The sequence below is a fragment of the Ruditapes philippinarum genome, unplaced genomic scaffold (assembly GCF_026571515.1).
Source record: "Ruditapes philippinarum isolate M1 unplaced genomic scaffold, ASM2657151v2 ctg374_1_1_1_1, whole genome shotgun sequence".
NCBI lineage: Eukaryota > Metazoa > Mollusca > Bivalvia > Venerida > Veneridae > Ruditapes > Ruditapes philippinarum.
In genome coordinates this window covers 367,143-439,231 of record NW_026860247.1, presented here as the reverse complement: position 1 = coordinate 439,231, position 72,089 = coordinate 367,143, and the positions used below count along the sequence as shown (strand labels likewise).

General features: G+C 31.1%; 1 protein-coding gene across 1 annotated transcript; it reads left to right on the top strand.

Moving 5' to 3' along the window:
* The first annotated feature begins 44,804 nt into the window (after nucleotides 1-44,804).
* Nucleotides 44,805-70,761, top strand: LOC132759362 (CD109 antigen-like). The gene is made up of 35 exons (XM_060751126.1): nucleotides 44,805-44,986; nucleotides 46,458-46,542; nucleotides 47,300-47,603; nucleotides 48,408-48,561; nucleotides 50,074-50,144; nucleotides 51,831-51,968; nucleotides 52,527-52,566; nucleotides 53,301-53,385; nucleotides 53,881-54,004; nucleotides 54,272-54,499; nucleotides 54,905-55,061; nucleotides 55,917-56,092; nucleotides 56,925-57,023; nucleotides 57,508-57,573; nucleotides 57,943-58,125; nucleotides 58,341-58,607; nucleotides 59,181-59,232; nucleotides 59,865-60,078; nucleotides 61,103-61,109; nucleotides 61,282-61,395; nucleotides 62,620-62,748; nucleotides 63,415-63,553; nucleotides 64,064-64,240; nucleotides 64,581-64,662; nucleotides 65,011-65,167; nucleotides 65,788-65,865; nucleotides 66,201-66,375; nucleotides 66,751-66,959; nucleotides 67,482-67,640; nucleotides 68,171-68,233; nucleotides 68,614-68,723; nucleotides 69,172-69,319; nucleotides 69,693-69,795; nucleotides 70,118-70,224; nucleotides 70,516-70,761. The coding sequence occupies exons 2-35, from the start codon at nucleotides 46,463-46,465 to the stop codon at nucleotides 70,525-70,527; spliced, it is 4,407 nt and encodes a 1,468-aa protein (XP_060607109.1). The 5' UTR covers nucleotides 44,805-44,986; nucleotides 46,458-46,462; the 3' UTR covers nucleotides 70,528-70,761.
* Nucleotides 70,762-72,089: the final 1,328 nt, after the last annotated feature.

Genomic DNA, 72,089 nt, shown 5'->3' with positions numbered 1-72,089 from the left:
TGGAGTTATCATGGTTGGGTAAAAGGTGTTTTGATAAACTTGGGAACGCTTATGAGAAGGAAGGGTTAAAATGGTCAATGAAAGTCCCAATTTTATTCAGCTTTAATGAGACAGACTTAGGATGAAAAAAGGTTACACGATGCTTCTATGTTTCTATCATTCATTTTAGATAAAATCTTGTTCGAATAAGCTTTTCTATTTAACAAATATGATGTAAGGCAGTGAAGGATAATAATTATATCTTGCACCCTCCAAAACTCTTATCATCTGAATATCCATAATCTGAAAGTATGCATCCCTGATATTTATATCAACATGAGAATGATATGTGTTTGATAATTTATCTTGTTAGTCTATAGCTGACGTGGAAGACGTCACTGAATTATTAAGTCATGAATTATTTAAAGCTGTAGAATGTCAAACACATTTGTCTAACTAATAGGAACACTGTCAGATGTTCTGTCGCATTATAGGCTATATAAATCCAAAAACGGTACATAGAAAATTTAAGCCTCTTTCATTACTATTGATTTAAAGTTGAGTAACTATTAAATCAGCGAATCTTAGCTTCTTCAGGAAAAAAAGACAAAAAGGGAAAATGAAATTTGTGTAACAACATGTGCGATAATAGTAATGAATTTGCAAACACAAAACTTGCTTTTGGTCAGGGAATACAAGTACTAATTTGTCTGCTTTAACTGATAGTTTATGCACAAATTCATTCAAGAGTGGCTAATGATTTTTTGTTTGTTTTTGTTTTGCGTGTGTTTGTTTTTATATCAGTCAATCGCTGTTTGATAAGTTCCCTGCACCAATTTCACTACAATGACAATAATATTATTTTTCTGTAAATTTTGTTTTGTATATGTATATGAATCTGAAATAATAAAAATTAAATGCCACTGAGTATGTTCATTTGCCGGAATAAAAACGTTCTATTTTTTTCAACACTGGCTGAAACAGCAGCCTAAAATGACAGGCCTCAGCGGTCCAGAAGAACGAAAAATACATCACAACTCTTAGATGTAGGACCTGTTTACTTTTTACAGCTGTCACACGGCATTTGACACCTGCTGGACTTGAAAATATCAACATTCTATTAAAGTACAATGATGACAGAGCTTCGCTTCTTACTACATTCAGTTGCACTTTGTTCATTATCTTTCATGTACAGACTCGAACGAACCGAGTCTGCAATTTACATGTTAATTTGCTGATTTTGATCCTTCCTCGGGATGACCTCCATAAGTATAATAACAATGAACAAATTGTCATTGTCATAATATGTTTATCTAAAAGGATTGCATAAAGATTTATCAAAGGGTATAAGCCTTGATTAAGACTTAATGCAAATCATTACATTATTGGACATAGAGATTTAATTGTAATTGGGACAGAAATGTAACTTAGTTTCATAACTATCAAGAACATGCAAAGCAAATTACCCGTCGAGTTAAAACAAGTCAACAATATCCCGCATTGCAATTCTGTTATTCAACACATGTTACTTTATTGGTACATCTGGAAATCAACATGTATTAAGATCAAAGAACATAAAATGGACGAATGCAAGTCAAACATGTATCATTAATGTAATCAGTGTTAGCAATGAATCATTAAAATGCCAATTTTTATTGTAATCATTGTTTTTAAGCGAACATTAAAAACAGTAATTTTGCTAAAAGATAATTAATAAATTTATTAACTAAAGTTTTTTTCAATAAATGTTTGTGTTTTAATATGACTTAGTTGTTAAGTCATTTTAAATATTACTTAACCATTGCTCATTCATTAATTCAATTCATGTGTTAGTTTATGATCTCTCCACAGTACGGAAAAACAAGAACGACCAGCAGTTGAATGCATTGTTAAAAGTAAATAACGTCACATCTGGTCTACAATGGCTAAAAATGTCTCTTTAAGAAGTGAACATTTCAATCAAATTTGCCCATAGAAACATAAGTGTCAACAACAATATTATTAAATCTTAGAATGTTGAAAGATATTTCAATTGTCTATATTAGGACACAAATTCAAATGTATACAGTTTGAATGTTTGTTTATCCCGTCTATATTCACACTTTGTTAAAGTTCATGAAAGCTTCAGAATGGATCCAATGACTACCACTTGAAATAAATTGAGATCATAGGAACATATGGTTTACCAACAAAGTAGTTATGTTATAACACTTTTAAAGGAGTATAAGCATTTTGTCTCTTACGAAATTATTCGAATGCATGCAGTATCGCCTGTTAACGCTATTTATTAGGCCACTTAAATTTCAATTACCCTTTTTTATTTGAAAAAAAAAACTCATCTTTTTTTGGCTGTTTGTATTTTTAGACGACATTGCTCCTTTATCCGATATTTATGAAGACATATTAATAATATGCAGTTGATAAGATAAAAATTAAGTTAAATTTATGTTTATTTTTAAACGCGATGTTAACTTTACATTGACTGATTAACTGATTTGAAATCTTATTTGAAGAAACACTCTTCGATTATCTCTACTATGGTTTGTGCTCTCTTTTGTCTAATTTAAAAATAATTTTATTCTTTATTGCTATAAGACTTATACATGCATGTCTTATTATATAAAACATTTAAAATATGATTCCAATTTTTCGTTCCCTCGCATTCATATATTTCATTTCATGCAGTATTAATTGTGTACATATATTTTACACACAATACAAGAAAAGTTGTGGCATCTTGATAACTGAAAATGATACAGTGACACAGTGTTTACTTTTAAATTGATGAATAAATCGCAATGCATAATCATAACACATCTTTTTACCTTATAATTTATTTTCAATAAAATCACTCAGACGAGTTATGAACATGTCATTATGTTTTTGTTTTCAATGAACGTCATGAATAAGTTTGGTATTCCAAATATTAATTTGATTTTAAGCAAACAACAGGTTAAACAGCAACAGGAAAGTGTGTGGCTTTCTTTAATTATTCAGGTTTTTTGTGTATTAAAGTAATAGTTATCATTTGGTGTATTTTTGAATTATTTTTAATGAGGACCAAAGACTTTTGCCTATGCATAAGTATATGACGAATACAATAATTGACCGACATAGCTTCCTAGGTTGCCTCAATATAATATAATTAATAGTTCTATCTAATCTTCATATTTTTCCAATAAACGAGTCCCAACAAGCATTCCTATATAGATTACATTTTTCTTGCTGTTTTTTCTGTCATTATCTCGTACCATTCCTTGTAGCAATCTGTTTGAGAACAGTTATACAGGTTGCCTGGTTTATTGACATGGAAAATATAGAGCGCAGAGAATGGAGGCTATGTATTTCCCCAATGATTTGTCTTGTCTAGTTTCATAGTTCATATTCATCATTTTTGTACTTTAATCCTAACTGATGCGCAGTGTTAGTTGTAAACAAGGACGCAATGAGGGTTATTTTCATGTCTGTTCTGGGAGACTGCCACTACTTTCATATATAATTCAATATGCATTTTAGGGATTGATAACTACTAGTAAATAAAGTAACCAAACTAAAAATCAAACGCTTACACTTCATTTCCTATCGAAGACGAAAACAGAACACAAATTACACAAGATAATCTGAAAATACAATTATATTACTAAATTCAAGTTTGATGAATTAATAATGGTTTTACGTATTGTAAACCTCTTGTGTGACGATGAAAACTTCCGTTCACAAAATCTTGCAGAAACATTTGTTAACTTATAAATAACTAACAAATTTCTGTAAATATGCACATAGACTGTAAATATAACAGTAACATTCAGTTTATAAAAAAGAGTAGGGCAGCTTTTTTCACATTTAAGCCAGATTTATATTTCATAAACATTTTGCAATATCAACTGTTGGTCAATCACCATTTTAACATCCAATTTTTGAAATATAAGTATAAGGTATTGCAGCTAGAGAAACAATTCATTTATACACAGGATGTAAATCAACTTTATCCAAATCAGTTATTGAATATTAATAAATCATTTAGAAATAGGTTATTTAAACAGTAAATAACAGCATTCAAAGATTATTTTAACAGATAGTATTTGTAAATACATTTTACTGTCAACAACATCAAAATACGCCCGCTCTTAGTGGAAAAATGTCCATGTTTTACTTTTTGTCTGTATGTATTATATAAATATCTAACCCACTGGGGTAACAGAAGGAAATGTTAACCTGAGACAAGAGATGTAAACGAGGCGCTAGCCGAATTTGACATTATCTTGTTGAGGGTGAACGTTTGTTCTATCACTCGTTTTGGGTTGTGGAATTTATTTTATTTTGCCGAACAAATGAATATTTACGTTTGGGACGTTTGGCAATGTCAGCTGACTGAAAAGTGATGGTGTCATGTGACATTACGGATTGGCAGCTTTTGGCATCACATAAGGCGTTATAATAAATAAATCAAGTGCGTTTCTATGCTGCAATTGTGCATTCTTGCTTAACATAATTTTTTCATGATATTGAGATAATTTACAACCCATTTATTCACGTAGCATTGATTGATGTGGTTGTTTATGAGTTTTGTATCACTTAATTGCATGTGTTGTCCTTCAATTGCACTCACAATATTCTGACTGGAAGCTCATGCTCATCCAATTGCTACAGAAATCGATGCATTTTATTTTTTTAAATATCAGTGTTGATTTCTCTAACAACACTTGTAGTTGTGTTCAGTTGCCTGTTTAGCGCTTTTATATAAAACTGTAAACAATAGTTTAATATTTTAGATAGGTGTAATATTAAGTTGTCTTTTTATAGCTATCAGATGAAACATTTGTAGTCACGATATTTTATTTTTAGACATGGATTTGGATAAGGTGAATATAGCGCTATGATATACAATAGCAAAACAATTTGAACAATATACATTTACTTTACTCAGTTGAATGGTATTACAGCTTGACAAGGCAGGTGTGTATTTATGACACATAAATGACATACCATCAGGGCTTTTTACGAAAAAAGGTGTATTTCAACCTGATTCACCATATTCTGTTCTCTGTTATGGCTATCAAGCATTAAGAATATCATTTATGTCTTTTTTAAAAAATATTAATAATCACAGTTACGTTGAAATATCTAGAGAAAACATTGCAAGTCTATTTAAATGACTTTGGCTTTGCAGTTTCTTTAAATGTAAATTTTATAAATTATTATATCCAGTTATAAAGTTATCATTCAACTTCCATTAAAATCAAACAGTACTGTTCATATGCTCATTCTGTTTGCTTAAAAATTTATTTATCATAATTGAACTTACCACATTGGTTAAAATTAGCAGCAGATCAATAATGTAGTCTTAGTGAGTTCAAGCGTCAATCATTTTGACAATATAAAATATTCATCTCATTCAGCTTAAAATAATTTTGTAAAATGAAACATGTTTCTCATCAGCTACTTACAGGAGACATAATTTCTACCACATCAATCTCCAGCAGAATATCCAGAGTTTTTCGGTAGCATATACACCAGACCGTAGAAATAGCACACAGTGGCCAGTCTTTTCGATACAGTGAAATGAATATAATTCTAAAATATAAATTTTTAATACAATTCTAATAACATAAACTCTTAAGATCTATGGAATACAGTTACGTTTCTTGAATACAAACTATGTTATATTTGCTTAAAAAAAATAAAATCTGCAACAATTTGTTATAGGCCAAATGAAAATAATTATTTTTCTTTTACTTATTTCGCTTTGTTCATGGCGGTTGTCTTAAGTATAGACATAGTTATCTTTTAACGGGGACACTCCCTGTCTGACCTAATGATCAGCAGTATTTGTAATCGAACTGTTTGTTGAGTTAAAGTAAAGGAAGGGGCGATCCCCCAGAGGGAAATTGAGGAGTGTTAACGAAGTCATCATATAAAAATCTAAGACCGTGTCTCATATTGGCGTTTGTAATTTGTCATATCATCAGCTATTTTATTCATAGTTATTCAGTTTTATTTTGTTTCATACCTCATACAAATCATTGCCAGACCCGGTGTTAATCTAATTTTACTCCCTAACATTGGTATCTGATCATAGCAAATATATAAAGATGCAAATTGTTAAGTGCTACATTCAATATAAGTACTAAAACACAGTAAATATGGCATAACAGAAACAACCGTTAGCAGCAATGTTGACACAGTCTGTTGACTTTACTTTAAGAACACCAAGCCCCAATCTTCAACAAGTATCACAAGTTGCTTTATTATGATCAATAAGCCAACACTTGTATAATTAGACAATGAAATTGAAGATATACTAACAAACTTTGATAATGTTGACATCTATACGAAATGAGAACATTTCAGAAAAGGGGAGTTTTACTTTTAGAATATATATTTGTTGAATAATCAATACAAATGTAATAATAATAATTTGGGACATAAATAAGCATTTTCTTGTTTTTATAAGATTCTTACTTCAGTTAACGTATAATCTCAGTATGAATAAAGTCCGTGGTGTAATATATACTGTACTTCTTGCATGTCACACTGGCCTTACACACAAAAACTCATCAGTTTCCTCTCAAACAAGTACTAATTAGACTTCTGACAACTTGTTTAGGTTTTCAAATGACTATTTCTATTTTTAAGCGGGAAATATACGTCATTGGTTACCAGACGACTTCTTAGACATATTCCACTGGTTGAAAGGTCAGGTAATAATTAAAATAAGTCTAATATAAGATATATCAACGAGCTGACAATGTATATGTAAATCACCATGCCATGCTATTTATCATTCCATCATTTTTATGGTCATTTGTTTTCTCGAAACACTCCTATAACTGACATCTTTATATTAGGTTCTAGCACATTTATTGTTGTGGTTATTGACTGAGTGTACTTAAATTAGATTAAAACAACTCATATGTCCAATTTAAGATCTGGCCTGAGATTTATATGCTGGTTCTATTACTAACAATAGTAATAAAATAGATGATCTAAACCAACAAGTATTTTATTTCTCTATTAACGCAATGTTTGTGCATTATAATGATTTCATGGAATATGTCTTCTTTTTCGGCTAGACTGTCTGAACATTTGTAACCAATATAGTAATTTGATAAACCTTCAGCTTAAAAATAATTTTAATCATCGGTTAAAAAGCAGCAGCTATGGAATTTAAGGAGACTACTTGTTAGCTTTAGTTTAAACGTTTAAGAAAAAAACAGTTGTCAAAATATTTACATCACTTTAAATACGAAATGTCAAAACAGGACCTGCTTCAAAGGCATTTAAAATACGTATATTTATGAGAAATACAATTTGTTTCTAAATTGCCATCCCAACCTGTAAATACTTTGCATACGTATTCCACGTATATAAAATACGTTCAGTTTGGAAATCCTAAATATTTCACCCAAAAAGTCTTTGATATCAAATATCTTGTATATGTAATAGGTTTCAAAATTCTATGTAGTATGTTTACTTGCTTTATTGGATCACTAAACGAAATTACTTTCTATGGAAAATTTACAAATCTATTATATACATGTAGTCATTTTTATGCTAACGGCAAGCAAATCAAAGATAATTAACAATTACCATCTTTGAAGTAACTTATACATCGTGCGCTATTTATTGTGATGATAACTAGAAACAAATGACAAACGAGGAACCAAATACCATGTTTGTTTTTCAATTTCAAAGATCAATTATATTAAAGACAATGACACGGAAACCTCCTCTTGCTGCGACTAATGAAAAAAATAACAAACAAGAAGAGAAATGCCATTTTTGTTTTTCAATTTCAAAACTTTAAAAGACAGTAATACGACAACCTCCCCTTCATGCGGCTTGTACACTTTTTAATCAAAGGTCTTCATCAAATACTGGTCCTATATGACCGCTTCCAAAGGTCTATTTATATACCTTCTGACGTATAAATGGACAAGGAAATTAGAAATCTCACTTGTCTATAAAAATATGTTTAAATTGGTAAAACTAACATGGTAGTAAAGAGACGATGCTTTCTCTATTTTACATTATGATTATCAAGAAAACTATTGATAAAAATTCATTATGCTTTCCTTAAGAAATTATCAACTCGGCTTTTTAATATTCGAGTTGATAGATTTTTTGAATTATGTTATTGATTAATTAATTTTATAATATCTAAGATTTATTCGTCTTAATTTTCACATTTAATTTAATGGTTCGATTTTAACGTAAATAAATTTAATTTTTATTTTTTAACAATCTACTTTAAAGTGAAGAATATATCCCCAAAAATAGCCTGAAATAAGATAAGAAAGTTAACAAGAGAAATAACAATTTACAGATCCCATAAAAACACATTGTTCTTATTTTTATCATTTAAATATAATTTGTTTGACCCTTACCTCGCTTAATATCCCATCTTTTAGTCTAGACGAGATCCCATAAAAACACATTGTTCTTATTTTTGTCATTTAAATATAATTTGTTTGACCCTTACCTCGCTTAATATCCCATCTTTTAGTCTAGACAAAAACATTAATTATTTTAAGAAAAAATTGTGTACTGACTGAATGGAAAACAGTGCAGACCGTTATCAGAAAGCATGCGTGTGCCGGTTAATCTTAGTCTGAGCGCATAGGTGGATTATGTTGCCAGTTAGGGGTTAAACAATGACAAAAATCCTTAAAATATTCAAAATGTTTTATCATAAAATCATACAAAAATAACAAGGGATATATTGGGGACAAAAAAAGTTATATTAAAGTAACCACACAAAACTTTTCTTTGTATAATAATGAAAACGTGTGTTTTTTTGTGTTGTTTTTTTTGTGTTTTTTTCAAACAAAATCAGTTTTTAGCTATTATATATAATCAACCTTAATACGAGTAATTTAATAATTTAAAAGTGAGTTTCCATTGAACTTTAGCAGGATGGGAATGACGCGGCCCAGAATAATTATCTGATTTTATATCAATCAACAGACACTCACATTGCAATCTCTGTAATTTAACACAACATGTTATTTTTGGTACATCTGGAATTCATCATGGAGTAAGATCAAAGAACGGTAAAAACGGCAATATTCCCATTCACAAGTTTTTAAAACATTAATGAATGAAAGCCAGTCGAACATTAACCTTGATAGTTATCAGGTTTAGAAATGAACCATCCGTATGCAAACATATACACTTATGCATACTTATTGCGTACAACCGCTTAATGAATTATATGCAATGCCATATAATATTCATACAAAAATCTAAATTTGAAAGTAATCAAAACAACTTATTCATCAGTAACTACATTATTAACAGATAATTCACATATGTATGTATAAATTGCATGTTTCGTTCCTTTCAGAACCATTTCAAACTATTTATCGGAAACTCCTTCTTGCCATTGTAATTGATGAATTGTGGGATGTGAATTTTGTATTAAAGATAGCTACAATTTTACAGATATGTGCATACTCAAACTGCTTTTATAGCTATATTAGATAACATAAATGTCATGAACTAAATGATAAGTTTTTCTTACATTAGAAAATAAACTTATACACTTAAAATGGTCAGAATAATAACCTTTTATAAAAAATATAATATGTCGAACAAATATCGCCCATGAATTTCATGAAGATTTATGATGGTTGTTGGAACTCATTGGAATAGAATTGTTCCGGTTAACAATTTTGTCATTCAGGAATTGATTTTAAAACAATTATGGCATAAACGTGTGCAACGTTCAGGGATCGTTTTTAATGCGCAAGTGCCAAGTAAGCACCTAAAAGGTCTACGCCATACTTTGATTTTGAAAGTCATGATATAATTGTGAAATGTTGGTTGTCTCCTTGCAATAACTTTTTTATGATTTTGAAACAAGTTTTCATAAATGTGTGGTTTATTGAAAAGAATTGTTACGAGTAACATACAAGACCAAGGTTTGTTGCTAAAGGGTAATTGTGACATTATTCATTGTAGAAAATTTGAAGTTCACTCAAATTATTCACTGTAAAGTGTCACATAAAAGCACCAAACGTATAGGAGATTGTCATTATCTTCCTTAGTATGATAAATCTTAGTTAATTTTCCCAGTTCGCAATAAATATGTAAACAAGCATCGATTATGGATGAACAATAGAATAAATGTCATGGCTAAGTTGTTGTTGGAATGAACAACTTTAAGTGTTTGGAGAATAACATAAACATTTTTACATAAAGCATCGTTTGTTATATGTTTGAATAAATATCATAGAAATAAAATGATCACGTATCTAATATTTTAATACATTACACATACGAGAATAAAGTGCTCGTGAAGTTTCATGACAACCCTCTTTATTTTCTTATGTAATAATCATCGTAAAATAAGACCATTCTTGAAAGGTTGGACATAAATAACATTACAAGGAATGAGTAAATACCTTTAGATAGTTACTGTTTTATTTTGTCGAGTCTCCTGTAATTAAATACAAATATTTGAAACACTAAAGAAGTTATATAATGTACATAGGGTCAGTTTTTTCACATACATGAAACGCTGTATCTTGATACCTGTGACAAAAAAAATATGTAATACTGGATAGCGCCGATAACTTGATATATGGAATCGAGTCGTATTGCTAGAATAATACCTGATATTTCATTTCGTTTCGTAACAGACTTTCCAGAAAAAAAATATATCACCAGGTGTTGCACGGCGTGAATAGCAGACACAACTTCAAATTGTGATAAAATGTATGAAGAATTATCCTTTACACTGTCAAGTAAATACTACACAATGCTCACGTAATTAGTCTCAAGTATTAAATATAAAGATTTATATGAAACATAGAAAAATAAGAAAAATAGGCTTTTGGCTTTTTGACGATTTGTAACACGCAGAGTGTTAGTTTGAATGCAATGCATCCTGGAAAATTCGCATTTAAAGAATGTTTCTAAATTCAAAATTTTTCCATTTCATGTTACATGTTGATTCTGCTTAAGCCGGTAGATCTACTAGTACTTACCAGCACTGTCCGTGAACAGGGTCTATCAAATTGAGACTTAAATAAATTTTAGTTTGACGTTTCTGTGTTTTTTGGGGATTCCTATTATTATTTTATTGATATGAATTTCAATAAAAGGCCTTCCTCATTTATACTGTACTATTTATTATTTATTGGCTTCTTATTACTTATAAATATGATAAAGAGCTTAGTTCACATCGAAATTAAATGCTGCAACTGTCCTTTAGGACTAATAAACTACTTGAATAAACATTAAACATCCTGGATATTTTCCAAAGGAAATAAGTATGACGGTTTTAAAATTTATAAGAACCGGTATACTAAAATATCTCAATAATCTTAACGTCGTAGGTCGCTAGACTTACAACGTTTGCGTATATTTTCTTTAACACTGGTAAAGCTGCCATCACATATAGACATAGAGAACATTTCGTAAAAACTTGTGTTTTGTTTTACAACTGGCATCAACACATTTCAGGTTACATGGCGCCGAAACAGGACAGGTGATTGTGGCTGACCACGTTGTTGCAAACTTAAAGCAACACATCACCAGGGATCAAAATCATCTCCTCTACTGGAGCTAAGAGATGTTTAGACTCCAGTAATTTGAACCCATATAGTCATATTCTTACGATCACATATCTTACGATCACGCAGCCACAATCCGTTAAAGCAACTCACCAGCAAAATGTTTATTTGCCAAATGCCACTCTAAATGTGAAATGGTCAGAGAACATATTGCTGTCGTTATTGATAGTTTTATTAACAACACATTATACAAATATGTCACGTTTACAGATAAATCTATATTAATGCTTATTTGAATAAGGCAGCTATTGACATAGTCTTCAACTTAATCTCATGTCCCATGTCAGTACAATTTATTTCTTAACCTTTAGTACAAGTTTCAATTAACACGGAAGTGATAATTAGGCGAAGCATAAATTGTTCAAGGGGCGTCCCATGCCGATTGGTTAAAGGTCGTTGACTTCAACCACTTGCCTTCTCACCGCTGTAGGTTTGGTATAAAGCCAGACCAGAGACTTTGGATTCTTTCATGTGGGAACCTATCCAGCTACCTGACGGAAAGTCGGTGGTTCTTATCTGGTGTCCGTTCGTGCCTGAAATAATGCACTGATGGACACCTGAAGTCTTCTTCCAGCAATATAGCTGGAAAAATGTGTTAGGGCGATGTAAAACCTGAATGAAAAGAAGGGAAAAATGATAATTTATTAAAAGACTTATTATTATCGTTTATGTCAATTTAAATATCATTTGTAAATTTATCTATTTTGACTAATAATTGGATATTAACATATAGATTACTTTAACTACTTATCTAAATTGAGATTTTAAGGTCCTTTCTATGCCGTAAAGTTTTGTTTGCGGAAAATAACCGTTTTCAGTCTGAGAAACATTTTAGATGAACTTAGAATAAGGAACGACTATATAAAATATTCCAATCATTTCACAGATTGTTATGGAAAGTTAACTGGTATTTATAAATACAATGTTAACTTGAATAAGTCTATGTTCTCTTTGCCTTAAATACTTATTTTCAATGTCAAGTTAACATTAATTTTTTGTTACCCTTTGTGACCGTTTGTATGTGATATACAGGCTTCATAACCTTTGGCGCCCTTTCCAAATTCCGTTTTATATAGTTCCTCCCATTGTTTTCTCTTTTAGGACAAACGTATTATTTTATTTCGGGACCATTCGCATCATTTTCTTTATGAAACCTTAAATGCGACATATCCATGAACAGACTCAATCAGACCGTACATTTTGCCGTTTTGGGTTTTTTAAAATATCTTTCACGGATAGTGAGGCGGTAATATTCCTTGAACGTTTTCTTCCTGATTTGATCTTAACCTTAACTTGCATATTAATTGTCATTTATTCTCGGAACAGAAATTACGAAAACTGATATTTTCATTACGCACTGTTTTCTTGTAGTAGCGTTTAAACTTACAAACTTCATTCATAACGGTATAATGACGTCATCCTAAAAACGCAATTCATTCAGAAAAGGCGCGCGGCAAATACCTTATTTAAAGCACGCGACTTGTCTTACATGGGGGTGTAAGTCGGGGTTTTCTAGCACCGCCGAAACGGTAGATAATCTTGTCTGATATGCAATAATTAAAGTTTTAAAACATGTAAAAATGTAATTTCCAAGAAAGTTTTGGAGATAAAAATGATACAAAATGACATAAAATTTCTGTTAAGTTTCTGGCTCTGCATTGAGTATAAGCAACATAGTTGTACATACTTAATGTCAACGATGTAATGCATTGTAATAATCGTCACCAGGTTAGCCTCCATCTAAATTATATAAAAATGCAAATGTTGTAATATATTCATAATTCTATAAACTATTCTACATAATTGACATGAAAAATATTAAAATATTCACGTGTAATTACGCCCCGAAGTATACAAATATGTTCATGAATTTATGCCCTGTGGAATAAAATTTGCATACAGTTTCCTATCTTTATTATTACAATATGATATGCAAATGAGCTGTTCGTTTAATATTTAAAATGAACTCGTATCATTAACATTGATATCTAACAATTTATTTTGATGGAGTGCATTCGTTTGTGTGTATGTGTTGTTGTTTTGTATGTGTGTTTCCTAAATATCTGGAAAAAGTGATCCCTCCTCGGACACAATAAAATCATTAAAATTACATGGAGATTGCAGTCACACTTGCGTGTCCGGTCCATAACTTTGTCATTTATCAAAGGAATCTGAAATAACTTGGCACAAATGTTTGTTATAATAAGAAGATGTGTCATGCGCAAAAACCAGACCCCTACCCCCAAGGTCAAGGTCGCACTTGCTCATTCAAGGTCAACATTGTCTATTTGAGGGTATCTGTCGTGTCCGGTCAATAACTTTCTTATCTTTGAAGGGATTTTGTAAATACTTGCCACAATTGTTCACAATAATGAGACGATGTGTCATGCGCAACAATCGGTCACCTACCTCCAAGTTCACACTTGGAGGTCAAAGTTTAACATAGTCTGTTATAGGGTATATTTTGTGTCCGGTCCATACCTTTTTCATAGATCGAAAGATTTTGTCAATATAATAAGCCAATATGTTATGCACAACACCTGCATCCCTACTTCCAAGTTCAAGGTCACACTTAGAGGTCAAAAATTAACATGTTCTTTTTTAGGGTATATTTTGTGTCCGATCAAGATCTTTTTCGGGATTTTAAAATAACTAGACACAAATAGTCATTATAAGAAGACAATATGTCAAGTACAACACCTGCACCCCTACCTCCAAGGTCAAGGTCACACTAAGAGGTCAAAGGTTAACAGTCTGTTATATGGTATATTTTGTGTCCTGTCCATAACTTCATAGATCAAGGGATTTTGAAAATACTTGGCACAAATAGTCACGATGATAAGATGATAAGTCGTGCGTAACACCTGTGTCCCTACCTCCAAGGTCAAGGTCACACTTACAGGTCAAAGATTTACAAAGTATGTTATAGGGTATATTTTGTGTCTGATCTATAACTTCTTCATAGTTCAAGGGATTTTGAAAATACTTGGCACAAATAGTTTCAATAATAAGACGATATGTCATGCATAACAACTGCACCCTTACCTCCAAGTTCAAGGTCACACTTAGAGGTCAAAGCTTTACATGATAATTTTTTTATGTTCCGTGTTTCATTTTATTTCTTTTATAAATTTATTGTTGCATTTGCAGATCTAGCATTGATTAAAAGTTTGGACTGAAAGTCCTGAGATCCATACCTCAATCTTTTGAAATAGAACAATACTATGCTTCATATAAAAATTCCCCGAGGCGGGGGACGTTGGTAATTCTGTTACAAATTCTTGTTCTCTATTTGTTAGGATGATTTAGTATTTCAACTACCGTGTTGTAGTATTAAAATCAGCTTTCTTGTAAGATCTTTTGAGAAAGCTTAGAAAGTCGCATAACTTCAAGAACAAAGCAACCAAAATATTGTCCTTTGTCATAATATGCAAATAGTTTAATTTTAATGTGGATACTATTGTTAGTTTTTAAGTCATTAAAACAGTCATGCCAATATTTAAAAAGGGGTATAATAATCAAAGTATCACATTCGCGTGCTCCTTTTGCAAATCCCTAAAAGCGGTATTACACGACCGTGCATATATTTTGACGTAATGTCATTTGCATCATACAAACAGTGCAAGCCGCGCTAAATGTAAGCGTTATACTATAGGCACGTCAATGAAAAAAGGTTCCTTTTTACAGTAAATTGTTCGTATTTTAAATATGTGATAAATAGAATATTATATCATATTTGTGTAGCTTAACTTTATTGAACTCGCTGAACAAAGTAATATTATACCCGCCAAAGGCTCGCAAAATATAATTTCATTGAACTCGTTCAATATATTAAGTCATTCAAATTCCTCTTTAAAGCTTTCAGAATCTTAAAATTGCGACATTGAGTAATAAGCAAAAAATCCAGATTCCATATTGAATTCATTGATCAAGAATTAAAGCGTAAATTAAATATATTGCTTTTTGTATAGTTACCGAACATATCAAAACTAGTTGACTGGCATTTCTTTTCGAAACACAAAAAAGTATGATTTAAACAAAGACATCGTCATACCGATATTTTTGTACAAATATTTGAAATAATATTGTTATTCTTTAAACTACACTTTACTTTTCTAATAGCATACTAACTGTCGCAGTCACGCTGCATTTATTTAAGGAATATGGTTATTTTAGTTCCTTTTTGTTGAAATAACTTAATTTAGTATACCGGTTTACTCTTATTTTGTTACCATCAATTTATAAAACGTATAAAGGTATCTCTAAAGGAAGCTTTGGAGTGAATAAAGTATCTTTGTATGTTGATAAAAAATTATTAAAATGTACGGTATTGTCATTGACCTAGAATGTGCCAAATGGCACACGTCCAGGATATCTTCTTAATCAATGAATGATTTCCTGCTAGCAATTACAAGACTTGCTATTTCTTTCGTGTCATTTGTCTTTGTAACATATTGAACCATGGAAATGATTAATCATTGCCAGCAAATCGAGACGAACAATTTGGCACAGTTAACAGTTACATTCATAAAGATTATGCTATGCTCATCAATGGGTAAAATACTTTAGGTGCAGGTATTTATTAAAATCTATAAATCCTCACTGGATGACTATATTAAAATAGTAATAAGAGACCTCAAAAATTGAATTTGCATCAGGAAAATAACTATCTATCCTACTTAATAATATGGAGTACTTGTCCTACTTATTGATATAAAGTGCTGAGCACATAGAATAAAGCATTTGCATTAGAAATGTCCCAAAAGAAATAATTAAAGAGAGCAGAGAAATATCCATCAAATTTTCAACCCATATATGGATAATATCTACAAAGTACGTTCCCTTAGCAACTTAATGAATATACTACCGTTACTGACGTCTGTAAAATATCCAGAAGAATATCTTATAAAAAAAGTCCTCTAGTTTCTATAGTATAAAAGCCAGGTCGTTTTGAAGAAATGGCATAATGTGAAATCGGAAGTCTGTTTCTGTAGAAATTAATCAAGACCGTGAGGTAGAGAACGTTTCTTGTATGAAAAACTAAAGATGATGCCCTAGGTCATAATATTTCTAAAAAAAGTAAACAAATATTTTAAGATTTTACTAACTCGCTAGTACAAACTCATTCTAGGCCTACTTCTAACAGTGTTTGGCACGGTATCACCAGATAGTTATGTATCAGTGTCACCGTTAAACTCAAACAAACATGCAAACAAACAACAAACACACAAAAAGAAGTATCTTAGTACTACTGTAATGAATACTACGTCACAGGCACATTGTCACACATGATGACACGGCAGATCATTTTAATCTGGCATCCTGTTAATTTGTCGTAGAACAAGTCGAATTAATCACATTGTTTACCATAACTTAAGCCTTATTACATTAATCAATATGTAGTCTTGTGGTTTAATTTTAATGCCTGGTCCTGCTTTAAGTTGGTAACACCCGAGGTTGGCCAATATAATTTTTTCTGTTTCGGCGCCATATGACCTTATAATTTTGTTGATTGAATGTTATTTGTATTCCAAGTTAATAAAATCAATCTGAAAACAATTATTATTTTGTAAAAAACTTGGGCTATCTAATATAAGTTTATCTTGAACCTTAACATTTTTTACTGAGAGTAGCAAATAGAAATTTTGATTTCAACATCGAATCCGGACTTGACAAAATAACTACTCTTCTCTTCTTCCCAAGGGAGTCATTTACTGAAACGTTATAAGAAAATTTATCACCAATACGCATTATTGTAATTGTTAAATCGTAGGTAAAGATAACGGTAAATGATAATTTGTTTACAATTTGGTCCAGAAATTATAAATCAAGTCGGCTATTTATGGTGTTTTGTACTGCATAATTGCGTACGCCGTAACCTTTTACTCGTTTAACGATTTGCTGCAAATTCGCTGGAGCATTTTTGATTGACAGTTTTATATTATTATCACAATGTTAGCTTCAATTATATCGATTAGTGAAGCAATTTTTCATTTCACAATCACAGTGATATACAAATTCAGGAGAATTTTGTTAAAGATGTTTGATATGGTCGGTTTATCTATAAATTCAGGAGGAAAGACATTTTTGTTCTGATTTAAAACATGAGAATAAAGATCAACAAAGCAAGGCTACATTCAGAGAACACGACACAATTCAAAGTCCAGCATATACCAGCAGGGCACCCAGAAGGCACATTTAAAACATTCTACAACCACTGTAATGAATTATAACCAATAATTTCCTAATTAGAAAGAAACATTTGAAAACATCATATATAGAGATGAAAGTTTGTAGGAAGTTAAATAATTGTATAGAGGTTTCCTGAAGAGGAACAGAGTTTCCAACAAAAAAAATGCATTTATAATATGGTTTTAAAAACAAGGCCTCCGCTGTCCGCTTCTGTCCCAAACTCATAGGAAAGATAACGTCCACAGACATTACATAAAGGGACATTATATTTTTAGCATACACTTATGATAATTTTTAATTTAAGTACTGCTATATACGTATATTGCGTTTACAATACCAGACATTCAATAATGCATTTGTTGAAAAAGATGCTGAAAAATAACGTTTATTTGCGAGGATGTTGCAGACATATCTACAAATCTTGTATAACAGAGTTATGTTAAACTATTTCCATATAAGTATCTGGCATCATAATTGGCAGACGTTTGATCATATCAAGACAATGTATTGCAGATATTATCCAAAAATGCCAGAATCTTCTACTAGATGTCTAGCGATGTAATATGTTATTATTTGATGTGATTACAGATATTTTTTTCTGCTTTTGGAGAGGACAGGTTCACATATGTATTTGAAGACAAAATAGAACATTACATTAATCGTTTCAAGATACACGACAATTACTTTAGACACATTATACTTTCTAACCTATTCTTTTCCATTTTTGTTCTTAAAAGCCGAATTGAATAGGGCGGTGTAGTTTTTCGCATTTTATAGTCACATTAAACAAAAAGTTTCATAAAAACTAATACAACGATTTGTGAACATGTGTTAAAATTGAATAAAAGAATAAAATACATCTAAAGTAATTTAAGTATATTATTGTTAATATAGAGCGAGAAAAATATTTAAAATATACAAATATTACTATTAAAAAAAGAAAAAAATTTGCAACTTTTTTTTTTTAAAAAAGCATAGTGAATATAAGTATGAATATAGATATGATATTTCTACCATATAGTCATAGAATATTATTTCTGAAATAAAGCACATTAAGACGCTAAACGATTTTCTAAATTCGTGTTTCAGTAACTAAAGGCAAATTTTCTCTGACTGTAAAGCAACATGATATGTCAACGTTGGCAAAGTTTAAACGACAGATAATAATTTTAATAAAAATAATTTTCTGATAGATACGATACAAATGTAATATTTTGATATGGGAAATGTTCAAGAATCAATCATTTAAGAATATATTCTAGTAGAAATGTGTGTCGTTTTGGGCAAGTATATTTCTAGAATTAGTTTTTGATTGATGATGTGCTTATTCATTTGTCAAATTTTGTCTGCAATAGATGACAAAATGATGACCGAAAACATAATAAGAACAATGTTAATCCTTTCTAATTTGTTTCTGCATAAAGAAAACATAAAATTATTACACCATTTCCGCAATAATACTATAATACATAAATAACCTATACTCAAGTGACAGACAAATATCAGACATGAAGTGATGTTACCGCCTAATATAGATGAAATAGAGAGAAATTGAATCACTAGAGAACGTCCAAAATGTCTTAATTTAAAATGGTGCAGACTCAGTTTAATCTAGTCTGTTTATGGACAGTGCTATAAGATGGGCATTACATTGTAACCTTAAAACAAGTAAACAGTGTTTAGCTAAAAGATTCTTCATTCATATTACAATCCTTCTTATTTGAAAATTTTATTTTTGAAATGTTTCGGTATATTTCCTGAAATTTCATAAAAAATACAGGTGGTTTTGGTAGTCTTTCGTTGAACAAGAAACTTTACACGCATTGCTTAGAACTGTTTGGTTCCAGGAACAGATTTGAGGGTGTTTCAATAAGCTTAGAACTTCCAATACAATCGAACTACAATAAATCTGTATAAACTAAATATCTCATAATTTTTTATCGTTTAAATCTTTATCTGTTTTCGAAATCCGAATATAAACATAAAACACATAAATATAATACAAATCGAATAATATATTCAAAGAAAATGATGAAGAATAGAAGATAAAGTCTCATTATAAGCATCACCCTAAATTATAAAAAAAATCTGCATGTGGTTTTGTTTACTTTAGCATTGTTTGCCGAGGTAAGCAAAATTATGAAAGATGAAATGACGTCTCTGAAGACGATTTTGTGATAATAAAATGTAAATGTCAAGTTTAGTATCTCTTTTCTAGAAACAATACAATCGTTTTCTTATAATAGCTTTATTGATAAAAAAATGGTTTCCGAAGCCGTTTTAGAATATTTATGGTTATTCAATCACTTAATGCAAGGCATTCTGCATTACAAATATTTCATAATATTTATATACAAGTGAACCTTTTTCCGGTAATCAAAATTACAATGATCTATTTTTCTCTTATTTGACCATCTTTTGTTTGCAACAACTGCTATAACATTAATGTCGAAACATAAATTTAGGCTAATGGAGAAAGATTCTCATTTGTTTTTGGCACATGCAGAAAATTGCTGCACCATGTCCGATATAATAGCATAATACATAGATAACTCATACTCAATTTGCAAATGAATATGACAAGCATGTTTAAATGTTTATTATCGATTTAGCCGGTGCTAAGAGGCATAGCGGGTAACTTGCACCTTTCAGTACCGACCCTGAACAGGCTCAATCAAACCGAGTCTGCAATATTTTTTTCGCGTTTTAGGTGTTCTTTAAAGATTTTGGTTTTTCTGTGATTTTGTTTGAATAAACGTAGAGATAGAGTATTTGTTCAATAGTATACTTATCAAAAAAAATTTTATTTTTTATCTAAAACTATCTTCATACTCACTGTCATAAGCCAGGAAGAAGGTGAAGACTGAGCGTTTGCTACTATAACTAATTATCAAAGTTTGTCGAAGATGTTTATTTCTGCTTACAATAGTTCAACGAGATTCTATTGAAAAATGTTTCAATTATAACTAACTTTTTATGTTCAAATCACAGATAACTTAATGCTAGAAGGATTATGTATTAGTACTTAAAACACAATCGATTACCAAAGCGGGAATCATCCAGTATGTAGTAGAATATCAGTGTGAATCAAAAATCAGAATCTGACTGAGTCAACAATGCACTTTTTTCAAGATTTTATGTAAAACAATGCTCATAATAGAAGTTATAAGTATCGCTTTCAATTGTTTATTAAAGACCAACATTGAACATTACAATATTTTCAGTTGCATTACAATTCATCATTCGGTGCAAACGATATTTATAGATCAAGACGAATATTGTGACAATGTTCAACATTTTGAGTGTATTTAAGTTTATCATATGCATACCACTTCCGATATTCACTGAAGAATTCTTGAAGAATCTCTAAATGGGCAGAGGGTATTGCAATATTTTCTTTTAACAGCATATGCAGAAGTTATTTTCAAATTAATTTTCTTTTAAGCGATTATTTATCTGCTTCAGTTTGAATCTTGCTGATGGAAGTTCGTCAAATATTACGCCAATGTATTTCAATTTAACGAGGAAACATGTGGATGTAACGCGCAGCGACGTACTAAATAAGCTAAAAAAAACTATTTTAAAAGATGTCTCGTGAAATTAAGAACATACATCATAGATTTAATCTCGTTGAAAACCCACTAAAAAGAGACATTATCTAATGCGTTATACATACATTGAAGGGTTTAAATTGAAAAAATGGCTAAAAGTAGATGTCACGATTAATGATACATTATGTTATTATCAATGACAATGTATCTATCTTTAAATCAATTTTGTTCTAGTTTTGGCTCAGCTGGAGCAAAAGTTAGTAAAGGTATAAGACTTTCACAGAGGAACTACTTCTTGCATCTAGAGTGAATGCTTGAGATTATCATGAGCACCGCAAGTGCACTTAACCTTTTGTGATTAGAAGCAACAATTGCAGAGAAAATCATAGAATTGGAGCGTGGTGTGAGACAGAGTTAACAATGAAACCAAGTCCATTGCAAGGTTGCAGCATAAGGCAATTCAGTTACATGACGACTCGCATGTCATTGTTATATATCATCTGCTTTAGCTATCATATATTTATAGACCGGTAAGATTTTTAAGATTTTGTAAAATTGCATTTTTACCTGTGATAGGTATTGGTACTCGCGAATCTCTTGTATATTATTATAAGAATACATACATACAGAGCGAATAAGATAATTTAGTAAAAACTGGTGCTTATCGGAATTATATGAAGATTGTTATAGTAATGCTGTCCTGCTCATTGTCCCAAATTCTCTTCCACGATAATAGTGATCAGATGTTGAAAAACGCTTAAGTGTGTAAACAAGCTAGGATATGGTTCTGTGCAAAAGTGCAATTTGTAGTCACGTCTGTACAAGTGTATATATGTATAAGCATAGTGATTGTAGAAAAAAACGGTTTTGTGTCTGACCAATGGTTGTTTCAATGTCTGTTAAAAAGTAGGCTTTTTTGACAAAGATTCGTTATTTGGGTGGAATTATCGAAGCGGGAGTAAAGGTGAAGAAGAAACTTATTTTCCATTAGAACCCATTTATGTTTTCTAAGTAAGCATAGTGATATCGTTTTTTTCTGATTATATTTTAAAAAAGGACAATTAACTACATTATCTCAGCATTTGTGTCTCGTTGATTGACAAAGATAATAGTATCAAAAATAGTGTTTTTATTCGTAAATTTCGTACTTTACTAATCATAGCAACGTTGATCTTTTTAGAAACTTTTGAGTTAATAAACATTTTCAACTTTCAATTTTCGTATTGATATTTGTAAATGTGTATGATAATGGTGGTTAGAACTATAAAGTTGACGTGGAAGCGCTTGTATGTTTCAGAAGATTTAGTTTTTTCGCATTATGGAAAAAAGTATGGCTTGAAGCAAGAATCATTCGGTTTTATAGAACCACTGACGTTGGTCTGTAATTATGTTTCTATATTATGATATTGTTGCTTTGTCGTTAATAGTTTATTGCAATTAAGATGACGATTATGAAAGATAATAGGAAGGTCTGTTACATATCAAGTTTGCTGCTTCTATCAAAGCAACAGTTCCATTATTCAGCGATTAAAATGGGAACGAATTTTGTATGAGAAGTAATTTATTCCTCGTGGTAGGCGTGGGTTGAATTAACATTATTTGACCAATGAAGTTAGGGCCTTTAAAAAACTCGAACAACTGTAAAAGTCTACACTCTAGAGGATTGATTGGAACCAACAAGGGGTTTAGAACGACAATATGAATAAGGAATTGAGCCTTTATTGCGGTGGGTGTGCCTTAGGATGTGAGTGAAAGTGCAAGCGCAGGGAGAATATACTGAGGTAAAGTTATTTGATTCGGATAGAGGCCACCTCAAAGGTGAATTACAGGAGAAGACAAATTATACGTTAAGGAGGTAATGATGGACTACATTTTTATTGTAGGGTGTGTAATTTGATTTTATGTATGACAGAGATCCAAATAACGTACGCTAAAAAACGAGACCGAGGAAGCGTTTTTACTAATTTCAAAGTGTTTATAAAAAGCAAATGGTTTTGTGAGACGTGTGCTAATCATTTCATGCTGCGAGATGGTTTATTCGCCATATAAAGTATCGCTAATTCTTTTACTACCAAGATATTGGCTAAGCGATTTGTGTCAATGGTTATAAATTTTCTCATAGTATGATGTAGAGATTATTCAGTCGAAGGAGACATAGGCACAAAAGTTGAAAGCCATATATGAAATGGTATTTTGGAACTGAAGGACATTTCAAGAATTGATCTTCCCCCTAGTTAAGGATTAATTACATCGACAAGAACTGAAATTGTGATGAGATGGAATACTGTATATAGGCATAGGTTATGTCATCACAGAGGTTCTTACGAACTTGAGGTATTATAATTGTTTGGATCCGATGACTAAAAGTCGATAGGAATTAGGTATTCGATAGTCAACAGAGGGACGAAAAATCGATGTTTGAGTAATCTATTCTCTTTTTATTTCATTGTTTAGGTTGTAGTTTCTGAATGCACTTCCGTTGTCTGCGAGATTTCTTGACAAAAATATTGTTTAGGATGTGATCTTGTTAACCATATTTAAAGATATCATCTTCGAAGAAAAATAATTCTGGTCTAATAGCATTAGTAATAGGTGTAATTGATGAAGCTTGAAAGTTATAGTTGATTCCAAGAATGACATATATAGTGGAATATAGGTATTATGAATAATCATTATATAACTAAACTTAAGCAATATTTCCTCTACTAAAATTCTTTTAGCTTGAAGGCTTCTTGAAAAGACGAACATGTTCTTATACAATATGGAATCTACACTCCTGAGAGCGACATGTATTAAAGTAAAGTACTGAAAATGGATTTTTATAACTCGGTATAGTAACATTGGACTGACCATTTTGTCATCCATACTCTAGTACCAAAATTGATTTAAAGCAATAAACCCATAATTTAGCCTGACAAGCTTGCAAGAAACAAGATCGCACCACGCGGCCGTATGATAGAGTCGATTACTAAGTGTGTTGCAAGGGAGGACCGTCGGATGGACGTGACCTACCGCGAGACCAGCCATCAGGACTAGCGAAATTATGAAGCTGTTATTTTGAAGCAGTGTCAACTACGACACTGATACTCAGCCTTCTGCTCCGACCATCTACTAAGATTTTAGCAATAGATATTACATGGACACAAATGAGATCGCGAAGGTTTCAGATATGATATCGTTATCGATGCAAGCCAACTCGCGTATGTTCGTCTGTTTAATAGATGAGTAGTATCATAAGAGGTTCTACAGATCATGGCAAGGTATGTTTAGAGCGCATCAATATAGATGAAACAATTTTGTCATAAACGATTGAGACATTGATAGAGTCGAATTGTACTGTCGCTATAAGGCTACTATAATAAACCTTAGAGTCGAGAAAACTGTGTGCAGAATTCTGATTGCGTTACTATCAATAGCCGCCAATATACAAGATACGATTTCTATGGTATCAGGAATCATCTTTATATTCAAAGAGGAGATACTTGGCTTATTTGAACAGAGATAAAGATTTGTAACGAAACACATGCAACAATATATTGTAGATTTGTTGTGATATACACTTATAAATCATATTTTAAAATAATGGATATTAACAATATCGTGGAAATATGTACCTGGTCAGAGTAATGTTGATATTCAATAACCAAAACAATTATAGATCACCCTTGCCTGTCTACGATTTACTGTAGTAAACGATTTTTCTTTTAACTCGCACTCATTATCGAAGTCTTATATGTAAGTCAAGTTCTTTAAATCAATAAGGGTGAGTATTGTACTGTTTTGTTCTTTTCGTGATAAGAAAGATTGTTCATCATCATCAATCGTTGAAGGTCAAGAGTTTGAGGTCGAGTTACAGTACTGTTAAGATCGTAGTTTGCGATTCGTTGCTGTTCGTCGTGACTTATTATTGTTGTTGGGACAAGTAAAGAACAGATATGACATAGCTCGCTGTGAGCTGAATTGGTATGACGTGATTACGATTCTGCGTGTTAGATTGTTAACTTAAATGAGAGCGGTTCGTTTCGAGTATTCTAATGCGTCAGTCGGCTCCATCTGTCATGGTCTATTTATTATTGTTATAAATGTTAAGTCTTATAGATCATACGGATGTGTTGCTTTAAAATGAAAATGTAAAAGTCTTCGAATCTCTATGACAGTTTGGTGTCTCAGGTGCGTTGATAATGAAATGAGTTCTTAAGGTTTTAGGCACACTTAATGTCGTAAGATTACTGTAAGTAGTACTCAACTTACGTCCTCACGAGATAAGCCAAATACGGAAAAATATATACAGAGTATTGTTAGGATTAAATCAGGGTACCAGAAATTGGTGCATCGGTCATTGTTAAGCTTACGCATTGTAGGCATTTACATTACATGTGAATTGTAAACGAAATCTAAATGTTGTAGGAGTAAAAGGCTCTGAAGTCATCTGGAAGTGTCTTTCCTGCATGATTATTTTATTTCTAGTTGATCATCGGATGATTTGATTGCGGTATGTCATGAGAGAGAGAGAGAAGTAATATTCAATGCTAAATACTAGAAGAAATGTGTCAGAACATGTGCGAGCGATGCTAGAGTAGGGTGACTGTGTATATGAATAGTGGTTGCTAATGATCGTTAACTATTGTTGAGAAACCATTGTATAGTATACATTCACTGAGTCAGTCGTGAGAAACAATTGAATGAACAAAATCTAGATCATTGAAAACTAAATTAGACGTACTGGAGGTGGTCTTTGTTAGAATTTTACCATTATGATATAATGGAATGTCTTCAATCATAATGATGTTCAATTATTCAATTCAACCGGGTGCACTATTTCATAAATGCAGATCGCTGTCGTCTCTATCTGCATAGTAGCTTCATGCATTGTACCTACGCAAAAACTGTTTCGTCGATCATTTCAAAATTCGTCAACCAATAATCCATGAAAACAGAATTGGTCAAATAAAATCGTTGAATAATCGAACGATTGAGATGGAATGCTTGTTTAGATCTTTTTTTACCGTTTTAATTTTTAAAATATTTTCGGAAACATCAAATAGCATCAACAGGCTATTTGTAATGTATTTAATACATTTTTTAGTTCTAAGAGATAATTTCAAACAAATATAATTAGAACTCGTTAAGGCTTAGACATCTAGTTTTCTGTATAATCATAGACACAACAAGAAAGAACTCTTAATACATTATATTCTGCGCTTCTTAAACAGTACTTTGCGGTTACGTGTTGAATGAGCTGATCAGCAGATGTAGAGATTCGCTTGAATTGTTTACACACACGTTACTGTAATGTCAATATGAGATTATAGTAGAGAGTCATGCAGCCCATTAAAATAGAATTATCACTGAATGTATTTGATAACATGGTTCAAGGGGATCGGGTTTAATCACCGTAAAGTAGCCGTTATCCTTGGACAATGCAAAAATATAATAGTGAGTAGTCTAAAGGAGATTGAGGTCCAATTATAATTCCGCGCATGCAAGATTTCGGTTACAGACGGCTTGAGGTTTAGAAAATTTAGCAGAGAGTACATAATGGTTTCATGTAGCCGAAGATATTCTATGATATGTAAACGAGACACCTGCTATTTTTAAGAAAGCATCCACTCCATATACCATGTTCTTTGAGTTAGCAGGACAAAAACGAATATGCATAATATCAATAGAGATATTATATAAGCGAATGGCTAATATACATAACCTTTGTGATAAATCAGTTGAACGAACCGCCTGTCTCTAAACTTTTCAGTATTGTGAACGCAGGTAGAATGAATAATATGTAAGCTCATTACAAACGTAACAATTAATCTTGTGCTAAGCTAGGGTCTACTTTCATTTGACAGAACAGTAAGGATGTCCGCTTCTACTAATTTGTATGTAACTTCCGAAAACTAAGAGCACAACACCTGTACAAACTATGGAGTAAATTTTCAGTAGGTTCTCCTCCAACAGTAATTTCCTGGCTTTCTGTTACGTGGGATTGGTCTATCAATATATTATTTTCAAGTACCATAAAAATTAAAAATAAAGGAAAGAATTTTTATCAAAGTTCTTTTGAAAACAGGCATGTTGTCTGATTGTCTGGCAAAGTTGGTGTCTCCCAACATAGTAGGTTGATAACGATCGTTATCAAAAAACTGTACCTGCATTACTTTGAACATAAATCCAAAGAATGTTTAAAGAAAAAGCTGAGACATCTGCTCAGCTATTCGGAATAGAAAACCAATAATAAAATCATAACAAAATCAATCATATATAAATTAATGAAACAACATTCTGATGCCTCAAAACCTCAAACACCACCCCCCCCCCCCTCATGATGCATCTGCGTGTGTATGCTCCCTGAATAAGTAATTTAATTTCTTTCTACAGAAGATACATTTTTTTAGCTAAGAATAATGTTATCTGGAAAAAATATAATTAATTTATATACAAACCTACGCTCTTAAATTATGAACAAGACTATAAGTTGCTTAAAATCAATCTAGTGATTTTTTGCTGTAATTATTCTTGAATTAAGGATCGAATGCTTTTTATAAATGGAAATGTCATTGATTGACTTTTAAATGATTATTGCTTAAGGAACAAATATACGTATTTTTTCTCCATTTTAAGGTGTAATATTTCCTTCCTCTATTTAATCAATTAAGAACAAAAATCTTCAACACATTCAGTCCGAACACTTCTTATAAGGAATACTTTGACTTTTGCCTTCATAATGTCGTTTACAGTTGAAATTTTAGCCATTTGCTCTAATGATAATAATCTCGGAATCCATCTTGCCGAAACCTTGCGCATGCGCAGCAGTTCGTGTTTAACTATTATGGGAATACATGTAATTGTTTCTTAATTTGAATTTTCTATCGATGTCTCTAATAGTCATTCTTAATGATCTGGCATCTGTGATCCATGCCATTTCAATCAGCCTACATTCAACATAATCTATTTCTCATACAACAATGGATCGTTCTCACCAGTTGTAACATATTTGAATATTATAAAACTTGTACAGAGACAAAGATAAAGTGCATATAAGATTGATCATGTATTTCAAAACAAAAACATATAGCTATTAATGAAATTTGTTCACTAGATCCGAGACAGGAAATTAAAAATAACTTTAGTATTAATGACTTTCACCAATAGATAATGTTTGTAACTTTAAGAATCCATTCTGCCAATATAATTATTCCATTTACATGATTCGAGTGCAGCAATCAGATTACATGTAACTAAGATTTTGCTCGATAATGAATTCAAATTTTTTTAGGTTTACGGTTCTGCATGGCGACCGACGACCGTATTAATACTAAGCTGGAATAATCAGCAACACTCGACTTGACTTATCATTCGCTGATACTACCCGTAGGACGCTTTCATGTAACGTCGGCTGCTGCCTTTCTTTAAATATATTTATCAACTACATTATATCGGTATGTATTAATTAATTGAAATTAGAGAATCCATACACCGTTTTATGATCTGTTTGGTATGGAGTGGACAGATCTAAACGTTATATTAATCGAACTACTAATCGGTTATAGGTCGCTTAGTTAATACAACTTGTAATATTAGAACGCTGTAGCGAGCACATTCGAATTATATCAAAAATTAACTGAATGTATCTATACTTATTATTATTAAAAGTATGCACCGGCAAATCTCGCTATGGAGTACAATTGACGTACGTCTTTAACAAGATAAGAAAAGTATGTCTCGTTATGAATAATTCCTGATACCCATAACATCTATATTACAAGTTTTTAACTGAAAGCGTTAACTGATAAAGAGAAATAGGTCTTTGAGTATACGCATAAGAATCTATCATAAACAATAATTCTTGCAGTTTTTACGCAGCTGAATGAAATTCTTTAAAAAAGCGTTTAATTGTGTTTCTTGACATTACCAAACATTACCAAACAAAACTTTATGGAGATTGTTGGGCTTATTATTCAAGAGGGAACACTAATGTTGGTTGTAATCTGCTACATTATTTATGACTTATGATGTAATTTTCGTGTCTGCCTAATACTGACAAGCAATTCTAGATTCTAAAATGAAACATATTTATTGCAACACCAACAAACTGTGGAAAAAGTTGTTGCCAACTGCTCTATCTTATATACATGTATATCTTTGAGCTAGGAACATCCCTTGTTACCGTGTGATATTGCTTTAGACAAGAATACAGTCAGCGTCAGCGTGACAAAGGTGATATTCAGCAACTTTAAGCACTTTAAAAGAAATGTAATAAGTTTGTATTATAAAACAAATGTAATTTGTATTCAATATGGGAATATTATTGCAACAAGCAAACAAACACCTTTAAGATATATCGTATTTTAAATAAGAATATGTTTGCGAACATTTAAGTTAGTATTTTCTTGAATGTATTTTAGTAATTCTATTGATGGACTGCATTGGGAAACAAGACTTAATTGTAAATACGTAAGGGGAATAGCAAATTCAGTCACGCTTAAATTACCGTCGATAAAAAATAAAAAGCCATTCATCACAGTATAAATGATATATGGTACCCTTTTAAAGAGTAGGCTTTTTTAAATTATGTTTGATATTATGTATATTGTTGGACTGAAAAATTGATTTTGAATGGGTTTTTACTCGTCGACGACCAAAGATACATCTTGATATCTAAACAATATATATTTTAGTTACATTGTTAGCAAATTGTTTTTAGATCGTGATTCTTTAAAATTATGCGGTCAAATGAGGTCTATTTATTTTATCAATATTAAACAATGCGAGGAAAAATTCTCTATGTCTATATGTTGACAATATGTGATGATATAATTTAGTAACATAGCTAGTCAACGACCTTAACATTATGTTTCTTTTGAGAGAGGAGTAACAACTTATTGCCTTTCGGCCAAACGATGTCTGGTTGTTTTGCATAATTTGCATTACCTGTTTGCACTAAACATAAATCTGATTTTCAGTATATTACTCAACAAAAGTCACAAAATGACAAAGCATCAACAAAATACAAGTTGGTTACTTGAGATATTTAGATTTAACCAAAGAACTGAATTATTGTTATAGATAATTAATATAAACATGCGTCTTGCATGACTACCTTTACAAAGGTCCTGCCGTTTCATCAGATAACAATGTAACTACGATAGATTGAAAACAATTCTTCTAAAAATATGTGTTTTGCATTATATTGCAACATTGGAGTTCAATATAGAGTTGTTACTGAATCAGTTTAGCCGTCAATGTGTCTGTAATAGCTTCCATAAGAAGATACACAGTCCCTCGCATGTGAAAATATTTGACATCTTATATAAGATTGCCAACACAGACAACTTTGACGTTACACAAGTTCGTCTGTACATTGTTCGTTTGTTTTTATTCTATTGTTACAATCCAAAACAGGAACTATGTATGACCTTTTTGTATGACTTAGATATATGTACTTATGTTTATGAAATTTTGCACACTGATGTTTCAATTCCATTGATTTGGTGTTGATTGTAAGGGTGAACGTAAAAACAACTGTCATAAGACCATATGTACTTCTTTGACATGAAACACTTTACTAACGATTGACTGAAACTTTTCTAACGTACCACTTGTTCTTTAAAAAGCTTAATAAATTTTGCTATGATATATAACGTGATCCATGTGAATTTGTTGAACCACGGGTATCAAAACAAAAGTTCGGAAATATCATAAAAGCGATTGTATAACTATAGCTGAGTAAGTATCGTCTGGCATCTGATCAAATTAATTCGAGGTATGACAACCAATCCATCAAGTGTCAGACAAATCTCAGGAGCTTCTAAAGCGATGTCCACAATTGCAATATGCTGTTATTACAGCAAATCTTGACAATGATAAATGCGTTTTTTATTTTTATAAGAAAAACGATCGCACAAAATCGTACTGTAAATTTTTAGGCCCTTCAACGATCACGCAGTGATAAACGGTGGCTGCAATTCTGTTGCCTCAAACCTTAAAGGCAATCCCTTATGATGCATCTGCGTATGTATGCTGTCCGAATAAATACGAGGATTTTAATTTTTTTAGCAGAAGATATATCTTTAGCTTGTAAATATGATATCTGGAAAAATATAATTAATTTACAGACAGAGCCGTCGCTCTTAATATACTGTTTCTTGCAAGAGAAGTGAAACATGCTATTGTCATGCAGTCATACGGATGTCTGAATCCGTATTATAATTGGGTAACCTGCTAAAACATTAATCACATTTTCACTTGTATTACTCAAACATTGTTTAAAACCGGCAATTGATCAACAAAATACAGACGATTCAATAGTGTTTTTTAATTTATAGGTATAAATGTTTGATTTGCGATACACTTCTAAGATCTATCAACGTCAATATAGGCGATGTTTCTGATCCCATGCTTATTTTTTAACATGTGATAATTGAAAGCTTTTGTCACTTGACGGATATATGGATACACGACACATTAGAATGTATAAAAATAGAAAATATGTAGTAAGAAATAAATGTATAGTAATACAGAAATGAAACATCAAATTTCATGTTTGCATGCTAGGATAGGTTTATTTAAAGACTCAAAATACAACATATGAACACCTCTGTGACGATGGGGATAGCTACAAAGTTTATTTAACTTTAATTGACATACAACATATGCGTATATTTAACTTTAATTGTCTTGAAACATAAACGTGTTTTCAATTTAAATTGACATATAACAACAATCACTTATGTCTGATGTAAAATTGTTACTTTTCTCACAAACAATACAAGTTCTTCGTTTTAAATCAGTGAGAAGGAAAATAAACTAATTGTAAATTAATATATCAAAAGGTTAATGGTTTGTTACTTTTGATGGTAATATCCGTGATCGCTTCTTAATATCTAATGTTTATATAACCTTAATATGTAAACATTAGGAAGAGGTAGACAAAGTGCAACTGTAAATAATTTTATCCTATTAATGTGAAATGTGCTTATTTTTGGCAACTAAGATCCGAAGGTCTGTATGTCTGGCATTTATATTGAGTTATTCATGTAAACAGTATATGTGATATATAAACTGTGTACGATAATTGTTTACTTAGCTATCTTGTCGGTCTAAAGTTGATGTCTGACAGATGCTTGCTCACTGTTCCTTTATTCCGTAGGATATTTAGTAATGTTCGATCTAAAAACTTTTTAGTGGTTTTGTGTTGTTGTTTTTTTGTTTTGTTTTTTTTCTTGCAATTATTCGCTTTTACATGTTTTCAATTCTTAATTAGTTTACTTAAACATAAAAATTAAAGATACGGCGATTTAGCGGGCGAGCGGCTTTCAGTCTTTTTCCGGAGTATTTCTTACATTCAGGGTGTTTCGTTTTACTTGTACCGACCAACTCTCTAGGTCAAGGTAAATATCAAACTAGAAGGTACGTGGAAAACGCTTTTCAGTATCGAAACTATATCTTTTTGTTCAATGTCAAGGTCGCATATAAAGGCGAAAGTTCAAATAAAAAATGTGTGCACGTACCATTCAATTCAGGGAGTATCTCATAAATGATCAAAGTCATGATACTAAGTGTAAACAGAATAATCCAGGTCAAAATTCAAGTTCAATATCGTAAGAGAGATGGAAGTGTCCGGATATTGCCTGTATGATTACCTCTTCATGTATGGAGAATTTTAAGTATGTTACACAAATGTTTAAGCTATGAGACATGAAACAGGTCTCTAATTCAAAGGTCAGAGCTGTTACTTAAGATATGATAAGAAATACAATTTTCTTCCCCCTTTATTAGTTGGCTAAAAGTATATTTATCAACTTAATTACATATAAAAACACAGATAAAAACATCATTTTCTAAAATTCAGAAAAAATAAAATCCTTAAAGAACGCCTAAACCGACAAAATTGAAAACGTTACAGGCCCGGTTTGATTGAGCCTATTATCTAAAACATGGTCTTCTTTCACGTCCAGATGAAATAATGTGTTTATACTTAAGGATGTCAAACAAATCAAATAATCAGGCAGTCTACTTTGCAATTTGTTATCATTTAATATAAATTTGCCAACTATATATTGAGAAAGAAAGCGGAACTACAGTTCAGTTAGTTGTACATTTTTACCCAAGAGAGCGGTATAGTTTCGTGGCGGCATGATGTTACCTAAGAAAACAGACAGATAGATTAAAATAGCCCTAACACATGGAGTATAGTCGGTCAAAAATCATGCTGCCGAAATTATACTTTGAATAAATTTTTCTCATATTTATTTTAATTGTTGTATTGAATATCGGTTTTAGATTTAGTTGCATTTATGTTGTAAAGTGAGTTATGTTGGTATTTTAGCTGTACTTTACAAAACGCCCAACATATTTAGGTCATAATATCATAGCCTTCTCTTTGTAATTTACTGTTACAATGTTCAATATGGTACCAATTGGCCGTATAATTGAACAATCTTTTACCTTACTTGCTTTTTCAACATTAATTATGTTAACGTGATTCATTTTCGTAAATCTTAGGCAGAAATTTTGTATGAATTGCTTCAACATCTGTAGCTTCATGGTTGTGCCAATCCATAAAATGGACGCAACAAGCGAGTCAAACAGCTTACACTTGTGAGAAATAGGTAATTCATTATCATTACAACTGAAAAAAATATATGTAGTACGACGCATGTTGAGATATTCTCTTTTCACTTCTGAACCAATTTCCGTTCTTAAAAACCTAAATACTTAAAATTTTCAACAACATCAATTTTTGTAATATAAATGAACACTTTGTACTATGTATGATTACGTCCTTTTTAAAGACCATTGCCTTAATTTTGATATTGATTTTCATATTCCATCTTGTACAATAGTTTTCAACTTCATTAAGTATTGATCATAGTAATGCTGACGACTACGCAAAAAGAACCTGATCGTCGACAAAAAAGATTAAAACTAGTTTGAGCGCGTTTACGGTAAATAAACCATTTAAACTTGTATAAATATTATCTATAATGTCATTCGCGAATAGCATGAACAGCAGAGGAGAACTAAGGTCTCCCTGTTTCAAGCCCTGGTTCGAGTCGAAGTATTCCGAGCATTTGCCATTTGCCATTTTATCTAACACATGATGTTATAGTCTTATTTATCGACTTGATAGCCTTATCAAATTTACAACTTACGTTTTCCATTAATAGTTGTTTCAATAAAATACCTATTATTTTGTTAAAGCATTTGTCATAGCCAAAACATACACTATAAAGTTTCTTTCCATTTTCTAGAACTTTTTAAACAACTGCATGAAACAAAAACAAACATGACGTAGTCAATATAACCAACCAAAAATATATAAAAATCCATTAAAATTAAGACTATTATTTCCAGTTTATTTGTGACAAACTGCCTTGTCACTCCAATAAGGAAAACAATAAGGAAAAGGCAAATGCATTTGTCTTCGATATGGGCCAGTGATTGAAATTAAGCATCAAGCAAACTTCTCATCTCTAAAGTTATTTAATGAGAAATTAATTGCTCCATTACATTACCAACACCAACGTCAAAAAATATCATCAGGAGAGCCATTATGATAAAAAGATAAAGAAATTGTAACATTACAACATTTAGCAATACCCTGGCAAAATTGATAATGCTTACAGTGAATTCTAATATCAATAACAGTCATTGGTTTTTGCTGGGTTGAATTATCTTTTTTATTCTCTTCTTACGGGGCTTCAGAATCCAAATAAAAAGAACAAATGCATCCTTTTTTATATGCATGCATGATTTCATGTTACTAACTTGAAACAACAATTTGCAACAATATGACTTTTGTTGTTTTTTTAGAATAAAATTGAGAAAATTAGAACCACCCAAGAAAATCCAGAACAACAAAAATGAAAATGTTGCAGGCTCGGTTTGATTGAGCCTGTTCATGGACGGTACTTTCAAGTGCAAACTATCTTCCACGCCCTCTAGCACCGGCTAGACTTGCTAAAGGTTTAAACTATTACAATATATGAGGGTTCTACATGTAGCTCCTGTCATGACATTAATTAAATATCAAAACCACTTTAACAAAGCTTTATCTAAAGGTTTATAATCTAGATTTATACATAAAACACTAAATCTGTCATGTTGCTTCCAGGGGAGACGTTCGTTGGATGGAGGAATTGAGGAGTACACTTATATTATTAAGTCTAAAATTTGAAAAATTTAGAAAGATCAACTGTGGCAATTGAAAAGGTAAAATATGCAAAAGATAATAAAGAAAAATGTTCAAAATCAAAGTGAAAATGCTTTTCTCAGAAATGCCTTAAAGAGAATTCAATTACTTCCAAGGTTTTCATTGATATCTGAAACATTGATTACAGTTTACAATATTCACATGTTTCAATAAATTCTAATAAATGAAGATATATCTTAATATGCTTTTATAACAAGCCTGTTTTTTACAAGGACATTGACTTAACAATTACCATAAGTGTATGCTAAGAATATCAGTGTTGTTTCATGGTCCTTCGGGATCATTGATTCCAACACTTTTAAGTGTTGAAAATTGAGTACCGCTCAAGCCGTTGCTAGGAGACGTTGCGCTTTAGCATTATCCCTAATGTACATAACAGACTCAATCAAACCGATCCTGCAATTTTTATGTAATTGTGTTGTGATTTCTTCGAGGGATTTCTTTTATTCAGATTTTAAGTTCCCTGTATTATCTTCATTTTAGCCCTTATCAAATAACACTATCGTAAGTAGAATTGTTTTATTCTAATGATCAAAATTTATTAATAAATTCATAAAAAATTTACCTTTGATGAAATCTACCAGACTTACTTTTATAAATGTGTCGGTGTGTGCTTTTTATATCTATGTCATGTCTCCGTTAAATTAATATAATTTTAATATTAAATGTGCCATACACATCTAGGTATACACAATTGTTATATCACTTTTACTTTTTCTGATATTTTTGTTATTCTATGACGTTTTTAACAGAAATAAATCCAAAAAGACTATATGCATTGTTTCTTTCTTTCTTTTTATGTATAATCTTTAATCCAAATTTATTTTATTTCTAAGATAATTGTACAGTGTATTTTTTTTAATTTTACTAAAATGAAAATGTATCTTATATACTATACAAGAGCATGATTCAATTTTCATTTTTGTATCTCATTTTGTTTTTACATTAGGTACTCGGATATTTAAATGTCCAAATTGACATTGACAAATGTAATACAATTATCCGTCAATAAAATAATCACGACAGTGAAAGCGACATTTTATTTTGAGCTTACTCTTATGTGAAGTACCGCTATATGCGTATATTGCATTTGCAATATCAGACATTCAATAATGCATTTGTTGAAAAAGATGTAGAAAAAAACGTTTATTTGCGAGAATGTTGCAGACATCTCTATAAATCTTGTATAACAGAGTTATGTTTAACTATTACCATATAAGTATCTAGCATCATAAGTGTCAGACATTTGATCATAACAAGACAATGTATTGCAGACATTATCCAAAAATGCTTATCCTAGATGTCTAGCGATATAATATGTTATAATTTGATGTGATTACAGAAATTTAGTTTTGCTTTTCGAAATGACAGGTTCATATATGTATTTGAAGAAGAGAACGTTTCATTTATCCTTTCAAGATATACGATAATTACTTCATACGCATTGTACTTTCAAACAATTGTTGTACTCGAAAGTCAAATTGAATAGGGCGCTGTGATTTTCCGCATTTTAAAGTCACAGAAAACAAAAAGTTAACATCATAAAAGCTAATACAACGATTTATGAACATTTATAATCGAATTTAAGAATAATATACATCTAAAGTAATTAAAGTATAATATTGTTTAATAGAGAGCGAGTAAAATATGTACATGTATGACTATCATAGATAATGTTTCAGGGTTTTTTTTTCTAAAAAGCGTAGTAAATATATATATGATATTTCTACCAAATAGTCATAGAATAGTATTTCTAAAATACAGCACATAGAGACACTTAAAGATTTTCTGAATTCAAAGTAATTTAACTAAAGGCAAAAGCAACATAATATTTTGTCAACGTTGGCAAAGTTTACGAAGTTTAATATTTTTTGAATAATTTTGTGATAGATATGATATAAATATTTATATTACATTTTATTGACTGTTAGCATTTTTTCCACAAAATGTTTACATATTATTTTTAATATAAATCACTCATTTAGAAATATAGCTTTCTAGCAGCAATATGTGTCATTTTATGCAACGCATTCCACAATGCCAGTATATTTCTAGAATTAATTTTGATTGATGATGTGCTTATCCATTTGTCAAGTTTTGTCTGCAATAGATGACAATATGATGACCGAAAACATATAATAAGAAATATGTTAATCCTTTCTAATTTGTTTCTGCATATAGAAAACATAAAATTATTACACCATTTCCGCAATAATACTATAATACATTAATAACCTATACTCAAGTGACAGACAAATATCAGACATGAAGTGATGTTACCGCCTAATATAGATGAAATAGAGAGAAATTGAATCACTAGAGAACGTCCAAAATGTCTTAATTTAAAATGGTGCAGACTCAGTTTAATCTAGTCTGTTTATGGACAGTGCTATAAGATGGGCATTACATTGTAACCTTAAAACAAGTAAACAGTGTTTAGCTAAAAGATTCTTCATTCATATTACAATCCTTCTTATTTGAAAATTATATTTTTGAAATGTTTCGGTATATTTCCTAAAATGTCATGAATAAGACAGATGGTTTTGCTAATCTTTTTTTTTAACAAATCACACTGGCAAATGAAACTTTATTGACTTTTATTGAACTCTTCAAGCTTTAGAATTTCTTAGGCAAAAGACATTCTATGAGTTCGTTTGTTATGATTTCAACACTAAATTTTTAAAGCATAGACATTTAGCTAACAAATTCAATACTAATATTGAAATAAAGATTGAAATTCTCCCTTAAAAGTAACAAAAGATATTGTTTGTCATAAAGGAAGCGTTCTCTCTCAAGAAAGAAAATAAAGTAAATATATCGATAATAAAGACAAACGAGTTTTTCATGCAAATATATTGTTTGCGTATTTCAGTAGTGCTTGAATCAACGACATTTAATATCTCATATATTCTTGTTTCGTTTAAATATACATATATTTGTTCCCGAAGTCCGAATATATACATAAAAACTTATAGACTACATATTCATAATACAAGGCAAGTAATACATTTAAAAAATGATGGAAACAGAGTATAAAGTTTTCTAAGACTAAAAATGTGTATGTAGTTTTGTTTACTTTAGCATTGTTTGCCGAGGTAAGCAAAATTATGAAAAATGATATGATGCCTCTGAAGATAATTCTGTGATAAATAAAATGTAAATGTCAATATTTGATAATATCATTTTAGTATCTCTTTTCTAGACATTGCTTAAACAATGCAATCTTTTTCTAAAAATAACTTTTATGATGAAAAATGTTTTCCGAAGTCGTTTTAGAATATAGATAGCTATTCTTGAAGTTATTTAAACCTTCAATGCAAGGCAATCCGCAATTCAAATACTTCATAAAATTTATATTGCTTTTATCCGGTAATCAAAATTACTATTGATCTATTGTTCTCTTATTTGACCATCTTTTGTCTGCAACAACTGTTGAACCATCAATGTCGAAACATAAATTAGACTAATGGAGAAATATTCTTATTTGTTTTGGACAAATTACTGTGCACACGCAGAAAATTGCTGCACCATTTCCGATAAAAAAATGACGAAATACATAAATAACTCATACTCAATTTGCAAATAAATATAGCCTATGTCAAGAAATTCCCAGTCAATGCAACTTCATTATTTTTCTGTTTAAATGTTGAGTTCCTCTTGAGCCGGTGCTAGGGGGCGTGGACGGTAACTTGCAATTTTCAGTCCCGTCCCTGAACAGACTCAATCAAACCGAGCCTGCCATATTTTCAATTTTGTCTCATTTTAGGCGTTCTTTAAGAATTTTGTTTTTTTTTCTATTTTGTTTCATAAGCGTCAAGAATAATATGTGTAAGTAGTTCTTATCAAAAATAATTCTTCATCTTTAAACTTATCTTCTTATTCACCTTCATCACGAAGAGGTGAAGGGGACTGACTTTCAATTCAATCATTATCAACTTTGTTTAAGAATTTGATTTTCTTGGGACAATCACATGTTTAACCATTCTCTGTTCATTATATATTTCAAGCAGATACATTAATGGCAGGTCTTTGTACAACTTACTGAAAAGAACACAGACGGATTACAGACACAGATCATGCGCACGTGGTTAACTAGCAGTGTGAATTCTAAAACAAAGTTTTATGACCGTAAAATGTATTTTTTAAGATTTTATGTCAAATACTCATTATTAAAGGTTCATTATGCCTCAGATATGCTTTCATTTTTATTTTTCAAACACTTTTATTTTTTGGTCTCGTGTTACAGTTTCCAAAATATTAATCATTTGCTGTAAAGATGAACTAACATTTGCTTCTGTTACTGTATTAGCAATTGGTATAACTATAGTGAAAAAGTATTTTGTATGGAAGTCAAAATACTACCTTTATGTCACATATCCGCACGTTCGGTTCTACTTTCTTCATTTGTTAAACATCTGACATGCTCTAACACATGTTTCACATTTCTAAGAATTGAAAAATATGGAAAAAATTAATGTGCTTTTAAGTAATATTGTTTTTAAAAACAGGTATTGAAATATTACACTTTCCTTACGACATTTATAGGATAAAACATATAGTGTTATAGAGACATTTTTCAACATTCTGTTTTTATATTTTTTCAATTAACCCCCTTCTGATATTCACTGAAAATCTAAATCTCTAAATGGAAAGTGATTTTGCAAACATTTTCTTTTGAATAATTGCGGAGAAATTCTCTAAAACTTAACACAGAAGGTTATTTCCTAAGTAAATTTTCTTTACAAGATATTTTCTGCTTCAGTTCAATTTGTTATGGACATTCAAATATAGTTACGAAAGTAATTGTTTCGAATTTAACGGGAAAACATGTGGCGAACGCTGTTGTACTAATATAAATAATGCTAAAATACTATTTAAGAGATGTTTCGTGGAATTAGAAATACATAATTGATTAATTGCTCGTTAAAAAACACTAAAGACTTTGACTAATACGTTTTAAACAGGGAAGGGCTTAAGTGAAAACGACTAAAAGTAATGATGTAAAATTGTATTGAATTGCCTTACACTAATGACGAGTATATATGTAGCCAACTTGGTGGTTCTCTGTATCACAAATTGTTTTCTCTCTCTCCTTAATGAATATTAGTGCTGTAAACACATAATGGCTTTGTTAAACTTAGGGTTATTTAAAAGAACATTATGGGGCATAAAAGCAATGCTCGGTTTTTTAGAGGTGTGTTAAAAACTTAAAGTTTAAATTAGAGTTACCAAAATAGTTTCTTATTCATTATGCGATTGTGGCGATTAAAGAGACTTGCCTGTAAAACTATTGCCGATTATTTTCTATTTTATCTCCTATTAATAAATACTTTATCGCTTACAATCAAGTATTTGATATTGTCTATTTAAACCTAATAAATTACTGGTAGCTATTATTCTTTAACATGTTTACTTTAAACAATCTGTAACAAAAACATTAAACTGAGAGCACAATTTAAACGGAAAATTCAATTTTGCTAATAAGGGTGGAAACGATATTATTTGCTCAATCAATTCATCTTATATTAGTTCACATATATAAAAGGACGTACAAATATTTGAATTAACAGAGAAGTGTTTATATAACACATTTATCAATGAAAGCTTTGTGGCTGTGTTGATTCAGATGGGTGTTTTAAAGTAGTCGTGCCCATTAAATTCATGTCAGTAAATCAATTAAATGTGTTGATTTGCGTAAGTGGTGTTGGCAAATGTTTATAAATATAAAAAGGTCATGCACTTAACAAAGGATCACCTTGCCTTCATTAATATAATTTCTATTTATCAAATTAAAACAAATATAACTTTGTCATGATGAAAGGGAAAGTAATGTAATGCGGTTAAAAACTTGTAAATATTCGTGTTATCTCCCTTTGGTAATAAATGCACAAATCTTCAGTCAGACGACGGTCTACTATGATTATCATCTAACAACATTTAAGTGTTGTGTTTTTGTTTAATCTAATAAAAAAGGCGATGCACAAATACGCAATTTAACAATATTTTCTATCGGTTTTCAAACATAGCCTTTACCTTTCCATAATTATCATAAATTTCTTTTGTTAATCAAACAGTTAATATCATGTTTTCTGTATTTTAATTTTTAACGAAACCATGATAAAAACAATTCAGATGTTATTTTACAATGTGTTTGTATGACTGGACAATTTACGTAAGGCAATGTTTTCTGTTCGTGTATATAGGTGTTTACAAGTATTAGACGAGACGAGAGAAATGTAAACTTGGGATACCAGCTAGGACAAGTTGCTTTTTTTTAATTGTTGTTGTTGTTTTCTTTTCTTTTCTGGCCCCAGGGATAACCACAATTATTGCCTCCGTCACGAGACTTATTAATGGTCTGGGGTTCGTCCCTTAATAGTCTTACAATGATAAGAGCCAACAAATTACAAAGAATTATAAGGTAACATAATAATATCATTATGTATAACAAAGAAACATTTGTTAAAAAAAACATGTAAAGGAGGTCAAGAAATATTTTTACATGTATAACAGTGACTGTTTTCTGAAATATCAGCGTAAGTTAATGAGAATTTTACATTTAGCGTTCCGAAATGATGATATAGCTCGCAATGTGTCAATTTAAACGAATGAATGACTACACAACACAAAGAAAAGTAATATTTGTTTTCACTCATCCTGAATTGCACTCAGTGCATTGATATTACTTAGTGGACTTTGAGTGCTACTGACAAAAATACTGACCTATACGGTACAGAGTAAGCTAAGTCTGGACATATTGAAAATGAAACTACCTTATCTAAAAATTTACTTGTCTATAGTAATAACTGCAGTATTGGAATCATGTTGGCTGGTACATGGCTTAGCTTTTATGCATACTACCTTTAAAATAATGGATTTAAGGAGCTGAGGTAAAAACAAAGCCTGAAAATTTTTAATTTGAAATTCTTGTGCAGATTGAGTCCCTACATATCAAGAAACATCATTGGAGTCCCTTTAAGAATCATATTAACAAAAATACTAGTACCTTTTTAGACAACAAGCAAATCTTTTAATATCATGTTCTACAAATAGTCTGGTTTGATCTAAATTCCTGTTTCGTATGTTTCGTAATGCGGTTTTATAGTAATTTATTCATATATTTAGCTTGTAAAAACAGTTCGTGATGCTGAAATTGAAAACAATTCGCAACAAGTCACGTTTTTAACTTTTTTTTTCACGCTTTATTTTTGTAAAGAGATAAAAACTATTGATATTTAACGGATGTGTCTAGCCGATCGTACGTTATAAAGGTAAATCAACCAAAAGATTATGGTTAGCCAAAAGATCGTTCCTGCACCTTTAAGGGTTTTCGTATCACACTGAGAGTGTTACGAAAATGACATGTGATTGTTCACATGACATCAATAACAAACACTACCATCTTTATTTTAAATTCCACGATTTATATCAAATAAAATGTAACGGCCAGTTCGTTAGATGTGTTAATGAAAAAAAAACAATAAACAAATTGTGGACACATTTGAATGTTTTAAAAGGTCATAGAAAAGAGAATTCAGAACAAGGAAATAGTTTGTAGAGCTCAGATTGTATAAGTCGAAATATACAAACTTTTCCATTAAAATATGCGACAGGTTCCATACCCACGAGAAACAAATATACACGTAATTGCTTTTTTTTGTTAAAGAATATTTAATAAGTAGAACACATGCTTTAAGGGGTCGGTGTCGTGACCTAGTGGTTAAGGTGTCTGATTTAACCCAGGGATTATGGATTCGAGCCCTACTCGGGTCACGGCCTTGTTTCTTTATATGACACCAGTACTGATTGGTTCCAGGAAGCGGACTCGAAAGTGATTAATATAAGTTGAAAAAAAATTGTTTCGCAATTAAGCTTAAATCAATATGTTGTAACAAGCCTGTTTTTTCTTCACAAATCAATATCACTGGAATAAACAAACAATATGCGTTGGATAAAAATAATAAAACAAATAATGTAAATCACGGTAAATGTTAATTTAAACATACATTTATCATACGAGGATTACTGTAGACGAATAGTACAGAACTGAAAAGACATAAATATAAATGTAATTAGCTTTTCTATTACATAAAATGATTCATTTAATAATTAGTAGTGATATACAGAAATAGTGCGCCGTATATTATAGTAAATTACTGCTAAGCATGAACTTAAGGTAAATTTGTGAGTGTCGGTCTACTTAAAAAGCGTTAAAACGGCTTTTTTCTTATTTTGTCCTATAAAAATCGTGATGTATAAATGTTACAATATAAAAAAATAAAGATATATGTATAATTTCTCAATTATGATATTTGAAATTAATTAAATTTTTAAACCGTCTCTTTTAAAATGTAAAATAATCATCTTTTGAGTAAACACAGAGAAGGAATGACTATATGTACATTATGCATACATAGTGCCATTTAAAAAAAATGGCAGTTTTTAAAGAAAGGACCAAATTAACTTAAACAGTTACAGGGAATGCAACTTCCAATAGCAAGTTTTTGGATTTCTTATTCAAATTAGAACAATTTAGTAAGAATATCACAGATTTCAAAAAAAAAATGTCTACAATAAAGTATTTTACCAAAGTTGAGCATAGTATATCACTCTTTATAGATGTACAATTTGATAGGTAATTAATTCAACTAAATACAAATGGGCGTTTTCGGACGGGTGAAAACATTATGTAAATTTGCGGATCCTGAAACTTTTATTTTGTATTCATGTCTGACATAAGTTAGAAGTCAATTTTCGTCAAAAATATTGTTGTTATTCGTGAGATAAACCCACGCAGAGCCATAAAGTTGGACTGTTACTTCCCTAAACATGATGACGTCATATCCAAAACAACATGGACTTCCGGTAAGTGTTTATTTACCTTCCTTTTATGTCGAGGAAGAAAACAAAAGCAATAAATGACGTGACCAGAAAATTGTTTTTTTAAATGATTTACGATGAAACATAAATTAACTAATTAAATTAATTTGAAATATTTGTCTGCGCTACATGTGAAAAAAAATTTACTGACATTGATATCTTTTGTTATCTTAAATGAACTTTTTTCACTTAAAAAACGTCAGTTTTATTATTTATTATTATAACACGAGAAATGAATGAATGAAACGTATATCCATTAACTCATTCTAATTTTACGTATATTTACTGTTGACTGTCAACGTCAGGTCCACGTGATTTATAGGATAGCTTCAGTTTTTATGGCTTACGTTAACGTTAAACGTCGCAAATGTTTACTCAAGCGTGATGAGTCAACATTCATATAAATACCTTACTTGTTTGCCTTGATAACGTTAATTCGAATAAATTTCATCGATTTTACAACTTTAATTTCTACATTTATTGTGGAATATAATTAAAAACGTGAAGAAAATTTGTTTTAAATAAGATTACGAGTATAAATAAAAGTAAAAAAAGTTTTATAGAGGTTAACATTGAAACTGATATAGGAAAGGGTAAGTTTGTGCTAATTGTATCTGTTTGAGTCATATTTCTTTAAATTTAATATAATTGAAACCAGTTAAATTGATGCTTTTTAAAATAATAACTTAAAGGTTTATTTTCCCTGTTTATGCAAGAAGTGTTAAGCATGAAAGTTATATTATATGCATAAAAGTGTTCTCTTAAAAATATGACTATGATTTGTTTTGTTTTTTGTATTTTAATTGTATGAAAGATACAATTTTCGATCATTAAGTATAGATATTAATGATTCAGCGATATTTAAGCGATGAATTCAATTAAGAAAGTAATTTCGGCAATATTTTACTATGTAGATTTATCATACGTCAAAGTATCTTTAATTAAACAAATAATTGTTTTCAGCAAAATTTTACAAAGTTAACTAATGGGACTGATAATTCTCATACTTTTGCTATAAGCATGACATTATATTTCTTAATTGTGATTATAATGAAAAGAAATATATATATATCACCCTCGCCTGTATTTTGGTAAAGTTTAGTTATTCCGTTGTATTATCAAATGGTTCTTTCAACTCGAATTCCTCAAGTACCTCATATTTGCATTAAGGCTACTAGTATTGCAACATATTCATGTTTTAAAATAACTTTTAAATAATATTAAATGCAGCATGAACTTTTTTTGAAAGAAATTGAGTTTCTTACTACGATGCAAGAAATTTCACGTGCGCACGTAAAAAAAGAAAATTTTCATTAACTTAAATTACTAACTAAATGATGCAAAATTTGATATTCTATTGAACGATATTTCCCATGTTTTGTCCTATGTAGATCTGTATTTTTTTCAAGTTCTCCTAACTTTTTAGACATATATGGCTTCCAGATAAAATGCGCGCGGTTTAAATAGTTCAATAATAAAGAAAATATAGATACATATATACAAGCAGTTTAAGAACTGAGCACGCAAAAGATTCCTTACTCATAGCTGTTGATTTTGCCTTTAGCGATTTTTTAATTTCATTTTGTGTAAACATGTCGGTATTTTCCTTTTCGCCAATGAAAAAGGATGTCAACACGTTTTTAAAATGTTAACGATTACCGTCGCATTCCGTGAATTTATAGCCTTCTTCTTGTTTTAACATGATTGAGACCACAAAAATATGTTTATACACTTTGACGTCACAGGCAAATTATTTTAAATGTGCAACTAACGAATCAAAATTTATGACCCGAGGTGAAAAAACACGCCGTTGAAGCAATTGGTCCTAATTGATGAGTTTAGGCATTGCCATTTATCAAAACACAGTCACTTAATTAGAAATAGTTTTAATGGTGATAAATGACTAACCAGACATCTTTTTCTAGAGAAGGGACTATATATATATTTAACCCATGTTCTCATTTACACCAATTAATACAATACTTATGTACGAATATTGAATATTTTATAATTAAATCTTTATAGGTTTAAAGTTTATAATATTAACATTTTAATAAATTACAGGAACAATGGGGAGGAGAAAGGATTCCCTTGTGGGATACCTGCTTTTATGTTTTACTTTCGCAGTTTCATACGTATCATCAGAAAAGTAAGTAACCTTTTTACTAGTTAAGTACATGCTTAAGTGCTATATGACGGCTGTCACGTGCAATGCGTACTCTTGTTATAAATGATATAATTTGGTATTTCAGAACTATACAATTAATTCATTTGTCAGATTCTAGGGTAAATAAAGAATGCATTTTTGTCCATCAGCTTTTTTGCGAATGTTTTTATAGCAACAAAAATACTCCGGTGTTTCGATGGGAAAAAATAATAAGGTCACATTTCCGTTTAAAAGTAATGATAGTATAAGAACAATTTTTCAGTGGTATATACTATATGTTTGCTATATACAAGCAAAAAAGGACAGCACATATAAAAATAAAAAATAAATAAAGATCAAGGATACGTGCAATCCAGATACTATTTATTCCTAAATTAAATACCTCTTGTGAAGAACATGAATGGGTAATTCAATGATTCATATTATAACACGCCGTCAGTATGCCTTTCTGTTCGCTTAACTTGACAGTGACGTTTAAATAAATGATCCGCATGTAAACATACATTTTATCAATTAATTAAGACACACATGGAGCAAAGCATAGGTATGTCCACTACTATGTTTTTTGTTTTATTTTCGTAGTGGAACATGATTTTTTATGTTATGTTTTTTCCATTGTTAGAGGCATTTAACCCAATCGTGGAATACATACATCATCTTTAACGTAAAGTTCATTTAAAGATAAATGAACAATCGCTACATCATACTTCTATTGAAAAACGTATTGATTCTTTTTCAGTACTTATCTATTTTTATCACCAAAGACCATACGACCTAGTCACAACCTTACAATTCAAAGTTCGCTCCTAGTTGACCCATTGACCCCTGTTGAAGTTACAGTTACCTTAGAAAAAGAGATAGAAGTAGAGGTAGGATTTAGACCAAGACCAATGCCTAGGCTGCTGATAAGGAATGGCAATGGTCTCCCGGAACCTCCCACGACATCCGCTCCTACTACAACAACAACAACACCGATACCAGAACCAATTGTCACAACAAGGGCTGTCTTGTTTACCAAAGAAGCTCAAGATATTGTCCTTCCGGTTAGTCAGTTTATATTTTTGTAATGTTTTTTATTGATCAGTCGTTAAAAAAGAAGTAAGTTATCAGTTGGGTTTTACGTCGCACCAATACATTATAGGCCATATGTCGACTTTCCAGCTTAACTGGTGGAGGGAGACTTCAAGTGACCTTCTGTGCAATATTTCAGGCACAAACGAACCACCGACGTTCCGTAAGCTAACTTCCTCACTACCAAAAAAGTCTTAAGGGTATATAAAATTGCCATATCAACGATTTGGTTTATATAGAATTTATTTTAGTTCAATTGTATAGGAAGCTACTGGAACAAAGCAGTACTGAGCAAGTGTAAAGTTTCTTTCTCAACGAAACAACGACTTTCCCCTGACAGTTTTAAATGCCATTTTCTAAAAATTCATCACTTATTTTTATACAGTTATACAGTATCGTACTTTTTGTTTAATCTCGGTTTACAACATTTCTGATACACTCAATTTTAGTAAAAAATCTTCACTTCAATGATTTGGTTTTTGACCTGATCCTTCTAAACGTTATTATATTTTGCACGAATGTTGATTTGTTTGCTCTTGTTTGTTGATTGTGCTGTGCTCAATACTGGTGTATTAACCGTACTTCATCCTTACTGGTAAAACAAAAAAATAGGAATCTCTCAAGAAGGTCCAAAGCGGCAAAATTGAAAATATTGTAGGCTCGGTCTGACTGAGTCTGTTCATGGACGGTACTGTCAAGTGCAAACTACAGTAAATCTATTTCTGTTATTTTAATCTGTTATTTTTTGTCAAGACTGGCATAATTATTTTCTTCAGATACCAGAAAATTTACCGGAAGGTAGATATAAACTTAGAATTGTTGGACAAGGAGGCTTGACTTTTGAAAACTCTACAAGTCTTTCGTATGACGACAAAAGTCATTCGATCTTCATACAGACGGACAAAGCTATATACAAGCCTGGACAAACTGGTGAATATAATATATATGTCTTAAAGGCTGGAATATGAAATGTTTTATAATGTTTAGAAAAGCAGAGTAACGATGTAATTTATATGAAAATAAATAGAAAAGGTTAAATCGTTCGAAAGTTATGAACAATATTAAAAAGGTGAATATTCTAAACTTGATTTGCAGTGTGGGATGTTGCAATTTTTCATTATCACACATTAACAGATTCAAAAATTTCCATGTAATGTCGTTGCTTTTATTGCTTCCGATGGATCACCCTTTTCTCGAAATTTTTCATTGAATGTGCTCTCTGGAAATAATGATAAGGGTCACGCTCCTTGCACCGGTGTGAGAGCAGTATTTCATCTTCAACACTATTGTCACATTTTGAAAGGTATCGGAATGTCAACATTCTTGTCAATGACTAACTTTAAACGAAGTTTTCCAACATAAACACTCAATTCAAAAAGAAAATATTCAAGAAACAAACAGTTTGATCCTTCCTTGTATAAATTTACTTCCAGGATCATAAAATTGGGCTATATTTTCCGAGTTTATTTATCCTATTTAGGTAAAGTAACGGATCTAAACTGGGGAAAAAAAGGCAGAAATACACGTTTAAACTGATATTATGTGTATCTAAATAACGCACTTGTGTTTTAAATAGTATATATAAAGTAAGCATTTTGATCTACAAAATCAGTTTTCATTTGAATGCAAGTCCTTCTGTACTTCAGATAAATATGTAAATTATGCGGCTTTAGTTCATGGTATTTTTTATAAACACTGTCAGTTTAATCATCGCAGTAATATCATATCATATCAACTTTAGACAAATCTATCATAGGTTTTCAAATGGCCCTATTTTCTACTTATACTCTGTTACCGTCATGCACTTTTGACATTACCAACGTGACTTGCAAATCAATCATTTTAATTTCCATTATTCACTTTTTTCTATGCCGTAAGCATTTAAAGATCAGACAGTTTGAATAATATTTTTTCGGATGGCACATTTCTATTTGTTAAACATTTTCTTTGATCGCCGCTGAATAAGATTAACTCATTATCTAATTGTTCTTTTGTGGATAATTTGCAGCAATCGTTCAAGTCAGTTTTTTGTTTTACAAAAATGTATCTTAAAAAAGCTACTTTAAGCAAAATGCATCTTTTCTTCATCTATTTGAATTTATTTCGGAAATTAACTCGTTTGTAACTGTCAAGAAATTTTTTTATTAAAGGAGATGAATGATATTTAATTGTTTTTAAATTGTTTAACAAGTTTTAAAGGTAAGAGTTTAACGTTAGATACTAAAATCCACAATATATCAATCATGATGAAAAAGGAGTTTAACAAGTTTATTTATGTATACATGTATTTACAAAAAAATATTATAAAGAAATATTGTTTTTATCTCACTATAAACAAAATTGCCTGAAATACGTTTGAAATTATAAGCGAAAATCGTGATTTTCCTTCAATATATGTTCTAAATTTAGAATCTGACTAGTAAATCTATCTTCTTTTTTCAGTACATTTCAGAATATTTGGTGTGACCCCAGATCTCAAGGTCATTTTTGATAAGATGGATGTGGATATTTATGTAAGTACAGACGAATAATTCTTCATTTGAGCCGCGTCACGACAAAGTCAACATAATGGGTTTGCGACCAGCATGGATCCAAACCAGCCTGCGCGTCCGCGCAGTCTAATCAGGATTCATGCTGTTCGCTATCAGTTTCTCTACTTGTAATAGGATTGGTAAGCGAACAGCATGGATCCTGATCAGACTGCGCGGATGCGCAGGCTGGTCTGGATCCATGCTGGTCGCAAACCCATTATGTTGGTTTTGTCGTGACGCGGCTCATTTGTAATGTATGTGTAATGTATGTGTAACAAATATGCAGACAAGTTCAACTTGTAATGCATTACCTTTTTGAAAAAAAAGATGTATAGGTGGGGGTCATACCATGTCAATTAGTATGTTTGACTTAAAGTGAATTGACCTATATTGAAGGTCTGTAATACAACAAAAATACCTTTATTAGTATTAAGTATAAAGTATAGCAAGCGACGAAAGAATTAGATATGGATTTTGATGGCAAGTGTGAGATATACATGATACGATATTACATGTATAAATTTATATAGAAGATAATAAAATATTCTAGATCAAAATATTATCATTCAACATACATGTTTAAATGTCCATACTAAATAACTAAGAACTTTAACAATATTTTTTTGTAAAATCCCATATCTAAGTATAAAAAAGTCATTAAACACAACATTACGTTTATCTAAATCCTAAATTAAATTGTTTCATCGCAAATGATCATGTTCTTAATCAAATTCTGCAAGAAAGTTTCAAGACAATATTGCCGTAAAAATTTGTGTACATGTTTTATATATTTTTTTAAAATGAGCGAGTTTCTAATCTGCGGTATGCAGTGACTTTTTGTAATAGGTATGCAGTGTGTATTGGTAATATTGAAAGTCATTTCATGGTAATGAAATCACGAGAGCGTTATAAATGATATATCATCATAAGTTTTACTAATGCCTCGACTAATGACAACTAATATTATATGCATAATTTTTAAATTTTCGGCATTGCATTCGTATCTGTCTAATATTTTATAATTTGCGGATGATCTTGAAAAAAGTATATATCAATAATATATTATACAGTACACTTTTATTATTCAATTACGGTCAAAAATTAAAATTGTTCCGAGGAATAATTTTATTATTCATATAAATTTTCGGCATTAATTGCATTCATACCTGTCAAATATTTTGGATTTGCGGATAATCTTGAAGAAAAGTATTTCTTAATGATATGATTATGTAGTACACTACATATAATTCAATTGCGGTCAAAATTTAAACATTTTCCCAGGGATAATTTAATAATTCATTTGTTTTTTTTCTATCTCTTTGTTTCAGTACATTCATTATACAGTATATTCATCAAATGTGTTATAAAAAAGAAACAACATTGTTTTCGTGTTATTTGCGTCTTATATGCTCATTGGCCTGGATGTATGCCAGTGTTAGTTCACGTTTTGTACATTCATTGTTTTGTATGTTTACATATGACACATTCACACAATATTTATTTACTTACTTTACTTATATTTTCTTTCGAATGAAACACTTGCTCATGCCGATATAAACTTTAAACCTTGAGGATTGGCCGAGAGTAAACGATCTCACCCCTTCCCCACGTCTAATGGAAAATTAAAATGTCATACTAAAATAACAAATATGAATAACTTTTTTCCAGGATCCCCTAGGAAACAAGATCAACCAGTATGATATAACAGCAAAGGAGCTCCTGGAAAGTGGAGGCATTTTTGAAGCCGAGTTGCCCATGTCTGATGCCCCTGTGCTCGGAGATTGGAAAATTAAAGCATTACTTGGAGTAAGTTTTTTATTTCAAACGAACAGACTTATAACTTTATGTTTGATATCTGCTGATTACTAGTATCCGTACTTTTGTTTTTATTTTAGTAACATTTTTCCTTCGTAGAAATGTTGAAATGTATTGCCATTAAACAATAAAAAGAATGTGTTTTTTTTCTAATTTGTCTGGTTATCTAAATATATGAGCCGCGCCATGACAAAACCAACATAATGGGTTTGCGACCAGCATGGATCCAGACCATCCTGCGCATCCGAGCAGTCTGATCAGGATCCATGCTGTTCACTTACAAACCCTATTACAAGTAGAGAAACTGATAGCGAACAGCATGGATCCTGATCAGACTGCGCGGATGCGCAGGCTGGTCTGGATCCATGCTGGTCGCAAACCCATTATGTTGGTTTTGTCATGGCGCAGTTATATTTCATAGCCTTCAAATAATGTATTTATTTTATTCGTTATATCGTTATATTGAGCGTATTCAAAATTGTGAATATTACCTACTGATTAAAATAGCATGTGTAGCTTTAAACTTTTACGTTCCTATTTTCTTAACAGAATGAGAAAGTAGAAAAGTCATTCACTGTTGACGAGTACGGTAAGAATTTACTTTATATGTCATGTTGAAAACATTTTATCATAAAAACCTTGAATGAACAACTTAATTATAAATACCATCAACATCTTATATTTATGTGTTATTTTCATGGTCATATGACGTCATCTGTCTATGTGTTAATTAAATATAAGGTAGCACGCATTTGTAATTGAATTAAAGGCGAAAAACATGTAGAAAAACATGTGGAAACAGAAGGGGAATCGAAGATAGCGTATATTGAATGAGATTAAACGTTTCATTTCATAACTTGGATATTAACAAAAATTCAGACTATTTATTATTGTTTTTTGTCACTTTCAGTCTGCCTTTACTCCACTTAAAGGCATTATATGAATCGGAGATGAATAAATGTTTGTATTCATTACGAAGGGCAAACATGAGTTTATAATATTGAAATAATAGTTTTAGAGCATGCCTCATATCCTGATAAAAGTACCTTTGAATGTGAAATATATCATAAATGTAGCAAAATGTAAACAAAGTAGTATTTTGATTTCCACACAGAATGCTTAATCACTTCAACTGTACTAATTGCCGAAAAGCAGTAGAAACAAACTATGCTTCAGCTAATAGGCCAATGAGTAAATTTGTTGGAAACTATTACTCGACACCAAACATAAAAAACCTTTGAGAAATAATAATAACAGCATTTCTGGGTCATAAATGGGTCTTTACTTACCTTTAAAATATCATGAATGGTGTTTTATTTTCAGTTTTACCCAAGTTTGAAGTATCAGTTGACCTACCATCATATGGCAGAACTACTGATCCAGATTTTGAATTTAAGGTTACTGCAACGTAAGTACCATCTCTTCACTAAAAGCATTGAATTCGACTTATTCTCACTAGCATAATAGCATTGCTAAATATTTTGATCTCAATACTTTTTCACCGTACATTATTATTATTATTTCCGTTAACCGATGTTTGAAGTATCACTATAATTATAGTTATTTTCATTATGATGCATAGGATCATCATCACCGTCGTGGTCTTCTAAGTCCTTGTCTTTGTCGCCCTAACCATCATTATAATTATCATCATCACCATCATCATTTTTGTTAATGTCATCATAGTCACCATAGTCAGCATAATTATTATCATCACCATTATTATCATTATAGTGACTGTTATCATCATCATCATTATCATCATCATTATTGTCTTCATCATCATTATCATCATCTTCATTATTAGCATCATCATTATCATAGTCAACAAACACATCATCAACTTGTTAACATTTAAAGAATATTTAACTCAGAATTTAGAAATGTATAAATCCTATTTTAGATATACGTATGGAAAACCTGTGAAAGGAATAGCCGATGTTAGGATAAAACTCGAGTATCCTCGTTTTAATTGGATAAATGGTACAAGAGTGAAGGTCAGCAGTGAAGTGGAACTTCAGTCACCGGTAAATGCATAGACAAATCTAGTACCACCGTTAAAGGAGCATGTCTTAATTATTTGTAAATTCATTCAAATGGAAGGCGTTACTATTGTAAAGAAAACTTCAAATAGCAAAAGTAACGCAATTAGATTTTGACTTGTTGATTATGTAGCAGTTATGAACCGATTAATGAATAATGTGTTTGTGTGTATTATATGGTGAGAAACTAAGTAGTTTAAGTCAATAAGATGTTCATCTTCCTCTTATAAATCGATAAAACTTCATTTACAGATTGATGGTACGGCGACTTTCAGGGTACCGATGAAGCAATTAAAGTCGATCGACGAGTTTTTGGGGCGACGTTTTCTTGTATTTGAAGCCAACGTAACGGAAACCCTGACAGGATCTAAACTCTCATCAGACCCGGAGAAAGTACAGTTCTTTGACAAACCAATCAAGCTAGAGTTTCCTTCTTCTCTTCCAGATAACTTTAAACCAGGTCTTAACTACCTAGCGGTTGTAAGTAAATTCTATAATATATATTATCATTATATGAAGGCATATGCCAATTCTCGTATATATTGTTACAAATTTATGTTGAGTCCTGGATTTAAAAGATATATGCATGTTTTGTGTTTGTTCATAATCTAAATACAATGTTGCTTGCTACAAATTGCCATCAAAAGAATAAAAAAACAGCGGTCATTTTGTCATATAATATCAACTCACAGAGTTTGTTTTGTATCAAAAGACGAGTGGTACCTCGTAGTCAACCATTTGCCGTTTAATCGGAGGACACGTACGTAAATTTCCTTTGTTAGTTAATAACAGGTAAGTAGTTGAAAAAAAAACGTTAAGTCAAAGTATTTATAACCGTCAAGCTAAGAAAAATACGATTTAACTAAAAGATACATTTATTTCCAGTTGAAAGTTTCCGAGCAAGATGATACTCCGCCGACCATTAAAAACGGTAAAGTGTCTGTTAACGTGACTTACTACCGGCCTATTATTACTACCACGACAACAACCACTACCACCACCACCACCACAACTTCGCCTCTTATAATGAACGGTACAAATGGTATGTAAATAAAAATATTACTAAAATGGAATTAACTCTTTTAGATAGTATCTCCAAACATTCACTGCGATGTAAACTTGAACAGTTCAACAAACCATAAAAAAAACTCCCAAAGAAATGATGCAAATACGCAAATTGCGAAACCTTTCCATCTATAAAATCCTTATATATTAAACCTTGCAGCCTAATATATTTTACCACGCAGGAATTTATAAAATCACGGGGCGTCCGTCGGCAAGTGATTAAGTCGTTGACTTCTTACCGCTCTCCACTCACCTCTGTGGGTTCGGAATCCCGCAGGGACTTTGGATTCTTTCATGTGGGGAAGCGCTTAATCTAGCTTACGGAACGTCGATGTTTCTACTCAGGATGTGCCTGTTTCTGTCTTAAATAGTATACAGAGGGGCACCTGGGTCTTTTTCCGACATTTAAGCTGGAAAGTCACTGTATCGGTGTGACGTAAATTTAATCAACCAAAAATGTTATAGAATTAAATCATGCGGCCACGTAATTATTCATGTAGCCATGCATTAAATCCTGTAGTAACGCATCGCTTATTACATATACTTTTGATGTATAAAATCATGCAGTCTTGTATTAGATCATGAAGCAACGTAATTATTCATGTAGACATGCATTAAATCCTGCAGCAACGCATCGCTTATTACATACTTTGATGTATAAAATCATGCAGTCTTGTATTAAATCATGACGCAACGTATCAAATCCCATATTAATTTACACGACCCAGCATTCATGTATATCAGTAATGTATTAAATCATACAGAAACAGTACTAAATCATGCCGCTTTATATGAAATCATTAAGTACATTAGTAAAATTTCTTATAAACAGGTACTATGGTTAAAGAGCTTCAGATTTCACCAATGATTATCAGGCCGCCCGGAGGTTGGTGGTGGCCTAGAGAAAAAGAAGACAAACAGCCTGAAATGTTTTTCCCTATACCACTCGATGGTTTTATAGAGATCCCTATCAATATCCCACCTGAGGTTACACGAGTTGATATTGCGGTGAGTTATTGGTCAAAATATTATCTTTGAAATATACGGTTTTTATCAACTAGAAATTGTTTATCTAGTTCGTTTTTTAATCTAAACGAAACTGTTTAGTTTGTTCAAAACATTTTCAGAATCTATCTTAACTGTATAGATATCTCCCGTCTAAATTTTCCAGTAACTTCATGATTTTTTTTATTTTATTGCATAACGGTAACATTTTCTAGTTGGAATATATTTATAATTCATCATAGCGTACAAACATCAAGATACTTTGGATTCTTTTATACGAATAAGCTAACCAGATATGTTACGGAATGTCGATGCATAGTAAATCCGGAAAAGTTTAAATAATGCGCGTTGGGGCACCTGAGGTTTTCTTCGACCAGAAAGCTAAACAATGCCTCTGTTATGACTTCACATGTTTCGTTACTGTCACTCTGATATTGTTTTTAACTGCGTGTGTTTAATAAGCTTCTCAATTACTAAGGCCAATTTGTCATTTCACACAGTGCTTTAGACGCTTAATGTTAGCCAAACTCATCTTTCCTGTTTCAGCGCCATATGACCCAAATTGTGTTGGTGCGCCGTAAAGCCAAACAAATAAACCACTTTCAAAGTAAATAGTTGAGTGTAAATCATTGCCCAGGTTCTATCTGTTGGCCTACTAAACTCTCGTCTTGATGTCCCAACTTGATGAAGGAAAGGTTCACAAATTTATATTAAGGTTCATTACAGAAGTTCATAAGGTTGAGGGCTAAATACGGAGATTGACGAAAATAACTGAATACATAGTTACAGTCATATTGATGCATGAAAAACCATTATAGCGTATTTTGTCTTACAGGCTGAACATGATGGTGTTAAAGCTCACAAAAATGTTAGAAAATCAAATTCTCCCAGTGACAGCTTTATGCAACTTAGATTACTCTCAGATAACTTGAAGGTAAGTGTTATGCAAACATAAATAATAAAATGATAACATTTCTAAATCTAATTTTCATTTATTCAAGTTAGTTTTATGCAGAAAAGTGAAGATCGCATTATATCAATTGCTTTTTAGAATAGAATCATGAAAATGATTATTTTTTCCACAAATTATGTTCAAATGCAAATATATTGTCCGTATCTGTTCCGAAGTCTTTTGTAAAATATAATTTTATAAGTTATAGAGTTTAGTCATTTTCAAATTCATAGCTCATAGCTAATTGGTAACTCACATCAGCTCATAAACGTTTTGTGAAATCGTATGCAATTCACGGCAAGTCTGAAAATACATATGTTTCTGTAAACAATAATAGAGAAAATATAAAACACTTAATAATCTGTTAACAATAATAATCTGTTAACAATAGTAGCAAACAGAAAACTTCTTTAACAAATAAATTGCATAATAGATAATAAATGTTTCAGTCTAATTTATTTTATAGGCAGGTGATACAGCAGGTATTCAAATTCGTTCCACTGATCCATCTCAGAAAAACGCAGCGTATCAGGTAGTTTATCTTGCAGTACATCATAGTATCTTCAAGTCCTTGTATTTGGAAATAATTACTTTAATGATGAAGATATAAAAAGAAACTGTTATTGTGCAAGAGTTCACTATTGTTCAAATATATAGTTTCAGGCAATGTGCACTTGCAATATTTTCATTTTTGGGCAAATAAAGAACTTGTTGAATCGTATACAACTATATTTGCATGCCACTATATTATTTTCTTTTTCACAGTATTTTCTTTCAATGTTTTGCAATTACACCTTCCTTTCTCTATAATTGTCTAGAATTTTAGCATTTGAAATATATGTTTCTTATTGTTAGATCGCAAACTCTCGATTTAAAACAAACCTTTTTATTCACTGTACAGGTTTTGTCAAAAGGAAAGAGCGTTGCGTCTGGTAACGTTGATCTAACACCAGGGATATTAAATTTCCCTGTCACGGCAGATATGGCACCTAAAGCTAAACTTATGCTGTACTACGTCCGACCCGATGGTGAAGTCGTCGCTGATGGGCTTAGCTTTAATGTTGATGGCATTTTTGAAAATCGGGTATGTAGTATTTTATGCATGAAATTTAAGAATAAGCCCATACTTTCTTTACTGATACCTCATACGTTTCATTGAGATTCCGATTTAAAAAATAAAGCAGTTCTTAAATGTATATTTTGAGTAATGTAGAGCATTTTAAAGAAATATTCGATTCATGAATTCGTCTTTTTCACTCGCACGTGTAACTGCAGTGTTAACAATTAATCGTTTTCTAGGTGAATATCAGCTTCGACTCGCCTAAAGTCCGGCCTGCCGATAAAATCAGGTTGACGGTTAATGCAGATCCTGGATCAAAGGTTAATGTGCTGGCCGTTGACAAGAGTGTACTCCTTCTGAAATCTGGAAACGATGTAACAAAAGATGACGTCACAAAAGAATTGCAAAAGTATGATACAAATGGTGGCGGTCACTTCCCATGTGATTGGTTTTGTTGGAGATGGCCAATGCCAGCTCGTGGCGACGACGCCCATGATGTATTCAATGTAAGTTTAAGTTGAAGAATTTCGTATTTTAAAAATATTCAATCTGTATTCAATATAGGTCTATCTGTTATATAGTTCATTTAGATGTTATAACAAACGTTTAAATATAATGTGAAAAAACATTTGAAAATAGAAAATAATAATGATTTGATACTGCCATTATGCCCATCTAAGTGAAAATGGTGACTGCACAGGTAAAGTTTCAGAACACTTTACATCTTGTCATAATTCTTATGAAATTTGTATTCTACTTATAAACTACGCGACCCTTGGAAAATTCTATAAATATCGTTCAGAATTTGTAATGTTCAATTGATACAAAATGTGGGGCAATCTTTTATATTTTAGGCAGTTTTAATATTTTATTCTAACTATTTTTATTATAATGGTCAATGGCCATTATAATAGTAAATCTTTAGAAATTTAAAGTAAATTAAGCTGTAACCGACAACGAAAGAATGAACATAATGTCACTTTAGCTTGAAGTAGAGGACCTGAGAGATATTGAAAAAGACCGTTTTGGGATCTCCACTTTTCCAGAATTGTTGTTAACTTTTTTCATTTCATTAACAGAATGCTGGATTGGCCTACATTACCGATGCTCTTGTATATGACCATCAAGAACGTAAGTCAGAGTATTTTGTTAATCAATTAGTATAAATGAACTTTGAAACGTAAATGACGGCTATACTATTGGCGTTGATCCTTTGAAGCAAAATATTGATAACTTGTGTAACGCTGGAATGTTGGGTTTTAAATTTTAAAATTAAAAAAAATACTGAAATTTGAAACCATTTTTTATTTAAGAAAACCCTTTTTGGGGGAAAAATTTTCTTTTTTTTTTAAATTTTTTTAAAAAGCCCTCCTTTGGGCTGCTTGCCCATTCCTTTTTCATTGGAAACCAATTAGTTAATTTAGCAAAAATTCATACATTATTAAATTATTTTTTTCGAAAGAAATATTCTTTTTTTGAAATTGACGACAATATAAAAGCTTTCATTGCAAAAAAGAAAATTTAAATTTTTAAAACAAAGAAAAATATGTGAATTTTTTACGTTTGTATTTTGATATGTGTTTCATTTTTCAATTTTACGCCATACATGTATATATTTGAAACTTTTTTTTTTCCTTTTTTTAATATTTTTCAGCATTGTGTAGTATGATTCCAGTATAATTCAACCTAGTTATATCGGAAAACCATATACCAGTATATCTTAATCATGTTTATATTTGGGCATATCTATCATTGTGTCTTAGCGTGGTCTGGTCCGATGCCAATGATGATGGCTCGTGGTGGTGGTTTTGGAGGAAGGGTTGCTTTTGCAGCCGCAGGTGCAGGTCCAGCCCCTGCTCCGGAGATGAAGCAATTTAAAAAAGCTACACGAGTTAGAAAACTGTTTCCAGAGACTTGGATGTGGCGGTCACAATATTCCCCGTATGTTTGTTGGTCCATGCTTCTGTTTGTTCTGTCGTGATCATCAATATCTTGTACCAATTGGTTGCTGTTGTTTCCCGCTCATTTTCATTCACTTTGTGTTCCCAAACCCCATTGTTATCTTGCACTCTCTTATGTTATTCCCACAAAATTTTTTTCCAAATTTCTTTTTAATTGAAGAAATTGTTTAAATTTGGGGGAAAAGTGTATATCTATTTCGACGGGGATTATGTTGTTTTTACATGAGGCTGGAAAAAGGTATCCAAAAGGGAAATTCAAAAAATTCCCTTTTAATGTTGCGTAGTAAATCGGTTTGCAACAAATTGGGGTTTTAAAATTTGCTAAGCCCAAAAAAGGGGGTCCGGGAAAAAGTAATTCCCCCGGAAACTTTGGGTTTGGAAAATAAACAAAAAAGCTTGTACGTTTTTTTTCATATAAAAGTAACCCATTTTTTGTCACGAAAAATGTAAATGATCTTTGTATACCTAAAATTCAAAGAAAAAATCTAAAAGAAATTTTTAATTTGGTGTTTTGGGCCCATTTTAACATTTTTAAATTTGGGCATTGTAAAAAGGTAAAAACTTTTAATTATTTCCTTTTATTGAAAGAAAAGAATAATCAAAAAAAAATTTCATTAGTTTTATTTTGAAAGAAATTTTGGTACATTTAAAGATATAAGTAAAATTTTGTAGGTTTTAAATTTTGGGGGTACAGAAATAAATGGAACATTTTGTTTTTTGGAAGACACTGGGGCCGGGGACCCCAATAAAATCGTGGATCGCCCAATTTCCCCGTTCAGGGGTGGGGAAATAATTTGGGTTTTTTGGAAATTAAAAGAATCTTTCAGCAAAGGAAACCTTTAGTTTTTAAAAGCAGCCATTTTGACTAAAGTAAAGGGAGAGTGAAAATTTGTATGAATTAAAATCTTTGGGTTTTAAAAACATCTAGTTTTGGTTTCAAAGAACGAGTTTTAGATCTTTGTGTTTTGGTAAATTTCAAATTTATGCTTTTCGTGTACATGTACATGTATTTTTTTTATTATATTTGGTTTTATTACTAGTTTATTGGTAACTACTATTAAAAATGATTTGAATTATTGACAAGTTTCTTTAATTTGAATTACATATACGATATGCAGGTTTTAGGTACAAACGTCTCATATGAAAGTAGTTGTTTAACTGAAATTACAGTATGCTATGAATACGCTCATTGTTACTACTTATTTTTTTATGTTTACAGTTAACAACCTTCATGCCGTTTTTCGTGAGCCTTCATATGCCATATTCCGTTGTACGAGGTGAAAAAGTTATACTACAAGCAAATATCTTCAATTACAGTCCTTTCCGAATATTCGTAAGTTAACACTTAAAACGACTTTATGCTAGATCCCTAATAATTGTTAAAATTCTTAAAGAGTTAGACAATGGAATGAAATTAATCTACATTTTGTTAAGCACGGAAACAACATGCCAAAAATGTTTGGTGGTTAAAAATATTGTTATTTAAATAAAAGGTCAGAGTAGGGATCTATCAATTGGTTCAAGAACTCTTCGAGTAAAAACCAGCAACTTAGATGGTGAACTAGTGAATAATAATGAAAGTACGTACTTAAAATACTTACTTTCAAAATTAAGCCGGAGCTGTAGGGTGAATTTTGGTAGAGAGATATTTGGGGTTGGCATAGATTCTTATAAGTATTTTAATATAGCTTTCAAATTATACGTAATGTTCTAAATTTGACCCTTTTTTTTTTTTTGGTTTATCTGGCAATAAGGGGTGATTTCCACGCTTTGAAAATTTTTTCGCAATGACATTGAATTTGAAGCTTTAATCTTTAAAATTTCTTTTTTCTGTTTATCTAACAAATTAAAATATTTATAAATAAATATAAATATAGTAAATTTTTTATTAATAAATAATTTCCTTTCAGAGCATAATTTAGACTTTTGCGCTACAAAGAAAAACCTCCAAAGGATTAGATAATTATCATAAAATCGTGGTGGAAAAAGCTTAAATATTTCAGCAATGTTAGGATTGAGAGAGATTTTGGGGTGAAGGTATTTAAGATTTGAGAATGATTGCACAAAAATTTTAAAAAAAAGGGTTTGGGGAAAAGGGGCCCAAATTTTTTATATTTCCCTTTTTAAAAAATTTCCGGGTAGGGGCACGTTTTTTTTACCCCTTTAACAGTCCTATTTTTTTAAAATTTTTTCGTCAGTTAATTTTAATTTTGAAATATTAAATGTTTAAAGAAATAAAAACCCTTTAAATTTCAAAGTGTTTTTTTATTTTGGGATAATAAAATTTAATAATGTAATAATTTGTCATTTTATAAAAAATGATTAAGACAACCCCAACATTAAAAATAATGAAATTAATCTATAGTCTATGTTTCAATTATTACACACATAAGCCAATTTATTTACAGCAAATTAATTACCGAAATACGAAAGGGCCCATAGCAGTTAGCATTCTAATGCATTTGCTTTAAAACACTTTTAAAAAATATTAATAGTTTATTGTATTTAATAAAATTTTGTATGAATTTATCAAAGACTTATTCGATCTTGTTCTTAGATTGAGCCAAATGGTGCCGCAGCTGTGTATTTCCCGATCATTCCTAAGAAGATTGGACATATCAAAATTCAAGCTCATGCGCAATCTTTATATGCTGCTGATGCCATTGAAAAACAACTTCTTGTAAAGGTAAATATCAAAATATTGACGGCGGATTAGTCCGTAGAATATCTTATATCCAACTGCACATTAAAAGGTTTGGGCAGGTCAAAATTCAATCTCATGCTCATTCTTAATATGCTAAAGATGCCAGTGAAAAACAAGTTGTACAGGTTATAAGTGTCAAAAAAATTGGTGGAGGACTAGTCCTTGGAATATTTTATTAATCAATCTACACATTCATCTGCGGTAACACAATGCTACCGATACATTGAATGGCGTGTTTAGATACTTTAAATATAATCGGGGAAAATTCTCTTATCATCATATCAGTAAATCATCCTAAAATTAACACATCTTGTGATTATACAAAGTTGTTGATGCCGACGAAAAACAAGCTGTAAATTGCAAACGTATTGTCGGCGAAGAGGCGATTTCGATTATTCATGTTATTTTCACGTATATGCAAGAATGACACGCAATAATTGGAAAATGCAACAATTGACTAATTGTTTGATATCATAAAGTCGTTATCATATAAAAGTCTTTATTATCAATGTTTCTCGATAGTGATCAAGTATAAAATCTTACAAAGCAAGTTAACTTCGTGTTTTCATCGAATGTATGGCATATATATACTTTGTAAACTCTTATTCTTTGTTCAATATCTAATATTTTCCGCTTATATCTGTTTAGCCTGAAGGTACGCCACATGAATACAACATCCCAACTTTAATCAACCTGAAGCAGACCCCAGATTTCAGCACCGTAATTCCAATATCATTCCCGGCTGCCACTGTGCCTGGATCTGAACGTGTCATAGTCACTGTTGTTGGTAAGCATAAAACATATATCAAATGTTGTGTGGGTTTTTTGTAATCAACATAAAAATGAATATATAAAATAAGCAACATAATATAAATCTATATTATTCATTTTAAACCATTTTATATAACTCATAATAAATTATTTATTGAAATAAGGAAACATGTGCAGGTATTGCTTTTTAGATTCTACACTAGCAACATGTCAAAATTTGATTGTTTCGTTGTCATGCAAATTGAGTTATATACCAATTCTTAACAACACACCTCAGGAACATAGAGAGTTTTTAGTATTCTAAAGTAGAAAAATGCTAGGCATGCAAAATTGTGTCTAAAATAGAGAAAACATAATTCCTAAAGATCGCCAAAAACGGCAAAAATGAAGAATTTTACAGACTGGGTTTGATTGGTTCATGCAGGCAACCGTCCATGTCCCCTAGCACAGGGTTACGTAGCAGTATTTGGTCCCTAAGTAAAGGAATGTGAAAGAAAGTAAAATATAACCATTTAAACAATTTCAGGAGATCTGATGGGACCTAGCATCAATGGATTGGACTCTCTCCTGAAAATGCCTTATGGTTGTGGAGAACAAAACATGCTTAATTTTGCTCCAAACATCTTCATTACTGAATACCTCGAAGCTACAAACAACTTAGACATGGGAACATTTGAAAAATCTAAAAACTTCATGATAAAAGGTAAATTACTTGATTTGATCTGAATTCTCTCTAGAAAATTAGCTCAGTGACATTCTAGAGTGTCTGTAATTTTTGAATATTAATATTGTTATCAGCATCATCATCATTCTTATTATTATAATTTTGTTTGTAGACTTTCTTTGTTTCTAGTCTTTTAAAACGTAATGGTAGTACATAATTAAATGAGGCATTAAAGTTTTACATTGCCGTGCGTATAAGATTTACATTAATGGCATTCTGCATGTAAAGAACAGATATTTACTATTTTATTAGGTTTTCTGTTATAATTCTTATTGCATATGAATGGCTGTTTATTTTAATTTTGTGTTTTTAACTTTAGGTTATCAGCGTGAGTTGACGTATCAGCATGGGGATGGATCATTCAGTGCCTTTGGAAAGAATGACGATTCTGGAAGCATGTGGTAGGCTCTTTGTTCTGTATATATTATCGCATTAAAATGGAGTATTATCTTGTCACAGTATATTAATATTTCTAAAGATGTTTTACTATTTTTATTTGCAATCCTTTATGGTAGGAAATAAAAGGGATATTTTGAAAACTTTATTTTTATTCTACATATATCCTATGTATTTATTTCTTAACATACAGTTGCATTGATTATATAAGTGATTTTAAAGACAGAATGCTATGAAAAATATACCACGACCAAAAATAAATCAAATCTATAATTTAAATTCAACATATTTGCTCGATATTGTTCATAGCCCATTGTATATTTAAATCGATTATGATGTTTCATATATTTCAGGTTGTCTGCATTTGTCTTGAAATCATTTGTACAGGCAAAGCCATACATTTTTGTTGATGATGAAGTCATTAAGAAAACTGTTTCATGGATCATTAAAAATCAAAATACTAACGGCACGTTCAAGGAACCCGGTCGCGTTCTTCATAAGGAAATGCAGGTACTGTATTCATATGACATATTTATTGTTATATATTTATATGACAGCTGTAATAACGAATAATAAACAAAGTACGGGACTATGTCTAAAACAAGAAACGCCGTCATACAAAATATTTTTTATTAATTTATATAGCTTTGATTATTACAATTGTTATATGGTGCTAGATCTGTGTTGACGCATAAATTTCAAAAACATGTGGAAGGAATAATTAAGACCATAGAAAAGTTTATTGTTAAATTTGTTTGGCAATTATTTTGATACAATTTGCTTACTGGCAGAGTATTTACGAACATGGGTTAAATTCTGAATGTTGAATTCTGCTTAAGCCGGTACTAGGGGCGTGGACGGTCACTTGCACTTTTCAGTACCGTCCATGGACAGGCTCAATCAAACTGAGCCTTCAACAGTTTCAATATTGTCGGTTTGGGTGTTCTTTTAAAGATTCTATTTTTCTCTATTTTAAGTGATTATTTACGTTGCTCTTTTACGATTAATAGTGAAAATCAGTCAGTTTGGAGAGCACATTGTCCAGCAATTTAAAAGGAATGAGTAGATTTAGTGAATAAGTAGTCGTGATTTGTCTCTTTATTTATAGAAATCATATTATCATATTTCAGGGAGGATCAACAGCCGGCGAACGTTCTCTTACTGCTTTTGTACTAGCTGCATTGTTGGAAGCTCGTGTTGTAGAAGGGGTGAGTATTCCTGTTAAAACTATTATCTTCCAGTCTCAAAGATGGTTAATATATACAAGAAAGTAATGAAATTATTTGCTATGGTCAACTGAGAATGTTTCTGCTGAAAAGCCAAACTTTGCTAGGTTATTTGAAAAATAAAGAACATGTATTATAATATTTTGAAAGTCTAGGATAGATATTTACTTGTATAAAGACGCAATATTCAGTGGAAAAAAAAACGTAAATCCCCGAGATAATTAAAGAAATAAATTAAACCGTATTTTGCAAACGTGTAAGGAAACAAATATATGTATACAAAATAAGTTGTTCCATATCAAAATCTATCTATTTAGGTCGACAGTCAAATAAATAACAGCGTCGCCTTGGCAATGCGCTTTTTGGAAGATCAGTTACCGTTGACAACAGACGTATATGAACTGGCAATTATTGCTTATGTCCTAAACCTGGGCGGAAGTCCTCGTGCAAGAGAAGCGCTTGATAAACTACAGGCTTTAAGTACAACAGAAGGTATTTATTTTCGATTAATAATATTAATAATAATTATTATAATAATACATTTTGTCTAAATTTTATTATTATTTCTAATAAAATAACTATGACGAACTTCACTACTCAGTATTCAGCTTGTCTCTTCGCCTTCTTAAAACTGAATGGTTTATTCGTTTTAGTTTCGATAACTAAAAGATTTATCTACATGCAAATGTATATTATTAGCATTAGATCACAATGAAATAGATACGAATATTAATTATATCAGTTGTTTTATTAAGTACAACTGACCCATAGACATGAGCATTATTTGAAACCATACACTTTAAAACGACATTAATGAGTCATATAAAGTACAAATACTTGAAAAAGATTTACCTATTGGTATTTAAGGTGGAATGAAATACTGGAAGAAAGTGAATGCAGTGCCTAACCCAGATATGAACCCATGGGAGAAGGATAAGGGGAAAGCCCTGAATGTTGAATTGACCGCCTATGCCATGTTGGCCCTTACCGCTGCCAATAACCAAGATGACAGCCTTCAGGTTCTAAAATGGCTCACCAGTCAGCGAAATCCAAATGGTGGCTATGCTTCAACGCAGGTAAGTCCTTAGTCTGTTCAATTATCCGTTTCATAATTGTTACTGTTGATACTTGGCCCTTTCGTGAAGTTATACTTCATCGGCATTAATTTCTATTAATCATTCCATATTATTGACTTTTTATCAGAAGAATGATGCACTTCATATATTTGATGATTCTATTACAATATACTTTTTGCTATGTGTAATTATAATGAATTAGTCAACAAAGATAATCATTGCATCATTGCATGAATTTGCTGTCGAATTCGAAAATACATAACATGAATATGGATGTTGACTAACATTTTGTAAAGTATAAATTTTCCATATAACATTATCTTTTTTCTTTATCTGCACGAACACAAATTTATATAAAACCGGTGTTTATGTAAAAATGGAATCTACATATAGTTTTGCATCACGTTTACATCGTGCGACGTAATAAATCAATTGAAGTTTTTCCGGTACATGTTAATATTCTAAAGACTTGTTTGTAAAATATATCTTTCTTTTTCTTCATAAATTCTTTTTATCTTTTAGGATACAATAGTTGCCCTGCAAGCCCTAGCAAAGACCGCGGCTAAAGTATATTCAAAGGACTTTAACGCCAGTGTCAGTGTTACAGGATCACCTGGGTCCAATCTCCGGGAACAGTTTACTGTAACTAATGACAATGCATTAGTGCTACAAAGCCGTGAGGTATGTTCTTTTCCCTTAACATTATAATTTTTTTGTAACAAATACTATGAAATTAAAATTTGAATTTAAGACATTGAAACAGAAGCTTCATTTCAAACGTTAGTGTAATCCATACAGTTTTATTTCTCTTTTAAGTAACATTTATAAAATAACCATATGTAAGCTTTCTAACTCAATACATAAGTCTTCTATGATTAAGGCATTGTTATGACAAAAATATCACTAATCTTATGAATAATAATGATCTCGGTTGATAAAAGTTTGAATATTTCATTGTCAATCTGAACATGTTTTATATTATTCATGAAACTTATCTTTCCGGCATTCTATTGCTTTGGCATGATCATAATAACAAATATATTGACAAAAACATAGAATTATTTATAAAAGTCCAATGTTATCTATACTACTTGTTATGTCAAGTAAAAGGGGCGGCGCCACAATTATTCTTTGTCTTTTACTAAAATCTATATTAATTTACTGAATGTATATTGATAATAGGTATACAATTATAAATGTCATACTTTCAGCTTCCAGTCAATATATCAGAAGTTAACATAAATGCTGTTGGCACAGGTCTGGCATTAGTCGAGGTAGGTCTATCATCAAAACTTTGCATTAATCCTAATTTTTGTGCGTGTCGATCTTTGTATGGTACTTTCCAAGATTGTATGGCGTCATGTGCAATATGTATGAGTATTTACTCCTGCTCATAAAAGTCTGGAACTATTTCTTCCATTGAATTGAAACCATAACTTTCATCTCATTTGAATATCTTTCAAGTGCCACACTAAAGGTTGTTTCTATTGCTGCATTCAAACTTATTCCAGTATAAAGAAATTGAGAATGATTACATTATTTATATAGTAAATGGTGAGATGCATTATACTTAACTATACTTGGCATAAGTGAAACTTTAAATTCCAATATAGTATTACAATATACATGTATACATTTTCTTTTCTTTTCACAGGTTTCTGTCTTCTACCATATCGACCGTGATGACGATACGCCAAGTTTTTACTTAAAAATTACTATTCCAGAGGAAAATACGAACTTCTTTATAGTTGAAGCTTGTACAAGGTACGTTTATGTTCACTGAATTATTTAGTTTTTGAAAACTTAAACAAAACTATGCATGTGCCGGGTCTTTCAAATATTGTTTTTAAATGTTCCTGGCCAGTGGAAAACATATGCGTAATTATAACTGTTACGTATTGTCTTTGTGTTTTTGTTGTTGTTGTTGTTTGTTTGTTTGTTCTTTTTTTTTAAAGAAAAATGTTGTAATTATTTACTTATAACTAATAATATTGACTGCAATTAGTAATAAGTAGAATAAAGATAATAATAATAATTTTCTTCTTTTAACAAGCATATATCTGAAAGTTTCCAACAAGATATTGTCGCATTCCGTTGGTATGGCATATGATCCAGCATAAAGATAATTCGATTCTTTTGATACAATCATAATTTTTTATTCTGTTTCTTTCCTTGTTACATTTATTGAAATAATTATGTTTGATATTGACAGTTATCTAAAGGAAGGTGCAGCTGGTATGTCTGTGATAGAGATTGGGTACCCATCCGGTTTTACTGCAGATAAAGATGGTATTACAAAACATAAATTGCTTAAACGTGTTGAAGATGGTGATAAAAAGGTTATCCTATATCTAGACGAGGTATTTCTTTTTGTGTTCTTTTTTTAAGGCTTGTCTTTTTTATAATTGCTTTTTTGTGACATTTTTAGAGAATTGAGTTAAAATTTATAATGTACAAAGGTGTTTTGATAGACATTTTGTTTTGCCTTGCAAGATAAAATGGTAAATGCAATGTAACTTACCTTCTTGGCATTTTAAGTTAAATAAATCAGTGGCATTGTCATTACAGATTATTTCATTACACAGATAAATTACTATATACTTTAAAGAACCATTTTGTAGATCATGTTAGGGGGGAAAAATGTTTTAATAAGTATAAGTAAATGTATCTACTTTCGTTCAATTATCAGTATTTGAATGGTAATAATGATGCTGATAATACCTTGTGTTACAGATAGGGAAGAATGAAATGTGTTTCCGGGTACCTATGGAAAGGTCAGACCTTGTTGCAGGAGCCCAACCTGTCCCAGTGAAAGTTTACGATTATTATGAGCCAAGTAAGTCAAATTTTAACATCAGATCTTATCTTGCCATCTGGTAACTAGTATTTAATACACAGTGGCAAATTATTATTTTAGAAATAACATTATGTAACAAAGCATCATTATTAAGTAAGCTGCATTGTTCCGATGTTTAGAAAACTGTTTAGAAGTTTTCGTCCTGGTATGCTTTGACCAAGACTTACGCACCTGTTTGTTCTAATGATTAATATCGCTACAGTTTGGGTGTCGTAGAGTTTTCATCTGAAATGTTTCTATTTATGCACAGTGATGAGTACAATTTTTGCATTCAGCTAATAATGTTTTGTTTCTTTAACAGCGGACCAAGTGACTTCATTCTACGTTCCGGAAGCAATACGTACGTCAGATGTTTGTGATATATGTGGTAAATCATGTGACTTCTGCCAGGAAACGAGAAGGCCATGGGTAAATTTGATTTCTTGACGAGCATTATTTGTACAAAGAAATGAATTACTATAGTCATTTGATTTGATTGTTTAATTGATTTATGCGTCAAAGGCATATGTATGGAATACATTATCTTCTATATGAGTTATTATATAGTTTTAGACTATAAAGTTTTGCCCTTTCAATGAAGTATTGCTGATTTTACAATTAAAGAAGCTTGAATAAGTAGTTTGTTAGTAAGTCTCGCATTACCATATTTAGCATTGTTAAAGATGACGTACATAAAAATTTATTTATTTTTGATTTCAGTGGAAACCATGAGTAGATCATCATCTTAGATGACGTCATTTTTCCAGTTTGCCATAGTCGACTACGTGTAAAAGTGAACAAACACTAACAGTGTTTCTACTTTGCAACACATTCCGTGTATTTCAAGTGTCATATATGTACTATATCCAAAGATGGAGAAATCAATAATAATAAAGAAATTTATTCTATGCTCATAATGTATTATATATAGTGTATATTACTTACCAAATAAATACTCATTTCGTACTTGTAGTTTGTTTTGTCTGAGCTATTCTTGAGGGTCGTGATTCAAATCATTGTTAAATGATTGAAATCTTAATCGACTTAATCACTTCATTGTTGATTAAAACACGTTTAAGAGTTGAAAACTGAGTACCGCTCAAGTCGGTGCTAGGGGGTGTGAGGAATGTTACACTATTTCATTATCCCTCATGGGTAGACTCAATCAAACCAAACTTAGTCTACAATGCAATGTAATTTTGTTGCAGATATTTATTGTATGAGTACATAAAGAGAATGATCTGCGACGAAAAGTAATCACAGTCAATGTAAATCCCACAAGTATCACTTGAAAACGAGCATATATTTTGTTGTAGGCAGGAAAGGATTAAGAAAATTATCAAAGTCAAGTCAAAGTCAATTAAATATCAAATTGTATTGGCAAAAACAAATACGTGTTCATCGCTAAAGTCCCGTGGGGGATATAACATATTTACATTACATAAGAAAAGAATGGCAAATATATTTTATAAAACTACTTCAAAAAATATCAAAATGCAAATATTAAAATCTGAAGGAAACATATGTGATCCCTGGGAAGCACTAATCACAATATTGCAGACTCGGTTTGATTGAGTCTGTACATGAGGGGTAATGAAAAGTGCAACATCCCTAAAGCCCTCTAGCACCGGCTTAAGCGATACTCAATTTTCAACACTTAAAAGTGTTGAAATCAATGATCCCGAAGGACAAGAAAATATTAAAATAACATGACATGGCACTTGACACTTGAGTCACAGAAGTATATAAATCTAGTTAATAATAGAAACAATTACCTACGTATATATAATTAACTGTTTGGGTTTCTCTTATACAAAGCTAACACAAATATATGAGAAACATATTTAAAACAAAATTAATGCGAATGTTGAAAAGATTCTTTTTGATTACGTATACATGCTGAAAATTGCCACAGTGTTTTAATGGCCGGTCTCTTCCCATGATTATGACACGTTTTGTGATATTAGCAGCCACATAAGCATGTGCATTTTGGATTGTAACTATACATATATAACAACCTCCGAAGATTTCATAAGTAATTTCATTACCAAGTAAACATTTTACATGGTCATTAATAAGTGTCAGAACTTGGACGTTACAGATATATACTGAGTGTACACACTTTTCTAAGTAGTTCATATTAATTATTATAATTATTGAGGTGATCCTATATACTAAAAAAGTTTGTTTAGATATAGATTATATTTGTTTAGATAGGTTATATTGCAAACAGGACATATATATAGTGTTATACAATACTTTTATGACTGCATGAGGAATCATTAAAGGAACTC

What these genes read in the sequence shown, in the direction of transcription:
- LOC132759362 (XM_060751126.1), top strand. Translation starts at nt 46,463, where the DNA reads ATGGGGAGGAGAAAGGATTCCCTTGTGGGATACCTGCTTTTATGTTTT. An exon ending in AGAAAAACGCAGCGTATCAG is followed by an intron (nt 57,574 to 57,942) that starts GTAGTTTATCTT and finishes TTCACTGTACAG; the next exon opens with GTTTTGTCAAAAGGAAAGAG. An exon ending in GACGATTCTGGAAGCATGTG is followed by an intron (nt 64,663 to 65,010) that starts GTAGGCTCTTTG and finishes CATATATTTCAG; the next exon opens with GTTGTCTGCATTTGTCTTGA.